At 42.4% G+C, this 72,089-nt stretch overlaps 1 long non-coding RNA gene across 4 annotated transcripts; it reads left to right on the plus strand.

Moving 5' to 3' along the window:
• Window positions 1-28,305: 28,305 nt before the first annotated feature.
• Window positions 28,306-32,080, plus strand: LOC126195342 (uncharacterized). Of its 4 annotated transcripts, none has more exons than XR_007538586.1 (5): window positions 28,306-29,084; window positions 29,997-30,113; window positions 30,286-30,411; window positions 30,626-30,748; window positions 30,845-32,080. It is a non-coding gene; the product is annotated as an uncharacterized LOC126195342 (long non-coding RNA). The 4 variants fall into 4 exon arrangements; XR_007538584.1 differs by having other exon boundaries at window positions 28,308-29,084; window positions 30,286-30,356; XR_007538585.1 differs by lacking the exons at window positions 28,306-29,084; window positions 29,997-30,113; window positions 30,286-30,411 and adding an exon at window positions 30,455-30,530.
• Window positions 32,081-72,089: the final 40,009 nt, after the last annotated feature.

The following is a 72,089-nucleotide window of genomic DNA, read 5'->3' on the forward strand; positions in this document are numbered from 1 at the left end:
GTTTTTGTTACCAAGTAACGTCTTCGTCAATTACTTTAGTTTTAAAGTAATCTACGAGTAATTGCTGGTGTTTGATATTAACATGAAAAGGATTCCGTAGACAGGGAAAGAACCTGTTCTTGGGAAACTACATCTATAGTGACCAAAAGGCATTAAATGATGTTCAAGCACTTGTATTACATCAGCGGTATGAATGAAATTATATTAATAATAACAGTAATAATCGAATTATCCGGCAACTTCACACTTCACAGTGGATTTTCTCGAACTAAGAAATTTGCTGAATTTGTGAAAAATCAAAATGGCTTCACATCCAGCCCATGATGCCTAGAAGAGTCTTTACATCCTGCTGACATGAGAATAGCATAATCTCTGCGTCAGAAGCTTGCTTCTACTTGACCATTTAATAGACTCGCATTTTTTCCACCGTGACTAATTTTGTAAGCTAAGCACATCATCCGTTACAGCACACTCTTGGGGCTGGGTAATGTGGCCACAATGGTATGGTGGAACGAGCTATCACAGGTGCAATGCGTGGGTTCAGGCATTTACTTTTAAGAGGCACAAACAGATTTATTTTACCCCTGGTAACCTCAAGAGAAAGACGTTATAATCCAGAATCCGCATTAAACATCACGTTCCTTCATTACCAACTGGGCAGAGCCGGTTTACGTTGGGAAATGACACAGCGGAAGTCATGGTAAACAGAAATACAGTCGCCAGTAAGCTTACTTACATTAGAAAATTTTATTTTATTTGATGAACCGATAGCCATTTAAAGGGACAGGGCTCTTATTTTACTTGTACTTGATTGAACTAGGGACGTTTAAAAATTTGGTGCTGGACTGTGATTCGAATTCGTATCTCCTCTTTCGAGGATCTGAATCTCTCGGAACAGTATAGTTCAGTCATTTCGTTCCTTTTCCCAAGACTGCAATCTTCTCTAGGTCTCCTCCAAAGGTAAGTATGTGGGTCTGAAACCTGATCCAGTACAAAAATATTCATAATTTCATTTCTAGCTTTATCAAGTGCACACCCACCTGCTAGTGAAAATTAACGCGCAATTTCAATGTCTGTTCATGTGTTTCCAACAATCGCAACAGGTGTCGTTATTTCTGGTCAAACACGCACACATCTTACTGTTCATGAGTAAGCAACTGATACTTAAGCTATATTCGTGGATGCACGGTAGGTGTGCAGTTCGATTGTCGCTTAGGCACAAAAGTTTGTATCCTTATTTTAGATTCAGACACCTAGCGGCTCGTAAGAAAAACCGATACGTAACATTTGATTTTTCTTAGTTAACAATCGGATTACGTGTTGGGTTCGTATCTCCGTCACAGAACTTCACATCATGCACTTCATCTTTAAATGCATGCACACTTTGTTACTTCAGAATGGAGGTATATCAGATATCTTTCGTGGTTAGATAACAGGGACGAAAGGGTCTTGATAGGAGTCACGGTTTATTACAAAAATTGTCGTCTTTTATTTTCAAGTTTAGATTTGGTTACTGGTATTGGCCAAAATTTCGGTAATTCATGACTCTTCATGGCTAATCATCAATATGATGTGATTAGATTAGATTAGATTACATTAGATTAACTCTTGTTCCATAGATCATGAATACGACATTTCGTAATGATGTGGAACGTGTCATTTTAATGAAAGATTTCTTTAAATACCATGATTCAATTTCTTTACAACAATTTTTTACACTCTCTCTCATTGCTTTTTATTTATCTCTCTCTCTCTCTCACACACAAACACACACACACACACACACACACACACACACACACACACACACACACACACATTCTTTTTCATTTTTATTTGTATGTTGTGCTCGACTATCGGCGAGGCACGAAAACGCCTGTGAATGACTTTCTTAGTTTTGAGTACACTTACAAAAGAAATATAAGAACAACAATGAGAGTTACTGATTTATGATGCTCAGTTTGCAGTCAGTTCTGAGTATTATTAGTAACTACGCTCCAGTCCCTAAACCTAGTTACAGAAAGCGAATCAGACGCATTACGTATTCCAGGCCGTAGCAGCCGCGACTTGGAGACACCAGCTATGGTCACTTCCCAGACCGCTGTAGGATCACATCGGTTCGTCTTCTTCCTGCTGGTACTGTAACTGAGATTTGGCAACAAGGCAACGTATGTTTGGCAACTCTGTGATCGACGAGTTACTTCCTGGTGTGCACGGAATTAAGCCTCAAAGTTCACTTGATTTTACCTGTCATTTCCATTGAATAATCTGAGTTATTATCGCTTGAAGGGTAACAAAAGATTGAAAATTTACGGTTTTCAGCCCAGGAAAGTCGTTGCAGGTGGAAACCGCAACTAATCTCGACCTTCAAATAGCGGTTTACGAGTTCTAGTTACTATTGCCTTCGTAATAGGAAGCTAAGTCCCATACCTCCTCGCCAGCTCTGTGGTAACGTGCTGACCTGTGAAAAAGCGTCTGTTACGGCTCGCAGTTCCAGTCTCACTGACTGTAACGTTTTTATCCCTTCTGTGAAAGAGCTACAAGCAGTCAGATCAAAAATCAATAAGGAAATCGCAAGAAAATGCTTTCAGCTCTTAGTGCAATGTTGAAAAACTTACAATGCTGCACAACAGGTAAGGCCTCTTTACGCTGCTGACAAGCGAATTTTGGGTTTCTAGGAATACGTAACTATATTTATGAAATGCCACATTTGCATACCTCTTGAGTATGACACAGCATACCAATTAAACACTGACCCAATCAAAATCTAAGTGAGTAGTATTTTACTAATTCGTGTCGATAGAGGCATGCTTGTGTACAGATACTTTCGTCGTAAGGTTATCATGGTTAGTTTTATTTCATTTCTTATAATACAGTGCACAATTTTCGTAAGGTTTCCTTTAGTGTTGTTACAACAATAGTAAACATGAGAGAGAAATTAATCATCAACGATATATGCGAATTCTCAGATGTTACCTATGACAGTCTGACAATGCACATGCAGTTTATTGATTACATGCCTGTAGAAAACTTGTTCTGAGTTAAAGCTGTCAAACAAAGTTTGAAGAAGAATAAAATATCACTACCACACGACGGCTAATGTAGAAAATACTTTTCTGACATATTATGGCACGATGCGCTCTCCCTGCACATCTTCGAGATGCATCTGCTGCTTGCTGTCTATTAAACCTGAATAGAACAAAATGTCACAGTAGTTAGCCCTTTTTCCACATGCGACTACTTTGGGTTGAGAAGTGAAGGGAATTATGTTCAAAGTTCCATTAGATTGATACCTTCAGCAGAGAGCAGAATTGCGTTTTAAAAAATGTAGCACTGAATGTATTCGAACTCGCGACATCTTATCTATGCTACAAGGCTCGGCAACTATTCCTCCAGAACGTTTGGATTCCACAGCACTGTGAGATTATGCATATGGCCAGGTCTTGACTTCTGAGAGACAAACAGTTACAGCTTTTCTTTTGGACTGAACGACGTTTTCTAGTAACAGATAGCGCAATAGAATAGCTCAAGTGGAAAGGAACACTTCCTATTTAAACTTCTGCATCCTACACTGTTGGCAGTTGTGTGTAGGTGGCAGTTACGTGATTTTATTTCTGTGATTACAAAATAGTCGAATGTATGCACTGGGTAGCCGAGGCAGCTAGTTCATGGTGATTCGGTCAACCAAGTAAATGAATTTACTGAACATGTTGCAAATTACTACAGGGAGCCTGTGTGTCAGAATTCTCATCCAGTGTGGCGCAACTGCGTTACGATAGAAAAATGACTCGCAGAGAAGAGGATTTCGTGGTCTGTTGGACGGATGGTAGGTTGTTATACGTATGGTCTGGGTTCGATTCCCACTTCCGTCAATGATTTTAGATAGGGAGAGACAGATTCCATTCTCTCCTGGTTACACCAAGTGAAGGAGATATAATGGCTGCGTGGTCTGAAAATTCACATTAAAGATGATATTCCTTCTTTACCAAGTAGACGGTAGGTTGAACCACAATAAAGTCTGGAGTGGCGACATGTAGAAACTCTATCACCAGTAACCTTTCTTATACTAGTTATTTATTTCAAGTGACGACACAAACGCTATGTATGGTCACAGGACACTTATTCCATCTTTTATTTGAGCTTCCGTATGTCGATAAAATTGGTTCTAAACTGGGAATGCAACTCAGACCGCCCTTAACGCGGAATTTGATCCCTTCGTGGCAATACAGCTCGGCTACAATTTGTTGTTTGTTCAAAACTGCAGATTCCTCAACACCTTCACATATTACGCGTGAATGGGATCGAATCCTGGCCCGGCACTAAAGATTTAATTAGGTATTATCAAGCTCTATCATGAGAACACCTATCTGCTGGTGGATAATAATTTTGATTTTTAATGTATTTTCATTCGTTGTCAACACTAACGATATCTGACGTTTTTAACTCCCAGTGAGACACAGAACTATTTGCGAGATGACTGTAAGTTCAAGATGCTATTCTGAGCAGCTGGTGGAGAAAAATTCGGTAGCTGACGTCTCTTTGTGTGTAGTCAACAACGATATGTGTGGGGCTCTATTCCCAGTGAGCGCTGAACTCTTCGTCATATTATTTCAGTTCGTCGTGTCATTTAATGTTCATACATATTCTCAACTAGCTGCTCGTGAATAATTTTAATTTTTAATGTCATTTTGTGTTAAATAGTTCAAATGGTTCAAATGGCTCTGAGCACTATGGGACTTAACTTCTAAGGTCATCAGTCCCCTAGAACTTAGAACTACTTAAACCTAACTAACCTAGGGACATCACTCACATCCATGCCCGAGGCAGGATTCGAACCTGCGACCGTAGCGGTCACGCGGTTCCGGACTGAAGCGCCTAGAACCGCACGGCCACACCGGCCGGCCCCCACCATCTGGTATCAATGCATTACCCTATCATCCATTATATATAATCATTTTCATAGTACACTTGATATTATAGATGAGTAGGACACAAGACAGGACATAGATAATGTCCGTTTGACGTCAACAGTGTGTAACATTTTACTTTTTTTGAATAGGACAATGTTCCTCTCCAATAATTTTTAGATTAGTTACAATAAGCTTACGCTGCAAGAGAATTCGCTTGTTTTTTTCAATATGTGGTCTGTTGTCGGTTTGAAGGCCTTCCATAACATCGGCAACGTAGTGCAACTCCACCGAGGGCTGTCTGGAGTAGGGTGGAGATAGCAATGTGAAAGTTCCGAGCTGTCGAAGACGTTCTTCATATTCCTAATGCGATTAGGACATCGTATACTCTTGACGACGTTTAGCACCTGTGCAGTCAGTCACCCAATTTCAGAATTCATTTTGAGTAATCCTGCTAAATTCCCAAAATATTGTCTTTTTATATTGATGAGTAATATGGATAGTCGTCACGTTCATGTGCCGTCTACAACGCAAATTTAATGTTACTATCCTAGGAACTAACCTGCAATACGTTTTGTATTTCATAATCGGAACTATCTGCATAAACCGTCATCAGAGCAATGTCAGGGAACAGAATGCAGCAGTGCCTTGCTACCTACTTGAGGACCTGCTTGAGTCGTGTTCTAAGGAAAGGGTAGTTGCTGGTTCACATTATATTACACTAGCGAGAAGTACCGACTTTTCCTTTTCTCTGCAAACATCCAGAACTAAATTCAGTAACTAAATGCTAAGAATATATTTGCATTGTGCCAACTCAAAGATCAATAGATATGGATATAGATACAGATTTTTATATTTAAAGCCATTCTCGTTCTGCGTTGGAATAAACATCATTCATTATTTGCTTGTTCTTGTTACGATTGTTATTGTCATTCTCTCACTCGCAAGAGTTTTCGCATTCCTATTTGGTATCGATGCACATGAAGAGTGGCTATGAAAGAAGGGAATACTGAATGTTACGTCATGCAGAATACACTCATTTACTTCGGCTCCTCGTGATCTACGCTACAGGAGAAGTGAGATACATAAAGTTGACAGTGTGAGGACAGACCTGGTAGCACAACTGTGCAACTACACAGTGTTACCAGATAAAATGGTGCTGCGGAATCGACAGTGTAGTACGGACTTTGCCACAGTAGCAGGCAGCTGGTAATTTAGGACCATGACCGTGGATTACACTTTGGTCAGTGCTGGTTAGAGTGCTGCAACTGTAAATGGAAGGCTTTGTTTGATAGTCTTATGCTGATGCTGTCTGAATAAATTATGCCATTGGATACAAAGCGGTTTAGTTTTGAGACCTAACCCACGAGGGGGGAAGGCACAGTGGTCTGCTTCAGGAATTCCAAGCAATAAAACACAAAAAACAACCCAGGAAGGGAGACATGCATTTGGAATCTGTTCATCGTTACGGGGTCAAACAAGAGGGTAACATTACTGAAACAATGATCGGGCTACTTAGTATATAATAGAGCATACAGATTTCAAGGAGGAAACGTATGAAGACGCAGACTTCCTCGTTATCAATATGTGCGGCATATATTTCGTGTTAACGAAAGTAAATTCCCGCTTTACCTCTTCTTACGTGTCAAATGAAATGAATGCCATGAGGAATAGAATATTTGTTGACTGCGTCTCTTCTTGCTTCCATCCTTACCAACATATTTCTTCATTCTCGTGGTAATCATGACATTCTATGTGTATGCTGCAAAAGATTGCAAGTGGACGAATTCGACATCGAGGTGCAAAGCGTTATATTCAATTCGAATGAGCTTCCGGTGTATTTTTACTTCGTTTGTATTTTTAGATGATTATGAACGTTACGGAAAATTATCTCACATGCTTTATGTTGAATGAGAAACATTGAATGATCCGTTTTGCTTTCCCTACGTTGAAATGATATAATGTCGGCGTCAACAGCCTTCTTCCACGCCGGAAGCTGAAACTTGTATCATTCTGGATTAATGATAATTGAATGTCTCATATGTATACATAGCCCACAAGGCGACGTCAGAAACCATCAGGGGAGAACGCCGCATAAAAACCAAACGTGCGCGCGCGTCTCCACTCTGAAGAACCGTATCGGAGAATCACGGCAAGCATTTCGCTGAAGAGCTGCCTCGTCAGAGAGCCTAGAAATGGCAGCGTCGTAGCAAGTATTTGTCAACACTCTGATAGTGCATTTACTTCCGGGTGTAGGTCGGCGTTACCTCGCTAAACTCACTTGACATTCGTTTTCCACATCGAAGACTCGTACGATATAATCCACTGCAAGATGACACAATTAGAAAGTATATTTAATTTCTGGACTCCAAGAACGGCGTTCTTCACATAAGTAACACCTGTTTGTGTGTGCATTCGGGAGGACGACGGTGCAATCCCGCGCCCGGCCATCCTGATTTAGGTTTTCAATGATTTCCCTAAATCGCTTCAGGCAAATGCCGGGATGGTTCCTTAGGAAGGGCACGGCCGATTTCCTTCCCCATCCTTCCCTAATCCGAGCTTGTGCTCCGTCTCTAATGACATCGTTGTCGACGGGACGTTAAAACAGTAATCTCCACCTCCTCTGTTCGTGAGTTTAAGGTTGCGTTTTGAGGCTCAGGCAACATCGCAGTGACTATATTCCGCCTCTGGCCGCCAGTGTGTCGTTAGCTCAGAGGTTCCCTAGTGCGTTGCAGTGCTTGTACTATAAGACATAGCAGTTCGAATCACGGTAGAAGCCGCTGACTACAACCTTTTATTTTCCATTTTAATTAATGGAGTTGCAAACTGCTAGTAAAAATTTCTTATGCGAAATCTGAAGAATGCCTTTAAACATCAATCTTCGTCCGATTTCGACTTAGTAAATTAAGTCAATATCATGGATATCTGCTTTGCAAATTCCAAGGTGCTTCACTGTAAAATAGACCCTGAAAAGATTCAAACCGACTGTCAACGATATAAATTTGAGCTTTGTTCGTCATATAGGTCTAACATGTCAGAAGGTTGTTTATGAAGTGCACATGTTCATTAATGTAGTTCCCTTCTTCTAAATTTTTGCAATAGCATTTAACTGTAGACGTTTTCTAACACCGGCGTTAGCAATTCCTTTCCGTTCTCTGAAACCTTCAAAACGACAAATTTTTCTGGTTTAAATCTGATGACCTTAACTATCATTTCCGATCAACAATAAATACTTCATGAACCCATACATGGAACTCCAAATGTGCAGTGTTCCTGCACTGCTACAGAGCATGCATTGCAAGGTATTCACACAGTTTATCGCATAGACTTACCATAAGGAGTGAAACAAGAACTGTAATACACTTTACACCACAGACGCTCACTCTGGCTTGACGAAAACATCCAAACATTGACCAAAAGTTGCACAAATAATTGAGTTTGAAAGGAAAAGAAACGAGGTATGAAGCATTTATAAATTCATCGAATGTAGTGAGGTGGTTTAATTTCGTCCCAGTCTATAAAATTAATTTTGGGCCATACTCAGCTCTTGCCGATTAATGTAATATAATACCCGCCTACTAATCAGGGCGTCTGTCTCCGTTGCTTTTGAGCGTGAATGGAAATTGTAGAAATTTTCTGTGGAGCAACATTTAATAATAAAGCGTTTTAAATCATCAAAAGCGATGAGCGGTAGCAGGCGCTTTCGATAAAGAACGGGGGAGTGCAGCGCCGCTGCTGTCGCCACGGCCGCTGCCAGTAGCCAGCAAATGGATCCCGGAGCTTTGCCGCATACGACGTCCAGAGGAGGACAGTCTGCAGGAAATCTGCCGCAAAATCGTTACTGGATAAAATTTTGATATCGGTGTGTCACAAAGCGAAATAGATTGAATCTGCGCTACCATTACATTCACGTCTTCAGCATTCAGACAGAAGAGGCTATAAAAATATTTTATGCCAGCTGCTCTCAATCCACTGACATTATGAACAGAAACAACGCACGCTACCGCTAGACCACAGGCGTAATCAGCCTTGAGTTTCTCTATCATGGGACATGTTTTCCTCCAGGAAGTGCCGCAGTCTACAGTGTTGCCAGATTGTGCAGATAACCGGACTTAGAGAATTAGCGAGTTGGCCAGTTTTTTTGTCCCATGTCGCGATCGGCGCGGACTTAGCCTCTGAAGCGGCCGGCCGCCGGTCAAGTTTTATGTCAAAGAGTGTACATTTCCTCGCCTTGCCGCCGCTGTCCGGTAAGGCGTCTAAGTATGACAGCTTTTTTGATTGTAGGTTGGTTGGCGATTCTCCTACCTTGCTGGTAGTGATTCCTTTCTTGTTCTGGGCGCTCTAAGCACAGTATTCTGCCGGCGGAGTGCAGACCGCCGGTTCCGGCTTTGGCGTATTTTTTTTTTTTTACATCTTTGCTTTTGGTTTATTGGACATCAGGTAGCCTCATAAAGATTATCATTAGTCACTCGTTAGACTGCCACTGGTCTGAGTTACCATCTTATGGTGTGAATGCAACTCTTGGCTGCCTTTCTCATCGCTCGCGAAAGTGTTTTTGGCCTGACCTACTCAGAGGCCGATTCCTGGAACAAAGTCTATGACTGGGCCTTGTGTTTTTTATTGTTATTATTTTATTATTGTATTACTAAGTTACGATCGTTTGTCTCACCTGTTTGGTGATCAGTTGCTTGTCCTTTTGAATTAACCTCTGTTATATTTGCTGTTTTATTTTATGTTGTTAAATTTTTTTAATAATTGCCGTTCTTGGAGTTAAATGCCTTCAGCCATGACTGAGCCTTGAAATTCTAATTGCGACAACATTGGCTTGTTTTCAAAACATTACTTGCTGTGTCTGTATTTTATGCATTTTTGTTGAATTTAATAATTGCCATTCTTGGCGTTTAACGCCTTCAGCCGTGAGCATGGTTACTTGTTTTAAAATCCTAATTTGGTAATTCTATTTTAGCAGTGATCTTTGGTGATTTGTCTTAATATTTTAATAACTGTAATTGTAAGTTACAACAAGTTTAAACAATTCTTAATTTATTCCCATTAAGGCCTTCAGCCGTGAGACAATTCTTAAATTATTTCCATTATCTAATTGGTTGTTCATTTTAAATAAATTGTGTGTGATTAAAAGAAAATCCAACAAATAGTAACTGATTACGGCCCCGTCCACAATCGTAACCGAATCCTGCCTTCCCTTGACTACCAGGTTTCAGGAACATCATTAACTACAATGTTCCAGACATCGCCAGCTGCTGCTTCTGCTGCAGGGAAAGAAAGAACGCTGGTTATTTGTAAGCAGAGTGAGTACGTATCACCTATTTGGGTCTTGCTCAATCGCATCTCTCCGATGTCGTCCAGCATCTCCTTAAGTCGACGAACATCTATCTCCATCTCCTCCAACCAGTGTCGCATTTCATCCTCGCATGAATTGGGAAAGAGCCATCTGTCCATCTCACTGATATCATCTAATACTACATACTATTTTTTTATAATAAAACATGTATGCAAGCAAAAACGACGAGAAAAACATGCTTTTTAGAATATGCACTTACAGGATACCTGCATTGGCTTCTGCTTGTGCTCCACACATAATGCTTCCTGTTCCTCTTTTTCTACCAGGAAATCGCTGAGGAATGTTTCCTGAAAGTTTGGCCGTACCTTTTTGTAACACCCTATATATATATATATATATATATATATATATATATATATATATATATATGTGTGTGTGTGTGTGTGTGTGTGTGTGTATTCTTCCTCTGTTGTATACGTAATTTCTTTCTAGAAAATTGTTGCATATTGCATATTTTCTGCTGTTGTAGATGATTTCAGGGCACCAAAATCCATAACTAACTTTTTCTTGCACTAAGAACTACGTATAGTATTGGATACATATCGTCTTATTGTTTCAGTATTTGTCTAGCGGATAATTCATGAGATGGATGCCGAGAAGCAGTAAGAGCATCGGCGACAGCGTCATTATGTAGTATATATTTTCTCCCTCTTCTTAGAATACGTAATTTCTTTCTAAAATTTCATGATGTACGTAATATGTCGCTTATTTTATGCATATTTCGAGGATCAAAATTTTTCACTAAGAATTACGTATTGAATACATATATTGTGTGTGCTGCTGTTGTTTCTCAGCATCCAGGTCGTCAATTATCCTCTGGAAAAATGCTGAAACAATAAGACAACATCTATTCAATACTAAAATATGCTTAGTGAAAAAGTTACATTTATGTGTTTCGGTTCCTCGAAATCATCTGCAACAACCTCAGACACGTTGGTCACAACACATTACATACACCACGAAGAAGAAGAAGAAAATGTATACTTACGATACAACTGCTGCTGTTGTTGCCGCAGATGCGTCTCAGCAATTTGATCCTCAGCAATTCGGTGGAAATACGCTGAAACAATAAAACGACATGTATTTAATATAGCTGCTACGAAATTCTTTGTGAATAAAACGTTGCAGATTTTGATTTGGATATTAACTTGCAAGGTAACTCCCCATCCCCCTCTGACGGTCTGTGCCACTTGCCGCCAATGGCACTGCTGCCGCTTGATGCGCTGAACGCCTCGTGTTAGATCAGGGATGAACCAAACTAACGACTGACGCACACGAGCGAAAACAAGGCAATCGTTTTCGCACAACGGCGACGTATGAAGGCTGAATGGGACTTTCAGTGGAGGGTTTATATACCTTCACTGCTTCAGCGGCAGCCGATAGGAACACTGTATACTGGAACATCTGACCCGCCATTGGCCAGTAGGAGCGCAGTATCCTGGGACACCATGGTCTGCTGGCTTGACATGCAGATGATGCAACTGTGAACAAAGAAGACCGCGGATGCAGGACCACCATAATCTGGGCATCCAGTAACACGTCATGTACACTGCTGGCCACCGTAAATGCAACACCCTGAAGGAAGCATCCGAATCAAGTGAAATTTACACCATGGGTTTGCAGCGATGAGATATGCAACTGATTAGAATTTTAGCGCAGACGCACATCACGCGCGCCTGTGGCGCCACCTCATAGCGCCATTTAAGGCTTGGCGATTTCGACGAGTGTACGTTCGGCACGTGTGTTTACCTTGTGGTTGTTTCACAAGACGATCAGTTATGCCTCGTAGACAACAGCGAACATCGTTTGATCAAGTATCCGAGTTCGACAGAGGAAGGATAGTGGCTTATCGCGATTGTGGATTATCATACAGAGAAATCGCTAGTCGTGTTGGACGAAACCAAACAACTGTAATGCGGATATGTGACCGTTGGATGCAGGAGGGTACGACGGACCGACGTGGTCGATCGCATTCACCTCGGTGCACCACTGCACGTGCTGATAGGCAAATTGTGCGCATGGCAGTGACGGATCGCTCAGTGACATCCCGAACCATAGCACAGCACATTGCGTCTGTAACGCATCATCCAGTGTCTGCGCGTACCATTCGACGCCGTTTACAGCAGAGTGGTCTGTCCGCAAGACGTCTATTGCTTCGTCTACCATTGACGCAGAACCACAGACGTCTCCGTCGCAAATGGTGTGATGACAGACGGATGTGGACGGCAGAATGGAATGACGTTGTCTTTACTGACGAGGCACGCTTCTGTCTGCAGCACCACGATGGTCGTATTCGAGTGTGGAGACACCGTGGAGAGAGGATGCTGGACAGCTGCATTATGCACCGCCACACTGGTCTTGCACCGGGTATTATGGTATGGGGCGGTATTGGATATTACTCTCGCACGCCTCTAGTACGCATTTCCGGTACTTTAAATAGCCGACGCGACATATCCGAGGTGCTGGAGCCAGTTGTCCTTCCTTACCTTCAGGGCTCGGCCACAGCCATATTTCAACAGGATAATGCGCGACCACACGTGCCACGCATTGTCCAAAGGTTCTTCGTCAATAACCAGATTGAATTGCTTCCCTGGCCGGCTCGCTCTCCAGATCTTTCGCCGATACAAAACATGTGGTCCATGGTTGCTCAACGAGTGACCCAGATTACATCCCCAGCTGCCACACCAGATGATCTTTGGCAACGTGTGGAAGCTGCTTGGGCTGCTATACCCCAGGAACACATCCAACGTCTCTTTGACTCAATGCAGAGACGTGTGGCAGCGGTGATCTCCAACAATGGCGGCTACTCTGGCTACTGATTCTGGCAGGAACCACATGTCACAGACGTCTGTAAACGTAATCATTTGATACTTGGTCAACATGTTATCTACAAAATAAATTTTGTTGTGCTACCTCTTGTCTTTCTTGGTGTTGCATTTACGGTGGCCAGCAGTGTAATTTCAGTATTGATCGAAGTCACACTATCCTCGCACATGTAAAAAGACAAATCCTTGTATTGTGCACCTGCAATGATGTGTTAGTCGGAAAATTTGTGTGCTCTAGGTGTTAGGTCTACGGTAGCTATGCGTGTATACATGTCATAGCACTCAAATACACTAATACAAACTCCAAAGTATTTCATGCATTTGGCGAAATCGAGAAAACAAAAATGAAGCAAGGGCTCATTTAGCTGCAACTACACCCTTTATTCTTCGAAAACTATATGATAACGACGAAGTTGGAGAGGGGGGAGGGTTGCTATTGGGCACTGTAAACATCCAACTGGAGCAAAGCAAATGACTGTCAGCTCGTAAGGGAGATATACACTCCTGGAAATTGAAATAAGAACACCGTGAATTCATTGTCCCAGGAAGGGGAAACTTTATTGACACATTCCTGGGGTCAGATACATCACATGATCACACTGACAGAACCACAGGCACATAGACACAGGCTACAGAGCATGCACAATGTCGGCACTAGTACAGTGTATATCCACCTTTCGCAGCAATGCAGGCTGCTATTCTCCCATGGAGACGATCGTAGAGATGCTGGATGTAGTCCTGTGGAACGGCTTGCCATGCCATTTCCACCTGGCGCCTCAGTTGGACCAGCGTTCGTGCTGGACGTGCAGACCGCGTGAGACGACGCTTCATCCAGTCCTAAACATGCTCAATGGGGGACAGATCCGGAGATCTTGCTGGCCAGGGTAGTTGACTTACACCTTCTAGAGCACGTTGGGTGGCACGGGATACATGCGGACGTGCATTGTCCTGTTGGAACAGCAAGTTCCCTTGCCGGTCTAGGAATGGTAGAACGATGGGTTCGATGACGGTTTGGATGTACCGTGCACTATTCAGTGTCCCCTCGACGATCACCAATGGTGTACGGCCAGTGTAGGAGATCGCTCCCCACACCATGATGCCGGGTGTTGGCCCTGTGTGCCTCGGTCGTATGCAGTCCTGATTGTGGCGCTCGCCTGCACGGCGCCAAACACGCATCCGACCATCATTGGCACCAAGGCAGAAACGACTCTCATCGCTGAAGAGGCGACACGTCTCCATTCGTCCCTCCATTCACGCCTGTCACGACACCACTGGAGGCGGGCTGCACGATGTTGGGGCGTGAGCGGAAGACGGCCTAACGGTGTGCGGGACCGTAGCCCAGCTTCATGGAGACGGTTGCGAATGGTCCTCGCCGATACCCCAGGAGCAACAGTGTCCCTAATTTGCTGGGAAGTGGCGGTACGGTCCCCTACGGCACTGCGTAGGATCCTACGGTCTTGGCGTGCATCCGTGTGTCGCTGCGGTCCGGTCCCAGGTCGACGGGCACGTGCACCTTCCGCCGACCACTGGCGACAACATCGATGTACTGTGGAGACCTCACGCCCCACGTGTTGAGCAATTCGGCGGTGCGTCCACCCGGCCTCCCGCATGCCCGTTATACGCCCTCGCTCAAAGTCCGTCAACTGCACATACGGTTCACGTCCACGCTGTCGCGGCATTCTACCAGTGTTAAAGACTGCGATGGAGCTCCGTATGCCACGGCAAACTGGCTGACACTGACGGCGGCGGTGCACAAATGCTGCGCAGCTAGCGCCATTCGACGGCCACCACCGCGGTTCCTGGTGTGTCCGCTGTGCCGTGCGTGTGATCATTGCTTGTACAGCCCTCTCGCAGTGTCCGGAGCAAGTATGGTGGGTCTGACACACCGGTGTCAATGTGTTCTTTTTTCCATTTCCAGGAGTGTAGGTTTGACGTGGAAAATTGTGATTTCAACGCTTCGATAGCCGAAAGGAAGATCAAAGATTTTACGCCGAAAATTATGTCCACTCGTAAGTATGATGTAGATACTCTATTAATATTTCCAGAGCCATAATCGGCAGGACTGTGGGAAAACCGGAACAGAAGAGAATCGAAGAATTTGAGATGTGGTGCTACAGACAAATGTTGAAAATTAGGTGGATTGATGAGGTAAGGAATGAGGAGGTTCTGCACAGAATCGGAGAGGAAGGGAATGTGCGGAAATCACCGACAAGGAGAAGGGACAGGATATAGGACATCTGTTAAGACGTCAGGGAACGACTTCCATGGTACTAGAGGGAGCTGTAGAGGGCAAAAACTGTAGAGGAAGAAAGGTATTGGAGTACATGCAGCAAATAATTGAGGACGTAGGTTGCAAGTGCTACTCTGAGGTGCAGATGTTGGCACAGGAAACGAATTCGTGGCGGGTCGCATCAAAACAGTTAGTAGCTGATGACTCACAAAAAAAAAAAAAAAAATAAATAAATAAATAAATAAAACGCCGGCCATTGTGGCCGAGCGGTTCTAGGCGCTTCAGTTTGGAAACGCGTGACCGCTACGGTCGCAGGGCCGAATCCTGCCTCGGGCATGGATGTGTGTGATGTCCTTAGGTTAGTTATGTTTAAGTAGTTCTAAGTTCTAGGGGACTCATAACCTCAGATGTTAAGGCCCATAGTGCTCAGAGCCATTTGAACCATTTTTTGAAATAAATAAAAACCAAAATGTCGTCGGGGGATGTCCTCTGATACTTTGCTCATTATCTACTGCCATCACGTTTGGGCTGAAATCGTAATATTTAATTGTAATTAAACTGATGAATATGTGCCTGGTTTCCTAGGACGACACTGTTTGGGATGTGGAGTGCATGGCGGAGGTACCTGGTGGGCAGAACAAACTGAGATTTTCGGCTTAACGTTCGAGCCATTACAATGCCTCACTTAGTATGTGTTGGGCTGCCTACACGATCACGTGTGTTACGACTATTCTCCAATTTTTACGTGGATAATTGACAAGATTCAGTGTCGATCACTGACAAGGGTTGGCGCTGGATGTATTGATACTGACTGAATTCCTTCCACTCCAATCATCCCCAGACGCCTTCCACGGCCAGGCAGTCCTTGTCTCTCAGGCCGGCTACTGACCTGGTGCGATCATTGTGGGTCGGCCGCTGGTGGCCGAGCGGTTCTGGCGCTACAGTCTGGAACCGCGCGACCGCTACGGTCGCAGGTTCGAATCCTGCCTCGGGCATGGATGTGTGTGTGTTGTCCTTAGGTTAGTTAGGTTTAAGTAGTTCTAAGTTCTAGGGGACTTATGACCTCAGCAGTTGAGTCCCATAGTGCTCAGAGCCATTTGAACCATTTTTTGAACGATCATTGTGGCAACATGGTGGGAACTAGTGTTGTGCGACTCTCTGGCCTGGGGTGCTGCGTATCGAAGTCAGCACATATGCATGTGGGATGCACGAGTGTTTCAGCAATCTACGACAGTCGACTCTGTCTTGCAGCGGAAAGATGACAGTGGTATCACATGGTAGACCCTTTCCTGCTCATTCATCGTCCTGGTGTAGCTGGGAGAACCAACTTAGCGATTATACAGCGCTTTAAAAAAGGCAATCGCACCATAAAATTCCCGCTTGATCAATTTATTGCTTCCGATAGTGGTACTGAGAGCACACACATCAGTCCATCCCCTCCGCAGATTGTTTAGGGACATAGCATGCAACTGAGGTGAAATGTGAAATTCTCAGCTATCCTGAAAGCAATGGGCTTCATGCGAAATGACCTAACTGTGCCATTATCTGCCAACAGGAGGCAAGGGATAAGAAATCTGGAAGGGTTTGGAAATTGGGTTGCGGGATCGAATCCTGCCAAATATACCAGTCCTAGTATCTACCAACAGGACGCAAGGGAAGACTGCGTGCACACGAAGGGTATCGATTTTGTTACCTAACTAATCAATCTGACAGAGTGAGGGAATAATTCCAAGATATCCACAGCTGGGGATTTACCTTGTACTGGCTACTTTGTTCCGGACAAAGGAGTGGTTAGTGTGCCACATGACAGATGCTACTTACTTCTTCTCGAATGTCTTTGCTCCATCCGCTACAGGTTTCCATAGCTAGGAAAGTGTGAAAACAAAAGGACGTACCGACTATCAGGACCAGGTCTGCATGAGTGGCGAGGGGGTCCAGGGGAGGAGGATTTGAAGAGAGGAGATTTGGAGGGGGGGGGGGATGAGAATCTTGGTCTGTGTGTGCTTGCATACGTTGGTTCACACAGACAGCAAGGAACCATATGAGAGAGAGGAGGCAGAGAGAGGGAGAGGAAGTGTTTCGATAGGAATTTCTCAGGTATCAAGTTTCAGAGGGATGCCGCCACCTGATACTCTGCTCAGGAATTAGGGCGCCTTCGGGTCTGCGCGCCTCTCTCCCGACATACGTGCGAGGTATTAAGTGAGATGTCTGACGGTGCAGCGGCCGACAGCATTCGCGAGGGTGAGCGAACGTGGTGTGGCATCTCGTACGCGCATAGTCCCAGCTCACACGTCTGCCCTGTGGTGAGTGCGAAGAATGGACCGAAAAACTTTTAACAGGCTAATTACATGGGTTGAGTCGTGCTGACGTGGATTTCGTGATGATATCCGATCGGAAGAAAGCAATCTATTTCATTACTTCTTTTCTACGTATTTTACAATACCTGCATCTTCCAAGATACCACAGAATGATGAGCAACAGAGATCTAACTCCTGCGAAATGAATTCTGTAAGTAAACAATATATCGTTTACTATGTAATTTAATTTCCTGTCGTGGTATTCTTCTTCTACAGCAGAGAATGAGTGCTTTTCCCGCCAGTTTCCAGATGGGGGGGGGGGGGTGGGCCTAGGGGGTATGACCCGTGGCGGGATTGGCGCCAGGGTTATCTTTGGCTTAGGCACTATCGATTCCCTCTGGCAGAAGTCTGTCTTTGGAGCCCGGGCCGGCTAAGGATATAGCGGGCAATACGGAGTGGAAGGGTGGAACAACGTTGGACACGGAACGCGGAAGGGCACGTATTAGCGAGACGTTGGAGACGCGACAGCGAGCACGGTGTTCCTGAGTACGGGCGGCAGTCGGCGCTCGATCGTACTGGGGTCAGTAACAGCGGGCCGGCGCTGTGGCTTCTTGGCAACCTCGTGAAGCTAGGCATGTGCTCGCTTTCGTGAAGGAACACGCTGTTACTGTCGGACTAAGCAACGTCTGGCGTCTTCGCCACATCGATCCAGCAGCTGGCATCAAGTTAAGTAACTCGAGTCCTACCAACGATTAGTGAAATATAATGATGATTGCTCTTGAGACAGCAAACTGTTGCAAGGACTGTGACGTGATATTTCATGCCTATTATTAAGTGTGTGCTTCGCTCCTTAATAGCATTGTTCTTACTTCAGCTGGCAAGTGTCTAGAACATCGATACGTGTGCGCAGCATTGCCGAACGATCTATATGCCGTGTCTAAAGATTGCCGTGTGGTACCTTACAGGCCCACATAAGGTGCTCCATGTGATGCTTGGGTTTGAATGAGCCAGTTCCGTTTGCATCATTCGTGTGCGTGGTTCTGCTTAAAGGAATGAAATCAGTTTTATTATTGTCAATTTTATCGAAGTATTAAGGTGAAGGAATGGTTGTTTGGCTCCCTGTTGTCGATTCTGATTTGTGTTTCAGAGATTGGAAGCAGAGGGCCACCGAAGTGCAGAGCCTCCCCTTTTAAATTACTAGCGGGCGTACGGGCGGTGGACTTCGCCTGAGCTCGCGTGTGCTGTTTGGTTCCGATTTCGGTTTTCTGAACGGGGTACAAGTACAAACGGAGTCCACATCTTAATTCGAAGACAAGTACTCAGTCGCCTCCACCGTTCGTGGCCAAGGCGCGGCGTCACTATCTCGGGCTTCAGTTATTGTACAAGCCGCAGTTTTCTAGAACTTGTGGTGTCTCTGCAAGGTTGCCCGGGTTAAATGTTTTAAATATTTGTCTTAAGAATTTTGAGGGATTTCTGGAAGAATGTGTCTTAATTGAAACCGTTTTCTAAAACTGCGGTGCAATTCAGCCTTAGTGGCGTATGTCAATTTTGATGGGGAAATAACTGGGTTATTATTGATCAAACTGTCTGTAACCTTGTAAAGTTCTTTGGTAATATCTCGCCCTGGAGGGGCGGTTTTCAATCTATGTGGAAATAATAATTGATTTCCTGGTTATTTGATGTAAAGTTTATTTTAAATGATTTACTTGGCCCGAGTGGCGTTTCAATTTTTTTTTTTTTTTAGTGTTTGCAAAGAGGTTATTTCGCTTGTGATTTCATATAACAAGCAGTTTGTAAAATTGGCCTGTGTGGCGGGTTTTTAAATGTTTTCAAAGAGATTAATTCATTTGTGGATTTATATAACAAGCAGTTTGTAAAGTTTGCCTGAATGGCGTTTCTTACAGAAATTATTATCTGATTTATGATTATAGTTCTCTTAATGATTTATCTATGATGCAAATAAATATGTTGAAATGAAATGGTCACTGTATGGGTCAAGACCTTCCACTCCCTATATATTAAAAGTTAAGGGATTTGCAGTTCAAAAAAGAATTAATGTTCTAGGGTGGGTGGTGGAGTGACATTTCGCAGGAGGAGGAGGGAGTAATTAATTGATCAATTTAATTAATTACTCAATTAATTTTAAATCAAAAGTGTACTTGTATTGGTGAGGGGGAGAAGCAAGCTTGGGTATTTCCTGGGGGGGGGGGGGCGGGGGTGGAGGGAGGCAGAGAGGAGAGGAAGGATCGGGGGTTTCTAAGGAGGACGCATTATCCCCTTGGGGTCTTGGGGTCATAAATCAACCCCCAATGGGTCATAGACCACTTAACAGAACAGTAGGTTAAAGTTGTAAATCAATCAAGTTTGCCCCTGAACGTATGCTTGACCATGATGTACGCGACCTTCAATGTGTGGTGTATGAACATAGTTCACCTACTTATGCCTTCAACGTTGATTTGACGAAATTTGATAAGAGTTTGTTGCTGGAGGCTCCTGAAAAGAATCGTGGGAGTCCATGTTTCATGACAAATTCATTTTAGTCAGGAGAGCTTTGAGATTATCTGCTTGCCTCTTCCTTTTGGCTTTAAATATTTACCTTGAACTTTCTACAGTTATTCTGGCGATGTAGATTTATTTTACAGTGGTAAGCGATGTGATCCACACAAAATGGGCAATATTTTTCCAGTCGCTTTGGCAAGAATGATGCAAGATACGTGCAGGTGTAACTTGCCCTCTGATTCGTCTGTTAGGACTGTGTACTCGAGGTTGCTGTCGTGACGTATCTCCCTCGTATCTCTCATATCTAGATTATTAATGAGGTCGCGTAGCTTACCGCTGGGGTGGCATTTCACTATAACAGCATAAAGAAGTATTAAATATGCAATGCCGTGTGCTTGATTTGTATACCAGTGAGCTGTTATTAGAAACAGGCATCGGCACTCACATTCGCCAACCAGTGGCGTGTTCTTGTGTTGCAATTACGAGGGCCGTTCAGAAAGTAACTTCCGGTTGATTTAAAAAAATACACCAAGTTAAATAAAAATATTTTAATATATACATCTTACAACTACATCTTTGCACTATTTTTCTACATAGTCTCCATAGCGATTGAGGCACTTATCGTATCTCTTCACAAGCTTTGAAATTCCTTCTGCATAAAAATCACCCGCTTGTGCCTGGAGCCAGCCTGCGACCGCATCTTTGAGCTCAGAACTTACGGTAACCCAATCTTGCTGTCACTATCTCGTACAAGAGAGTCTTAGAAATCTGTGGAAAACCAGTAGACAACTCCGACATTGAGAAACGTCGATTTTCACGAACTTTTGCATCAACTGTCTGAACGAGTTCGTCAGTCACCAATGATGGTCTACCACTCCTCTCTTCATCATGAACGTTTTCTCGTCCACTTTTAAATAAACGTACCCATTCACGGACAACTCCTTCACTCATAACTCTTGGTCCGTACATGGCACAAAGCTCACGATGAATAGCTGCTGCGGAATATCCTTTGGCTGTAAAAAACCTTATGACAGCACGCACTTCACATTTGGCGGGGTTTTCTATTGCAGCACACATTTCAAACTGCCACAAAAACTAAACTAGCGCAGGTACGACGTTCACTCGACCACGGCTTGATGCCGACTGACCTGTTGAGTGCGTGAACGCACAGATGGCGTCGCTACTCCCCCCACAACCCGCACTGTGACCAATCGGAGGTTACTTTCTGAACCGCCCTCGTACCTATCAGGGCCAAAACGTTAGCCCATTCAATTTCCCAGTTGACAAAGAGTGACTTGAGAAGTGGGAAACCTCGGTACAAAGAGAAAACTTCACCCTAACAAAACAGTCCACAGTAAGTATCAGTTAAACTTGTCCTTTAAAGCCAAAGAAGTCTATAAAATTTGGGGCCATGAAACCAGTGTGAAAATAAGTTTTGTGTAATATTGAAAAACATAAAATAAATTCGCATTAAGTCCAGTATGAGTTCGTGTTCAGAATACGAATTGTAACCACATTGCAATTTTTACAGATTTGTGAACAAAATTTTCAATCACATTGCATACAAAGAAGCCATTGTTCCACCACAGCAGAACTGAAGAATTTTAAATTCCAGGCTTGGAATGTCGTCGTCGGAAGAAACGCTAGTTTCTTAATTTCTGGGTGAACGTATGTGAACTGCTGATTTGCAAAAAAATGGTTCAAATGGCCCTGAGCACTGTGGGAGTTACATCGGAAGTCATCAGTCCCCTAGAACTTAGAACTACTTAAACGTAACTAACTTAAGGACATCACACACATCCATGCCCGAGACAGAATTCGAACTTGCGACCGTAGCGGTCGTGCGGTTCCAGACTGAAGCGCCTAGAAACGCTCGGCCACACCTGTTGATTTGCAAATGCAGTGTAAATAACGTTGCTATTAAACTATAGTAGCAGAAGAGTTTCATGCTCCTCGAGGTCTTCCAGATGCAGTTCCCACTCCAACGCCTGACTGCCCTACACGTTCGTCTGTATCACAATCTAGAAGCGAACGTCCAGGAAGTCGTAGGAAACACTTGGAGAACTCGCAGCTTGGAAGTTCTGAAACTAAAAGAATAAGTGTTGAAACTCTTTGAGTGCTATCATTAAATTCATTGTGACCTAAAAGGGATGATAAATAAATGCAAAACATACAGGCTGGCGACTTGTTCGGAATAATTAAAACCAATTCAATTTTTCCCTTGGATGAGATAGACATCCCGTACCCATAAATTTTGTTCCTGTAGTTACTGATAATGACTTGGTTGTTAGCATCAATGTTGATTGATCGTGACCGGGCCAAATATCTCACGAAATAAGCGTAAAATGAAAAAACTACAAAGAACGAAACTTGTCTAGCTTGAAGGGGGAAAGCATATGGCGCTATGGTTGGCCCGCTAGATGACGCTTCCATAGCTCAAGCGGAAAACAACTGCGTTTTTTTTTTAATAGGAACCCCCATTTTTTATTACATTTTCGTGTAGTACGTAAAGAAATGTGAATGTTTTAGTTGGACCACTTTTTTCGCTTTGTGATAGATGGCGCTGTAATAGTCACAAACATATGGCTCACAATTTTAGACGAACAGTGGGTAACAGGTAGGTTTTTTAAATTAAAATACAGAACATAGGTACGTTTGAACATTTTATTTCGGTTATTCCAATGTCATACATGTACCTTTGTGAACTTATCATTTCCGAGAACGCATGCTGTTACAACGTGATTACCTGTAAATACCACATTAATGCAATAAATGCTCAGAATGATGTCCGTCAACGGCAGTGCATTTGGCAATACGTGTTACGACATTCGTCTGAACAGGGAGTAGTTCGCCTTCCGTAATGTTCGCATATGCATTGACAATGCGCTGACGCATGTTTTCAGCCGTTGTCGGTGGATCACGATAACAAATATCCTTCAACTTTCTCCACAGAAAGGAATCCGGGGACGTCAGATCCGGTGAAAGTGCGGGCCATGGTATGGTACCTCGACGACCAATCCACCTGTCATGAAATACGCTATTCAATACCGCTTCAACCGCGCGTGAGCTATGTGCACGACATCCATCATGTTGGAAGTACATCGCCTTTCTGTCATGTAGTGAAACATCTTGCAGTACCATCGGTAGAACATTACGTAAGAAATCACCATACATTGCACCATTTAGATTGCCATCGATAAAATGGGGGACAATTATCCTTCCCCCCATAATGCCGCACCATACAAAAAACCCGCCAACGCCGCTGATGTACCACTTGTCGCAGTCATCGTGGATTTTTCGTTGCCCAATAGTGCATATTATGCCGGTTTGCGTTACCGCTGTTGGTGAATGACTCTTCGTCGCTAAATAGAACGCGTGCAAAAAATCTGTCATCGTCCCGTAATTTCTCTTGTGCACAGTGACAGAACTGTACACGACGTTCAGAGTCGTCGCCATGCAATTCCTGGTGCACAGAAATATGGCGCGGGTGCAATCGATGTTGATGCAGCATTCTCAGCACCGACGTTTTTGAGATTCGCGATTCTCGCGCAATTTGTCTGCTACTGATGTGCGGATTAGCCTCGACAGCAGCTAAAACACCTACTTGGGCAACATCATTTGTTGCAGGTCGTGGTTGACGTTCCACATGTGGCTGAACACTTTCTGTTTCCTTAAATAACGTAACTACCCGGCGAACGGTCCGGACACTTGGATGATATCGTCCAGGATACCGAGCAGCCTACATAGCACACGCCCGTGGGGCCTTTTAATCACAGTAGCCATACATCAACACGATATTTACCTTTTCCGCAATTGGTAAATGGTCCATTTTAACACGGGTAATGTATCACGAAGCAAATACCGTTCGCACTGGCGGAATGTTACGTGATACCACGTATTTACACGTTTGTGACTATTACAGCGCCATGCTTCACAAAGCGAAAAAAGTGGTCCAACTAAAACACTCACATTTCTTTACGTACTACACGAATATGTAATAAAAAATGGGGGTTCCTATTTAAAAAACGCAGTTGATATCCGTTTGACCTATGGCAGCGCCATATAGCGGGCCAACCATAGCGCCATCTGGTTTCCCCCTTCAAACTAGACGAGTTTCGTTCTTTGTAGTTTTTTCGTTTGATGCTTATTTCGTGAGATATTTGGCCCGGTCGCTATCAATGGACCACCCTGTATAAGTGAAGAGAGTCGGAACCACACATCTTCGGCTTGACTGCGAAAACGTTCCGGTTACAAAAGATGACAACTGCAGTGGATGCGTTACCCTGAAGTTTTTTGATGTCTTAGAGGATGATGACGATTTTCAGATTCTGAATGAAAACATGCCTCCTCTACTCATTGCATTAGTGTTTATGGTGCGTATAACGGTGAATACTGCAAAGTTTTGCTGATTACAAAAACTAATTTTGTTGAAAGGAACAGTTTTACTATACATGCATGTTAGCCAAGTGGTTTGTTTTGCCCCAATTGATGTCACAGGCTATGTGTAGTTTAAACTTATTTTATTAGCAATAAAATACTTGCACAAATTTAAAACTACTTCTACAATAGAGAAACATTCTTTTGTAGCAAAGCATGACAAATAACTGTTTTGTATGCCATCGGTGTGAAAACAACCGTAATGTGAGATTCACACACAAGCACAGTGTCTGATTTGTGATGTTACGGGCCGGTACATCGTACCGGTACCTCTGGGGAAGAAACAGCGTTAAAATAACTTTTTAAGACTTCTAAATTTCAGAAAAACATCCTTACGTAGGTCGCAGTACCAGTACAAATCAAGCACTGCTCAAGCATAATGCATACTATTCTGTCAACATACTAATGAACAGTTATACAAATTAAGTGAACTAAGCTTTGAAAATGAAAGTGTGACTGGCTGTCAACTATTCAGAGTGTAGCTTTGCAAGGCAAGCAAGCTGAAATAAAAAGTAACTATTCTTATTACCTCCCGTTGTCAATAACATCCTGACTTTCTTAACAACTCTTTTATGCAAAGTTCTTAATAGAAGAAGTTTTTTACCTAAAAAACACCAGGATTTCTTTCCCAGTTTGCATTTGTAGCGGACTGTGGCGTAAAATGACAGTTCCATGAAATAAACTCTTCCTGGAAATTGTTCTGTGTAATGTCGCCTACATTCGAGTTTGTTTATGAAAAACGTTTTCGCGAGTAGAACTTGAAAGGCGATGATCGACAGTCAGGCAGGTTCTGTGGAAATATATTTTTCAATTATGCCGAAAATTGTAATATGGACGCTGCAAAGTTTTTATAAGTACGAATTTCCGCCGAGAAGCAACATCAGTGTTTGCTGTATAAACAGCGCGCAGTATATACATTAGTAGATTGTTATGTTTCATTGTTATAAATAAAAACCCAAAATTTCGGTTACTGAAAAATGACAACCAGGATGACTGATACAGAAAAATAACATTTTAGCCCATCCCTAGCCAGCTCGCTGACGTGTGACTGCCGGCCGGGGTGGCCAAGCGGTTCTAGGCGCTACAGTCTGGACCCGCGCGACCGCTACGGTTGCAAGTTCGAATCCTGCCTGGGGCATGGATGTGTGTGATGTCCTTAGGTTAGTTAGGTTTCAGTAGTTCTAAGTTCTAGGGGACTGATGACCACAGAAGTTAAGTCCCATAGTGCTCAGAGCCATTTAAACCATTTATCGCGAATCTCTTGCACAACGTAAAGTCCCGAGCGACTGGAAAAAACCCAGGTGACGCCTGTATATAAGAAGGGTAGAAGGACGGATCCTCAAAATTATAGACCAATATCCTTAACATCGGTTTGTTGCAGGATTCTCGAACATATTGCTGTCCATGCATCAGCACGGCTTTAGAAAGCATCGTTCCTGCGAAACGCAACTCACCCTTTTTTCACATGATATCTTGCGAACCATGGATGAAGGATATCGGATGGATGCCATATTCCTTGACTTCTGGAAAGCGTTTGACTCGGTGCCCCACTGCAGACTCCTAACTAGGTACGAGGATATGGGATTGGTTCCCAAATATGTGAGTGGCTCGACGACTTCTTAAGTAACAGAACCCAGTACGTTGTCCTTGATGGTGAGTGTTCATCGGAGGTGAGGATATCATGTGGAGTGCCCCAGGGAAGTCTGGTAGGTCCGCTGTTGTTTTGTATCTACATAAATGATCTTTTGGATAGGATGGATAGCAATGTGCGGCTGTTTGCTGATGATGCTGTGGTGTACGGGAAAGTGTTGTTGTTGAGTGACTGTAGGAGGATACAAGATGACTTGGACAGGATTTGTGATTGGTGTAAAGAATGGCAGCTAACTATAAATATAGATAAATGTAAATTAATGCAGGTGAATAGCAAAAAGAATCCCGAAATGTCTGAATATTCCACTAGTCGTGTAGGACTTGACACAGTCACGTCGATTAAATATTTGGGCGTAACATTGCAGAGCGATATGAAGTGGGACAAGCATGTAATGGCAGTTGTGGGGAACGCGGATAGTCGTCTTCGGTTCATTGGTAGAATTTCGGGAAGATGTGGTTCATCTGTAAAGGAGACTGCTTATAAAACACTAATACGACGTATTCTTGAGTACTGCTCGAGCGTTTGGGATCCCTATCAGGTCGGATTGAGGGAGGACATAGAAGCAATTCAGAGGTGGGCTGCTAGATTTGTTACTGGTAGGTTTGATCATCACGCGAGTGTTACGGAAATGCTTCAGGAACTGGGGTGGGAGTCTCTGGAGGAAAGAAGGCGTTCTTTTCGTGAATCGCTATTGAGGAAATGTAGAGAACCAGCATTTGAGGCTGACTGCAGTACAATTTTACTGCCACCAACTTATATTTCGCGGAAAGACCACAAAGATAAGATAAGCGAGATTAGGGCTCGTATAGCGGCATATAGGCAGTCATTTTTCCCTCGTTCTGTTTGGGAGTGGAACAGGGAGAGAAGATGCTAGTTGTGGTACGAGGTACCCTCCGCCACGCACCGTATGGTAGATTGCTGAGTATGTATGTAGATGTAGATTAATGCACTTTTTGAACACACCTCGTATTTCTCGCCGTAACTGCTGAACATTAGCAGTTGCATGATCCTTCACAGTTACTTGCTGCATTATCTGCCATTGTGGCACACCGCAGTCATTTGTATCGACGACAAGAAATGTGGCACAGCGCAGTTGAGTTTGCCTCGCTGTGGTTGCCGCGCTGTCCCCCTGTCGTGTTGTGTCTGTGCGGTGGCCACACACAGTGGGACGAGTTGAGTCGTGGGACGGAAAGCGGCAGCAGGGAGCTCGTAAAGTGCAGAAAAGGCCTCTGCGCCGACTTGAGGGGCCTCTCAGCTGGCCATTGTCTGCGGCGGTCGTCCGCAAGAAGACCCGCGGGCGGCGTGGAGGCCCGGCGTCCCCGGACAACGCCGCCCCCCTTGCGTAACGCCGCCTCCGCGGCCGTAAATACGCCACGGCGGGACAGCGGGACACAGTCGGCCGTTTCTCCGAAGCCGGTCGCGCTGCGCCGCCAGTAATTGGTTCCGGGAACCGCTTTATGGCGCACTCATTAAATTTCCATGCGTTGTCGCACGCGCCGCCTCCAAGGACGGCCGGCCGCCCCACGGCGACGCACCGAGTCGCGCCGGTCGGAGGCGGGAGAGCGCCGTGCCGTCTCAGATCTGCCGCCCTGGACAGGGCGTCTGGCGGGCCCCGCTGCGGAGGACGCAGCTGACTACCGGCACTTGGCACTCGGGTAGACATCGGATCGTGAAGTCGTACGCACACGGCACTGCCGTCTCGTCCTGGAGCGCGCCGAAAGAGGTTGCCGTCACGGTTGGTGCACGCTCGGAAGCGAACTGGAACAGCAGAGCGAAGGACATGAAAAGAAAGCAGTAGGTGAGGGGGGAGGGGGGGGGAGGGGAATGAGACAGGGTTTGTAGTCACTCCCTGATAGAGGTGGCAAAAAATAACGTAACTGATAGAAATAACCGGTTACTGAGAAGTAACGGTTACTGCGATAACCGTTCCTCTGATTCTGGCAGTTATTTCAATAACTGTTTAGTGTCAACAGTGCCTCGCGCCATCTGTTGACCGAAGATCGTACTGCGCATTTGAAAGGCGTTCTATAGACCGTGGGAATAACTGTGAGACTGCGCGCCATCTGTTGATAAGAACTTTGTACTATTTCTTGGGCCTTCGTTACTTTTAGCATAAACAATTAAATAAAGTTAATGTCCGAGCCGTGGCTGATAGGAGCTGCAGTACAGGCATTAACAAGTACAGTCGATCCCTTGAGCCACCGCCTTACGTGTTAATTTAGCTTGGACGCGTAGTACAAGGAAAGTTACTAAGGAATTCGAGCGACTATGGAAATAACTGTCAGAGACCTGTATTCTCCTCTGGCAGTTATCGTTATTGGCTCGTAGTTCTAGTTCTCTGGCAGTTATCGGGCTACCATCACAGGTAACATGGAAGCTGGTAACGGAATAACTGTGTGTCTAGACGTTCCTGACTCGGTGACTCCAGTTAAAGGTCGTAGTTCCAGGTGATATTTCCAGAGAGGATAGCAACTGGAGCGAACAAATATTTTCGTACTGCTACGGAAACGACGGTGGGCCATCGGGGAGAGGGGATGGCAAATAACGGGAATCTATCGTCTCATTTCTCTGCAATTCTTGGTGTTCCGGAACATTTTTCCAGCCTTTGGTTGCGTTAGAGGGTATTGACTTTCGTTCCGCGTTCTTGTTTTTCTTTGTGTTGTTGATATTACTACCAATAGTTGCCAACATGAAGAGGTCGAGGACAAGCGAAATGTGGTCATATTTCGAAACTCTTGATCGAGAGTTTGCAAAATGTACTTTGTGCGGTAAGAAATTATCGTACAAATCGACGACGACGAATTAAAAAAAACATCTTCAGAAATCACATTTAATTGTGAATTTCTCTTCACAAAGACCTTCGGAGCTAGATTTGGGTGAGTAATGAAAAAAATATATTTATTGCAATTACTGTTATTTCAGTGCATGCATAATCATTTATTTTTTATTTTATTAATCTTTTTAAAAATAAGAGCATACTATACAGTGTGGTGCTTTGTGCATTTTTACACGCAAGTTTTCATTTGTCGTGACTACTTAAGCTGTCGATACCACCGCACCTGTTTGCCTTGACATTAAATTATGTTGCATATGGTGCCAGAATACTTAATTATTTAATTGGAAGTTATTGTTGCAGGTGTAATAACGATAGTGCTAATAAAATGCCACTGTGTGATATATGAACTGTCGTCTCGCAATTATTAGTAACTAATCGGATAGCAGATTGTATCAGTGCTCATTCCTGTGTATCATTTGTTTTTAACCCTGACGATGCCGGGAGGGGGGGGGGAATTAGATACTGTTTCATATTTTAAAATTTTGAAAAGGATAATTGTTTTTTATGGAGTCTTCAACTGAATTCCATAAATGTTTTAAATTTTGTGGTTAAACTTAACCCAAAAATTTGACACGTTAATAGTACATGTGACTTTCCACAGTGACAGTCATATTGAATATTTTGAAGTTCAGGGCCCTACTTATACATCACTATTTGTTTAAAATATATGTCAACAACAATTAAGATATTTTTTTAGGGTGGAAATACAGTACCCTCCCTTCCCCACAATACACATTATTGAAAATGTGTTGGTGTTGCTAGGATTAAAGAAGAAACTTGAAGCTATAGTCATTACTAAAACTGAGTCAATTGTCAACTCGTTTGAAGTAAATATTCAAGCTGCAAGTACCATGTAGAATACTGTACGCAAACATTGTAATATATATCACCAAAAATAATATGGCATCATTTCTATTGTGCTTATGCTGATATGAAACCTATTTTTCTGTAGGTGAAACCCTTCCTGTAGATGTGATCCTTGGCACCAGTAGTGTGGAAGAGGAGCGAGAGGCACACCAACACCAGCAGATGAGTCTCCGTTTAATACTTGGGATATTATAACAGTAAGGTAATTCTAGTTTGGGTACATTTTTGGCAGATTTGAACTCCCCCTTAAAATGGAGATATAACTGTAGGGCATAGCATATATTTGTTATGCTACATTAAAAGAGTACTAGTGGTTTTGTGTTGAAGTGTTTAATGTATATTGTCGGTCAGTAAGTCAGAGCACTTTGTTCCAGTTATAGCTCCAGAAGTCAGTCACCAGCAGCAGATGTCACACAGTTATAAAATGGGAAACTTGAAGAATAAGGTACTAGTGGTTTGGATACATGTGTGGGAAATTTCACCTTTCACTTAAAATGAAGGTACAGTTACAGTCCTTAAGAGTATACTGGCAAATGGTAACTCAAAGCTCTTTGTTTCTGGTCAGCAGCAGCAGCAGCAGTCACACAGCCATAATGCGAGAAGCTTGAAGAATAATGTGGTAGTGGTTTGGATACATATGACATATTTCACCTTCAGTTTAAAATTGAAGTTTGTTTATATTGGCAGGTGGTAACTCTGAGCTCTTTGTTCCAGTTATGGCTCCGATAGTCTTCCAGCAGCAGCAAATGTTACACAGTCCTATAGAGGCAAACTTGAAGTATAAAGTAATAGTGTTTTGCATACAATGGCAAACTTGACCTTTCGCTTAAAATGGAGGTACATTTGCACTGAGTTTAATGTTATGACATGTGAATGGATTACCAGTGATGTATATGTAAATACTGGAATTTGTAACTTAGAACTTAATTTCAGTATCGGCTTTGAAATTTGGTCACTGGATACAACTATATTATCTTTCATGTTGATAGCAGCAATCATCAGATTGCAATCCAGTTAAGTACCTGTGAGGCATGAGATGTCAAAAATACTTGTGGGTTATTGGTAGCCTGTGTCAAGGCATGTGGCACCTCAAAGTTTGTAAGTACAGTAGCATTTTGTTTTCTGCTTTACTTAAAAATTGGTAGCTGTAGCACCCATTCTGACATTCAATTATTTTGAATTTCAAGTTTCTTAGAATGATACTGACATCAGTTTGTTAACACTAATCCGTATATTATTGTTAATATATGCTGCTATTTTCCTCAGATGTTAACTGAAATTGTTTTATTGTTATGATAACAACACTTCAGCCTTTGCAAACTTGCAGTATAGGTTACCTGCTGAGAAATATTTACTGGAAGAAATGGTTTCTTGAATAGGACCGAAAGGAAAACCACTGAAAATGCCAAACGTGAATTGGTGAAACATCTTGTGCTCAATACTAAATTTCATTTGCAAAACACGGAAGTTTTCCTATCTTTGTGGTGGAACACAACAAATTCTCATAATTTTGCTAGTTTGTATTCTAGAAAGGGTGCCAGAAATGGAAGAGTATAATTTTTATTAAATCGGGCATTAAATGTAAGTAGGTTGGAGTACAGAAAGGGTGCAACTGGCCTTCCCCACTGTAGCCTGATGTGCTCCAACATGCATTTGTACTGATGTGCAGGTGGTTATAACACTAGTATCAAACTGCATGGTACCCACTTACTAATGTGACCTACCCTTGCATGATCTTCTGCAGACAGCAAGAAATGCGCTACTGCTCTTACTACCTGTCCAACAGTTGTGGAGGATTTTTTCCCCTTGGTGCTTGACATGACATGTTTTGCCCTCTGCCCTTAAAATCTCAATTCTTGTTACATTTTCTATCTCCTGATGGACCTGTATTGATTAAAAAACTAATCACTGCAGAGGTGATTGTAGAACTTTTGCTAGTGGCAGTGTGGAGGGGCTCCACTCTTTAAAAAATAAAATTACATTGTGGGACATGGAATTATTATTAGATGCTTTCATGGACATTTTGTTTACTGAAAAAGTCAGTCATTATCTGAGGTATTTAAATGTTAACTTCAAATCTAAAACTGCATCAAAAGATAAATTTCAGTAAGTCTTTAACAAGTTTCAGTATCTTGTTTCACATGCTGGACCCTCCAACTATAAAAAACAGTGTTTTGCGGAGAACAGCTATTCAGATGTTAACATCCCAGAATTTGTGTAGAAGATATCCCTTACATTGTTAGTTTCATTGTGGTCACACTCTACAGTGTAGTGTTATCAGCATACATATAGAAGTTTGAAGAACATATTAAATTAATTGCTAGACATGCCTTAAGTGAATATGTTTACTACTAATGTGAGTCAGCTAAGTAGTTGCTGCAAGTTTTTATGTTATTTCTAAAGTGTCTTTAGACAAGGATATTTCTGCTGTTTGTTTCCTGTTCTTCTGTTTCAGATAACTACTCATATATGCAGCAACTGCTGAAGCAGCCTCTGGCAGTTTATTGAAGTTCCGTGAACAAAGTGTTGTGTGGTCTGTTTGTGTAAAGTGATAAAGAAAAATGTTAAAGTGTAATCGCATATGTAATTGTGTATATATTTAATCATTATTTTTGCTAGTTGTAAGATCTATTTTCATGTAAATCAGAACATTGTATAATAGGTAACAACCAAATGAGGTAGTGTAGCTATTAACAGCACTGACCTCATATTCGGGAGGATGGGGTTCGCTCTGTCTGGCCATCCTGATTCGGGTTTTCCCGGATCGCTAAGGCAAATGCCGGGATGGTTCCTTCATCAAGGCCACGGCTGACCACCTGTCCCGCCCTTAAAGAGATCCTTTAAACATTGTGTGTATACCCATATTTTGAATTATTGATGTTTGTTGTATTATGTTGAGATATTCTTGGATGAAATAAAAAAAGTTTATACATTGTATTTGTGGTCACATGTTAAATTACTGAGAAAGTTGCAGAGTGATTATGGCACCGAATTTCCATTCAGGTGCATTGGGATCCTTCGCCTGTTTGAACATCCTGATTTACATTTTATTTGGGTTCCCTAAATTCCTTTAGGCAAATACTTTTGTTGGTTCCACTGAATAGGCCATGGCAGATTACCTGCCATGTCCAATCTGAGTTTCTGCTCAGTCTCTTGACATGTTAACTATTTATTCATTCTCTTTATAATGCTGCAATGTTTTAAGTGTTCCATATCATTGTGAAAAAGTCAGAATAAAATTGATCATTTCACATGTACATACATTTGTGTTGGTTACCATTTTTTATTTTAACTTATCTTCTTTTTGTTCCCTGTACTCTTAAGTAATTTGTTAAAAACCCATGAGGTCAAAGACGAGCACTTACTACCATTTTAGGATATATTTTATGTACAAATAAGGTAATCTCTCATGTGGCATGGTAATGTCTTTGTTGAGGTGATATTACTGTCTCATGAACATAGGTGTCTTACATAGAACATACAGAAATTAAATAGCTGTGCAGTAATCTTGTAAGAATATATTTTAATTTTGGGGCAGGATAGGAAACGCATCTCAAGTGATAAATGTATAATCTCCTACCTTCTCAAGAAATGTCAAAATTTGTGGCACTGCTGTGAGCACAAACACTTGCTGTCTCATACATAGTATGGAAAGCTATGAAGTGCAGTAGTGTGTATGCAACATGTTAATACTTTCTAGGGATTTTAAACTTACCGAAATGCCTTGAGTATTGGCGGTGATCTAAAAATGGAACATATTTGAGTGTCTTCTCCAAGTATACCCCATCACTAATGCTTGGTAGCATCATGATGAAAAAGTGCCAGTGCTGTATCAGGTCAACTTTAATACAAAGAAACTTATGTAATTTGGTGAGACTTAGCTTTGTGGCATTAGCGAGAGAAAAATGAGTTTTCTCAATTTGTACACATCCATTGCAAATATGCTTTTTTTCATTTAATTAGTTTTTGGCCATTGACTTTGAAACATTTTATACATAGTTTGGAGCATATCACTTTTATGCGGGAACAGTGTACACTTCAAACATAGGTATTGCAATTGAAGCATTTCACGGAGGTATGTTTGGCATGAATACAATATGCTTACAACAATAATCACGTCAGATACATATTTACTTACATTTGGGCCTATTAGCACTTGTGCATACTACATGAACGTTTTTGAATAAAATATGCTTTTTTGTTTTCAAAGAGCTCAAGTCAGTTCATTTTCTATTATGTTAAGCAACACTGAAAAACTCTGTTAGGTGCACTCATTGCTACGTTGAGGTTGTTATATGCAAGACTTAGCCCTTCATTTTGAGTGCTCATCTTGTCTTGTTCATGAATTAGTCTTACCTATTCAGACAGTTAACTGTCATGATATTAAACTGCAAAAAGATCAAAGCAGGCAGCTGGCATTGACAGATGAAGTGTTTCGAAAGGATTCGTGTTATTGCCTCGTGTGAGACAGAAAAAAAGCAAAACGTGGAATCCACAGGTAAAGCATTCCCCAGGAAAGGAAATTTTGTATTTCCTATAGATGAATATCTTAACAGGGACTGGTAGAGTAACTTAAGTAAAAAGTATTATTTCAGTTTTGACAGCACTTTACTGCAACAGACAAGATCAGATTTCTGAAAACTTACTGCAAATTTGTATTACCTACACAATACCATTAATTCATACTCTCACAATCTGGATATACAAAGAAGAATTGTATAAAACGAGTGAAAAGGTATTGTAATGACATCTGAGACATTAAGCCTTATGAGTTGTTAATCAATCATTCAGCACTGGAATTCTGTATACAATAATGCCAAACATGACAGATACACAACAAACTGAAGGCTTGGACATATGCATTAGTCATTCTCCCACCACAAAATCAAAACCCTCACTGTAGATTAGATTAACTTGTTTTTGTCCCAGAGACCCAAAAATGAGATGATTCTCATGGATGTGCAACATGTCAAAGTATAACATAAAGCATTTGAATATAATACTTACCACCATTATCATCTGTCACGAGATTGTCAAAATATGTGAATATATTGCAGTAAACTGGAGCTGCTAATATGTACAGTATTAATATACTGCCAGAACAAAACATAGTTATGCACTTTTAATAAATTTATCACACACAGAATACCTGATCTTGACTGTTGTGACCAAGTGCTGTCAAAACTGAAATATGCTGGTAGCAGAATTTTTACTTAAGCTGGTCTAACAGTCCCTGTTAAGATATTCATCTATAAAGTAGAAGTTGCCTATCAAAAAGTCTTTCAAACTCTCAGTAAACCGTGATTTATCTGAAACAAAGTTTTTAATGGTTGCTGGCAGTTTATTGAAAATGTGTGTTCTTGAATGTTGAACCCATTTCTGGTCCAAGGTAAGTGATTTTAGATCTTTATGTAGATAGCTGTTCTTATTCCTAGTATTGATACTATGTATTGTGCTATTGGTTGGAAATACTTGCAACAAATTTCATTAAAGAATAAATATACTATAAAGCAGTGGTTAGAATATGAAGTTCCTTGAACAGGTTTCTACATGGTGTTCTTGAATTTATACCACAAACGATTTTTATTAGGCCTACATGCTTTTACATGCTAAATACTTTTGCTCCGTTGATGAGTTACCCCAGAACATGATCCCTTATGACATAACAGAATAAAAGTATGTAAACTTTTTTACATTTGTGTCTCTTACACCTGACACCATTCTCACTGCAAATACAGATTTGTTTAGGAGCTTTAGCAATTCTGTGGTAAGCCCTCCAACTGATTTTATCATCGAGTTATAATCCCAGAAATTTAACACTGTCAATCTTTTCGATCTGCATGTCTTTATATGTTATGGGATTACAGAACCTTACGTCACAGGTCAAAGCAGACGGGTGGAATCGGACGCTTCCATTCACCCTATGTTATATACATGCTGCAGCTGGAGAAATCGAGCAGTTTTCCAACTAGCGTACTCACACTTTCAACCATATGACTATCTTGTAGAGGAGTAAACGAATCTTTCACATTACGTATATTTTTGTGTTTTATTACAAGGCAGTACACATATTCTATTAAGTAAACAACACAAGAAATTAAGCTCCGAGTTTAACCTAAAGTATTCAGTTTACATATTTCTTCAAACTTAAAAACGCACGTTGTTAACATTTTACTTAAACAGCGCTGTGGCGAAGTTCCGCGTACTTTCTGTTGCAGCTGCGAGGATAATATTTCTAATAGCGACCGATAACCTACATACATATAATCTGGAACACTAATAATCGTTCTAACATCAACTAAAATGTACCCGGAGTTAATAAGCTGAGGTTATGACACGATTCATACGACATTCCTGCTATTCCACACTACTCGCAGTTATACTGATAACTAAACTGATGGATTCCAACTATGTCGTTATTTAACTGTCGGAGTTATCGGTATTCGCTAGCGAAAAATAACTTGGCAGTTATTAATAACCGTTAACGATAACGGTTATCAAAGAATAACTGGAACTGTGATAACGGTTACTCCAGAATAACCGTTTGGCCCACCTCTACTCCCTGATGTTATCAAATCTGTACATAGAGCAAGCGGAACATGAATCCAGTAAAGGAAACTCACAAGAGTCTTTTATTTACAGTAGAGCGTCGATTATCCGAAGTAATTCGGGGACATGGGTGTTCGGAAAACTGGTTTCTTCGGATAATCGAACTGTACATGTTTATTTGCCAAAAAGAAGTACTGTGCAGTAAATTTATTCATAAAAACACGCATCTCTTTTAGTATTACAAAGTAACATACAAGGGCAACTTCACTAGGAATATACAGGGTGTTACAAAAAGGTACGGCCAAACTTTCAGGAAACATTCCTCACATACAAAGAAAGAAAATATGTTATGTGGACATGTGTCCGGAAACGCTTACTTTCCATGTTAGAGCTCATTTTATTGCTGTTGGTTGTTTTTGGGGAAGGAGACCAGACAGCGAGGTCATCGGTCTCATCGGATTAGGGAAGGACGGGGAAGGAAGTCGGCCGTGCCCTTTGAAAGGAACCATCCCGGCATTTGCCTGGAGTGATTTAGGGAAATCACGGAAAACCTAAATTAGGATGGCCGGACGCGGGATTGAACCGTCGTCCTCCCGAATGCGAGCTCATTTTATTACTTCTCTTCAAATCACATTAATCATGGAATGGAAACACACAGCAACAGAAAGTACCAGCGTGACTTCAAACATTGTTACAGGAAATGTTGAAAATGTCCTCCGTTAGCGAGAATACATGTATCCACCCTCCGTCGCATGGAATCCCTGAGGCGCTGATGCAGCCCCAGAGAATGACGTATTGTATCACAGCCGTCCACAATACGAGCACGAAGAGTCTCTACACTTGGTACCGGGGTTGCGTAGACAAGAGCTTTCAAATGCCCCCATAAATGAAAGTCAAGAGGGTTGAGGTCAGGAGAGCGTGGAGGCCATGGAATTGGTCCGCCTCTACCAATCCATCGGTCACCGAATCTGCTGTAGAGACGCGTACGAACACTTCGACTGAAATGTGCAGGAGCTCCATCGTGCATGAACCACACGTTGTGTCGTACTTGTAAAGCCACATCTTCTAGCAGCACAGGTAGAGTATCCCGTATGAAATCAAGGCGGTGAATCGAGGAAGTACAGTACATACTGACGAGCTCTAACATGGAAATTAAGCGTTTCCGGACACATGTCCACATAACATCTTTTCTTTATTTGTGTGTGAGGAATGTTTCCTGAATGTTTGGCCGTATCTTTTTGCAACACCCTGTATAATATGTGGCACAGTTTATTAAACAAAAATATATACATATTACATACGCATTTTGCATTAACAATACACAGTATACAAAATTAACGTTTAAAAAAATCCTTTATTTTGGTCTGTCTAAGCAAGCCTACACGCTTACGAGCAGCTAAGTCACGTACTTTTTTCATTACAGATATCTGAAACTGGACCTGATATAGGTTCTCCTTCCGATCTCCTTTGTGTAAACCACTTGTAAACAGCATCATTTAGATCTCTTTTAGTGGCGAGCTTCATAGTTTTACGGCTTGTTGATCCATCAAAAATGGTTCAAATGGCTCTGAGCACTATGGGACTCAACTGCTGTGGTCATAAGTCCCCTAGAACTTAGAACTACTTAAACCTAACTAACCTAAGGACAGCACACAACACCCAGCCATCACGAGGCAGAGAAAATCCCTGACCCCGCCGGGAATCGAACCCGGGAACCCGGGCGTGGGAAGCGAGAACGCTACCGCACGACCACGAGATGCGGGCGTTGATCCATCAGTAGAATCAAGCATAGCTATGAAATTTGCTATTCTCGTCTTTTGTTTCTTTATATCCGTAATTGTCGACTTCGCCACCTTGTACTCATTGGATAAAGTGGTTCCAGATTCACCTTCTTCTAACCTTTTAATAATCTCGTAATTGTCCCTCATAGAAAGTACAACACGTTTACGTTTAAACATTTTGTATCGTCAAGTTCACTTATTCACGCAGCAGCACACAAGCGGTCGTAACAGAGAACAGAAGGTGACTGTTTGCACCGTGAGAAGCTCTTCTTGGGGGCGCGCAATCCTTCAAACTACCCGGAGCGGCACGCCTCAACTCTAAGCTGGCGCAGCTGTTGCTGTGAACAGCTTGATACTGCCGCTACTTCTACTGTCAGTGCCAAGCCGACAGAAGTGTGCTGGTTGTTGAAACACAGCGACTGGCGGCTCGGCCGGTCAGCAGCGCCTTGTGAAGGCCCCATTAGAAGCGATGTTACGCCAGCGATGGCCCAGTGCGGCGACTACTGTGGGAAACTTGGTTTGGGATTGAGGGGGATGATGGACGGTAGGGTGGGAGAGTAACAGGTGCGAGCGAGTACACAGTTCCTTTAAGCGGTCGTTCGGTTCACCGACGTTCGGATAATCTACGCTCTACTGTATTTATTCATTACTCGTCAAGTTCCGTAGGACCAAACTGAGGAACGAATCTCCAAGGTCATGGAACGTGTCAGTACATGAAATTACAACATAAACGTAATAACAGATAAAAATAATTGTTCTACATCTACATCTACATACATACTCCGCAATCCACCATACGGTGCGTGGCGGATGGTACCTCGTAACACAACTAGCATCTTCTCTCCCTGTTCCACTCCCAAACAGACTGCCTATATGCCTCTGTACGAGCCCTAATCTCTCTTATCTTATCTTTGTGGCCTTTCGCGAAATATAAGTTGTCGGCAGTAAAATTGTACTGCAGTCAGCCTCAAATGCTGCTTCTCTAAATTTCCGCAGTAGCGATTCACGAAAAGAATGCCTCCTTTCCTCCGGAGACTCCCACCTGAGTTCCTGAAGCATTTCCGTAACACTCGCGTGTGTAACAAATCTAGCAGCCCGCCTCTGAATTGCTTCTATGTGCTCCCTCAATCCGAACTGATAGAGATCCCAAACGCTCAAGCGGTACTCAAGAATAGGTCGTATTAGTGTTCTACAAGCGGTCTCCTTTACAGATGAACCTTAAAAAAGTCAGTCGATAAGTTTAAGTAAACGCTATCAGCAATACAACAAAAGAATCAGCAAAATTTTTCAAGGAAGTCATCGACAGAATATAAGGAGTGACCCATGAGGAAAGTCTTCAGTTTCGATTTGAAAGCGCGTGGATTACTTCTAAGATTTTTGAATTCGAGTGGCAGCTTATTGAAAATGGATGCAGCAGTAGACTGCACTCCTTTTTGCACAAGAGTTAAGGAAGTCCAGGTTTGATTTCTGCCGATTATTAACCGAGTGAAAGTTGCTTATTCTTGGGAATAAACTAATATTGGTTACAAGATACGACAATAAGGAATATACGTATTGAGAGGCCAATGTCAAAATACCCAGACTCGTGAACAGAGGTCGACAAGAGGTTCGTGAACTAACACCACTTATTGCCCGAACCGCCCGTTTCTGAGCCAAAAATATCCTTTTAGAATGGGAAGAGGGCAACGGCCTTGCCGCAGTGGATACACCGGTTCCCGTGAGATCACCGAAGGGCTGTTGGGCGTGGCCGGCACTTGGATGGGTAACCATCCAGCCGCCATGCGCTGGGTGCCAATTGAGGAGCTACTCGACCGAATAGTAGCGGCTTCGGTTAAGAATACCGTCATAACGACCGGGAGAGCGGTGTGCTGACCCCACGCTCCTCCTATCCGCATTCTCCACCGAGAATGACACGGCGGTCGGATGGTCCTGGTAGGCCACTCGTGGCCTGAAGACGGAGTGCTTAGAATGGGAAGAGTTACCCCAAAATATGCCATAGGACAATAGCGAATGAAAATAGGCAAAATAGACTAATTTTCGTGTCGAACGATCACACACTTCTGATACCGTTCGAATAGTAAAAATGACCGTATTAAGTCTTTGAACAAGATCCTCAACGTGGGCTTTCCACGACAGCTTACTATCTATCCGAACAGCTAGAAATTTGAACTGTTCAGTTTCACCAATCACATGTCCGTTATGTGAAATTAATACGTCAAATCAAATTGACTGCCTATGGAGTATCGTTCGAGTTGTGCGATGAATTAGCGGTTTCCTGTGAGAAAGGTCACAGTACGTCGTAATATACGGAAAGTTATCCAGAAAAACAGAAGTGATTTCCGGAGTTCCCCATGCAGGTTTTACAAGCCCTCTGCTGTTCTTAATTTACAGCGCGAACACTAATAAAATCGGCAAACTGCAGGGACGGATTCCTGAAGGGGAAATGCAGAAAGAAAAGGTCCTATGAACATGTGTCTAACGTATCATTGCCACCGTAGATAGCGTTGACGAAGGACGGTTCCTCTGACCACGCGCCTTGTCCTCCTTGTGTGTTGCAGGCTGTGTGCTTGACGCAGCGAGCTGTAAGCTGCAGAATGGTCCGGTTTGCATGTCAGGGACAAGCTGAGATGGTGTTCGTGTGCGGCCAAGCAGATGGAAGCGGTGGAGAGGCAGCACGGCTATACCAAAACAAGTACTCTCACAGACACCAACCACGTCACGCATCATTTCAAGCCGTCTTTCGGCGTTTGTGTTATCACGAGTCCTTTCAGACAGATGAACGTGCAGGGAGGTGGCGGACAGTACTTACAACAGGTTTGGAGATCCCAGTTCTACGGGATATTGAGACGAACCCTAGTACAGGCTCCAGGCAAATGTTCCGTGAACATAATGTAAGCCAAAGAACGATTATCTGTAATCCGCATGACAACCGCTATCTGTTCTGGGGTGGATACGATTTATTTGTATTTTTTAAGCTTATACATTACGAATGTTTTAGAATCAGCGACTGTTAATTGAATGTAAATACATGAACCGGTTTTCGAACCTTTTCAGGTTCGTCTTCAGATGGTTTTCTGGAAGTTACATCACTATTTCTAGCATAATGCTGGTCGTCGGCTATGGATGTAAATTTTGTTTTCTGTTTTTTGTACTTACTGCGACAGCATGGGCGGTTTTTTCTGTATGTGTCCATCCGTCTAGGCGCTTCAGTCTGGAACTACGCGACCGATACGGTCGCAGGTTCGAATCCTGCCTTGGGCATGGATGTGTGTGATGGCCTTAGGTTAGTTAGGTTTAAGTAGATCTAAGTTCTAGGGGACTCATGACCCCAGATGTTAAGTCCCGTAGTGCTCAGAGCCATTTTTTTCCATCTGTCTCCTTCCATTTTGATGGCCAGTTCATGCTTTACTTCACACAATTTTACACAATCTGTAAGCATTTACACTGTGATAGCTAAACGTTGCCAGCATCTAGCATGTGCTATACAACTATTGCTTGTTACAAAGATCTTGACAAAAAATTATAACGTAGGTATACTTTGCACAGACACGTCATTTGGTTTTGCTTGCATCTATTAAAGTCGATATACGAGCAAATACTTTAATCACAGTGAAATTAACGTGAGAGGTAAAAAACAATGAATGAATTATTACAAGAACAAACTTCAAGTGATCTGATGTCTTATTTCTATTCATATATTAGCGTGTAATAAAGTCAATTTACGAGCAAGTAATTTAATCAAGACTGGCATTAACATGAATGCCCAGGACTAAACAGTACAGAGTTATAGTATTTGCAACGAGCTGCAGCTGTTTGTATGACCATGAACTTTATATTTAAATTTAAAAGGACAACAAAACTTTAACTGCACTGCTGATTTATTTCTGTTCTTACATTAACATGATCTGGAAAGTTAGGAACGATAGATTCTGTTTATTTTAGCTGAAGGTAATAAGTGAAAAAGTTTTAGTCATTGTAATGAACTAAAGCTGTTTGTATGACGATATACTTTATATTTAAAGCCAAGAACAAAAGTTCAAATGAACTGTTCATTTATTTCTGTTCTTACATTAACAAGATCTGGAATGTTAGGAACGATAGATTTTGTTTATTTTAGCTAAAGATAAAATGTAAAAAATGTTATAGTGATTGTAATGGACTAAAGCTGTTTGTTTGACGTAACACCTTATATTTAAAGCCAATGAACTGTTCATTTATTTGTGTTCTTACATTAACGTGATATGGAATATTAGTAAAGCCAGATTCTGTTTATTTCGGCTAAAGGCAATGTGTATAAAAGTTTTACTATTTGTAACGAACTGCAGCTGTTAACATTACCTAGAGCTTTAAATTTAAAACAAGAACAAAATTTCAAATGAACTGCTGATTTATTTCTGTTCATGCATTAATATGATCTGGAATACTAGCAAAGGCAGATTCTGTTTGTTTCAGTAAGAGGTAATATGTATAAAAATACTGATTTATGTCACAAGAAGAGGGCTTCACCATTTAGAAATATGCTACAAGTAGGATATTTAAATTGTGGTAGGATATTTAAATCGACAAAGGTGTAGACATGATGTAAAGAGGAGGGTATAGGGGAGACGCTGTAGGGTTGGTTCATTGGTTAGTTGTTTTGAACTACTAAGTCTTCAGAAGTTCTGATGGAAAGGTTTGTTTCTCCATTCAGTTTGGTCGTTTGAACTTTTTATTTTATTTTAAACGTCTAGTCCCATAGGACCAAACTGAGGACCAAAGCTCTATGGTCATGGAAAGTGTCAGTACATGCAATTACAAGAGAAAAGTAATAACTCAAAATTAAATGTTTATGAATCCTAAAACGTCACGCTGTAAGTTTATGTAATCGTAATCAACAATATACCACAGGAATCATCTTCGTTTTTCAAAGAACTCCTCGACAGAATAGAAGGAGTGACCTATGAGGAAACTCTTCAGTTTAGATTTGAAAGCGCGTGGATTACTGGCAAGATATTTGAATTCTTGTGGTAGCTTATTGAAAATGGATGCTGCAGTATACTGCACGCATTTATGCACAAGAGTCAAGGATGTGCGATCCAAATGCAGATTGGATTTCTGCCTAGAGCTAACTGGGTGAAAGCTGATAATTCTTGGGAATAAGGTGATACTGTTAACAAGAAACAACATTAAATAATACACATATCTTGAGAGGCCAGTGTCAGAACACCCAAACTAATGAACAGGGCTCGACAAGAGATTCGCGAACTTACGCCACTTATTGCCCGAACCCCCTGTGAATCAAAATAAACAAAATAGACTACTTTTCGTGTCGAACTATCACTTATTTACTTATTTCTGATACTGTTCTAATAGTAAACATGTCAACATTAAATCTTTGAACAAGACCCTGAATATTGGTTTCCCATGACAGTTGACTATCTATGTGAACACCTAAAAATTTTAAATGTTCAGTTGAATTAATCATACACCCATTCTCTGTAATTAAAACGTCGGGCTTTGTTGAATTGTTTGTAAGAAACAGTGAAAACTTCGCCTTACTGTGATTTGGCGTTACTTTGTTTTCTACAAGCAATGAACTTATGAAAGTGCCAACGTTTACGACAACATCCTTTACTACCAAGCTAGTGTCATCAGCCAACAGAAATATTTTAGAATCAGCTGCAATACTAAAGAGCATATTATTATTTATATTAGTAAGAAACAAGAGTAGCCCCAGCACTGATGCCTGGGGACAGGAATGCGGCTCTATATTGTGTTCCAGTACGATTTGTTGTCGTTGCACGCAGACCGCCCATTTCCGGATAGACATTCGCACGAATTTTTTTTCCTCCATTTCCAGTCAGGGATGCGTTCCTGCATTTTGACGGTTTTACTGATGTCCGCCCTGTATATTTAGGAGACAATCTGAACAGCCCTCATACATTGTTCGCAGATGCTGCTGTCATTTGCCGTCTAGTAAAGTCATAAAATAATCAAAATCAGTTGCAAAATGACTTAGACAGGATATCTGTAAGGTGCAAAAATCAGCAGTTGCCTTATAAGTAGGCTGTGTAGGTTCTTATGTTGGTAACGCCACGTAGCGCTCTGTATGAAAATCACTGACTGTGCTGTGTGAAGTCTGTGGCTGGTTTGCATTGTTGGAATTTGCTATTGTAGTGTTGGGCAGCTGGCTGTTAACAGCGCGTAGCGTTGCGCAGTTGGAGGTGAGCCGCCAGCAGTGGTGGATGTGGGGAGAGAGATGGTGGAGTTTTGAGAGTGGATGATGTGGAAGTGTGTCCATCAAAGACAGTAAATTTGTAAGACTGGATGTCATGAACTGATATATATGTATTATGACTTTTGAACACTATTAAGGTAAATACATTGTTTGTTCTCTATCAAAATCTTTCATTTGCTAACTATGCCTATCAGTAGTTAGTGCTTTCAGTAGTTAGAATCTTTTGTTTAGCTGGCAGTATTGGCGCTCGCTGTATTGCAGTAGTTCGAGTAACGAAGATTTTTGTGAGGTAAGTGATTTGTGAAAGGTATAGGTTATTGTTAGTCAGGGCCATTCTTTTGTAGGGATTTTTCAAAGTCAGATTGCGTTGCGCTAAAAATGTTGTGTGTCAGTTTAATGCTGATCAGAATAAGTAAAGAGCGAAATGTCTGAGTATGTTCAGTTCTGCTCAGCTGTTTGAAAATCAAATAACGTAATGGGTTTACCAGCACAGTAATTCATTAATTTTTCTAAGGGGACGTTACATATGTCGACCCTTAGCCGAGGATACCTCACTGGAATCTTCTGGATTTTTCTTGTAGTTTGTGTAATTAGTGTAGCTATTGTTTATTGCTAGTGCGTAATTATAGAGAGAATTTCCTTTGTAGTTGTAGTTTTTCATTGTTGTACAGTAAATCAGTTGTGGTATGCATGTAGATTTGCACCAAGTATTTCGCAGCTCCGCTTGCAATTAACTAGATATTATTTTCAGTGCTATGTTAATGTGTTTTCTTATTTTACTCTTCCAATTGTGCTTTTTCTGTGTTACCGTGTGAAACATTGTGACAATTATGGCGTGTGAAAAACGAAATACTAGGCTCCAAAGTAAAGTGAGAAATGACAGTGAAGACGATAGCAGTGTATCAGCACCACCGTGTAATGAATTAACTAATGTTCAACATAGTAATTTGGTAATTGTGCATAGGGAAATGGAGCGGGCGGCAAATAATGGTGTAGACAATGAAAGAATTAGTGAACAGGGAAGCATTATCGATCGATCGGTCGGCAACAGTTCTGCTCAGGAATCCGAAATGGCAAGACACAATCTTGCAAATACTTTAGATTCAGGTTTTGCGTCCTCACCGTTTTCTCAAATAAGTCAAGACACATTTTCTGCTCGTCAAAATGTGAATGTTGCCAGTGCAAATGCACTGCCGAAAAGCATAGAGGAACAGATTCCAGACTCTTATACATTATTATTGCAATTAATGCAACAAATGAAACAAGATCAGAGACAAATACAGCAACAGTTAGACACAATGGAACAACACCAGAGACAAACACAGCAACAGTTAGACGCAATGGAACAAAATCAAAAACAGCCACAGCAACAGCTTCAAAAGTTAGACACCACACTTGAACAAACACGTGAAGGTTTAACTGCTGAGTTACTTAAAACCGAATCGAAATGTCAAAAAGTCTGTAATGACGTAAAAACACAAATTTGTGAGCATTTCCAACCTATTTTTTTCGCGTCATGAAAATGCATTACAGAATCACGAAGCAGTCATAAAAGAACTGCAAATTATTGTTCATGAAAATCACGACACCTTTCAAGCTAAAATTGACTCAGTTGCACCTACCGATTCGGTTACGCAACTTGCAAAAACTCAGCAAAACTTAAAGGACACAGTAGATACGATTTCCACTCAAATGCATACTCTGAAACTTGGTTCAGAAAAACACACTGAGGAAATAAGTTCTCTATCGGAGAAAGTAGCCGAACTTTCGGATCAGTTCACCAACTTATCCACGAAGGTAGATTATGATATGAATGACACAAGACCCGTAGCCTCCACTGACACAGAAGAGTATGAACAAATTAGAAAATTCAAACAAAATCAAAATCAAATCAATACACAGTACAAAAGAGAAATCCGGGAAGTACAAGATCAGTTGACACAGGTGATACAAGAATTACATATTTATTTCAGACGAGACTTGCGCTCCAACACGGGAAGAGGGAATTAGAAATACGGAAAAGTCACAAAATAATAACACAGGGCATTTCGGAAACTATGAAAGAAATTGGCAAGGCGAGGCGCACTGACTCTTGAGATTGAACCGCCGAAACGAAGTAACAATGACCGATATGCGACTCGCCGACATGATGATTTTGACTATAAGTTGTTCATTACTACACTTCAATTCAAAACATTTTAGAATTCTGGCAATGACATTCATCCACAAGCATGGCTCCATCAATTCTCTCATTGTTTTCCTCCCAACTGGTCATTGGAGCACAGGCTAGAATTTATGTGTGGCTACTTAGAGAATGAACCAGCTGTAAGAAAGCGATCGGTCATTTACGACTGTCACAGTGAAGGAGAATTTTATCATTCCTTCCTCTCAGCATATTGGTCTCAAGCTACACAAGACCGAGTAAAACATAGCATCATAATGATGAAACATTTCGAACAATCGGAATTTTCTAGTCTTGTCAAATATTTCGAAGACATGTTACATAAGAATCAGTATCTTTCAAACCCATACAGCCCTTCGGAACTCATCCGCATTTGCTTAATCAAATTGCCTGAACATTTACGACATATTATTTTGGCAGGTCGTTGCAAAGACGACATTGAAGCTTTTCAGGGACTGTTACAAGAATTGGAAATTGACACTGACAATCGCGGAACGCGAAAACAGGAGCTCAACAATTACAGGTCACATCCGTCACAATTCCGCGATGAAAGAAATAATAACTGGACACAACAAGGCTATTCTTACAACGTAAATCGTGACCAAAACAGACACCACTCGTATGACAACCGTTGGCAGAGTAGTAACAATTACAGAGAAAGATCGCATTTTTGTAGTAATGAATATGACAGAGATAACCATAGAAACAGACAACATGGGAACCAAAATAATTATTGTCAAGGGAGACAGAATAACTTCAGACGCAACGGTCCACCACGCAGTTACGATTCCGGGAGAAATTCTCCACCACATGACCGACAAACAAGAGACTATGTTAACTACCGACAAAACGACAGACCTGAATTCCATCAGAACTGGCGGGATTCAAACAGAGCAGGGCACTCTCGACAAGGTGAATTTGTAGAAGATAGATCTCCTAATTCCAATAACGACGCACGCCAACAAAGAGATAGCAGACAATGACTCGCACCGCAGGCAGCCACGTGCGCCAGCTGGCTCAGAGAAAAATAACATAGACGCTAACCTTGAGAAAAATTTGAGCATTCTTTACCGATGTACCATATACCATATGATAATTCCGTTGAAGCTGGAGCTCTGCATAGTAAGAAAAGTAAAGGATTGCACCACATTTGACATGTAAAACTGTTTATTGAAAGATAATCTGCTTTCAACTTTGTCTTTGCCATAAAACTTTTCACTTCACGTTACTAGTTTGCTTTGTCAGACTTAGAAACTGTTAACATGCAACAATATTTGAAAGTTCAATATCCAGTCTAGAACCTAGGGAACATATTTAGACAGTAATTACGAATACATTGTCACAGTGAACAGACGACACAGTGTTACTATGTGTGTACATTCTTGCTTGTTATTTGCACGATTATGTAACGACCATAAGGCTTACATACTTAGAACATATACTGCTAATGAGATTTTAATGCAACTTTTTGGTTTACTTGAAAAGACGTTCTTTATTTGAAGTACTTCCTGTGAGATTAAAGATGACTTAGTATTTGGTTTATTTGACAGCTACACGATTATATCATGATGCTACTAATGTGTGACACAATTTTACATTGTTGCTTTTGTGCTGTATCTGTTTTATATCTGCACAGTTTTTCTGAACTCTTCTGGAAAGTAAAACATACTGTATTTTAGTAGTAACTTTTGTGATATAGCTACAATGAGACAGCCTTTTTCGTAGCACAAAATTATATTACAGTGTAGTACTTTCTTGATCACGGTACTGTACGTAATAAGTATGATATCTATACACATAGCATTTCACTTTTGTTTATGATGAGGTAAGTACATTGACTTCTGCAGAACTTACCTTTCGGAGGACGATAACTACGACACTTCCACATAATTATCTTACAGCAAGACGCACATTTAGCACTACAGGACACGCATTTGAATGATTAATTTTGTATTTAAAACATTTATTTTTAAAGATTTTTGAAGTACAAAGATACAAAGGTTTTCTGTGATACATTTCATTCCATTGCTGTAATCTGTAACACCTGAGGGTATAACTACTTTAATCCTCAGGGGGTACTCGCCTACTTTGTGTACCATGTGTTTGGCAAGCACTAGGAGCCCTACCCAATATGGTATTTGCTTATACAACTTTACTCATCGGTACCATATTTCATAACACATACATTACACAGCTATTTGATCATTTAACTGAGAGAGACAAACATTTTTTTACTACACCAGTGACAGATGTTTACGTAATTACACAGTTCGATAACTTTACACTTATGACATTGTATTTTGTCTGTACTTTGTGAACTCTTCATATTTTTTCGGAACCGTTGTGATACTATGAGAGCTTTGAATGATGTATTCGGTATGGGATCATGATTTTTCAAGTACGTCTGAGGTAGATGACACTATTGAAATGAGCAGAGAATTTTATTAGGTTTTGACATTATTGCAGAAATCTACGACGTTTTTGAGATTTGACTGAGGTGTTATGATATTTTTACGACGACGATGTGTATTATGGTGTTGACGTATGTTTATGATCAATAAGCTGATGCTATACCAGGAATTTGATTATGCTACATGTTTATAATGATGAAATATTGAAGAATGTCGACGAATATGTATATGTGTAATAAGGTAAGGAATAATGAGTAGTGGTTAGGGACGCTGATTTGTGAAAATGGATGTTGGAAACCAAGAATCGTACGTTAAGAGTTATGAAATGTGTGTAAATGTGTGAATGTATTACAATGCCGACGAAATATTTTTGGATACTGTTATATTTATAGGATTTTGTTTCTACACATTTGTAACGTGAATTCTCAACCTGTGAAATTTTTTTTTATATGAGACTGTCACTGCTGTCGTAAATATTTTGGTAAGAAAGTTAAGTGACCTTCACGTAATGTGTCGTCGGCGCCCAGCTGTGTCACCTGCCTGGAGAAAAAGCCATTAGGTGAATAAAAAAGAGGCCATTAACGTCGCTATTGACATTCCTTTGTAGAAAGCATCGCAAATATGACACGCTATTACTTGGAAACATACGATTATACTGTGGAGCATGTACCTTGTGCTACTTACAAAAATGCTTATGAATCGATGGGAAATATTCTTACCTCTGCACATCCGATTGTGACAAGTGTATTTCTACGAGAATTGAGAGAATTTCTACTAACTTATCAAATACCACATAACTATTGAATGATATTGTTATGCTTTACTTTACATAGTTGCTTATTTCATTTGATATCTGTTTTCCAGCTGTGTTGCAGCATTGGTTTTATAAAATAAAATTAAATGCATTTGCTAATGTGAACACTTTCTGTTAACAGATCTATTAAATAATAATTTTATGATCCACATTCTTCGAAAAAGGAGCACTTGAAAAAGAAAGAACAATAAGAAGGGACTAATAACAATAACTATATCCATAATTTTCTTTTCAAGTACTTCGTAATTTTTTTATTGAATAAGTTGTGGCGCACCACTTTAATTACATAGACATTAAGTTGTGAATAGACATCTCCCTTATCTGCATTGTTGTCTTCAGTGTATTATTTTTTCTGCTTGTGTGTTTGTCATGTTTAGATATAAGTTATTGCATTTGCTGATGCTGTCTGCCAGGCATAGTGTTACTGAATTTCACTTTGTATTACTCTGTTAAGCCAGTTTTTCCACTGATTTATTTCTCTTGTTGCTGCACATTGGCTCATATTAGTTGTAATGTTGCATTTGCTTTGATAATTTATATTTATTCCTGCTAGCTTTGCCAATTTGCATTTTTTTGTCATTGCTGTTTGTGTTAATTTGTTATGTGCTGCTGCATTGCCTCGTTCCTTAGTTTATATATCTGAGCTCAGTAGATTTAAGTTAGCTTAAGAGGGGTCGGCTATATAAGAGAACGAGTTGTGATGAATGGAAGGAAATGCATTGAGAAGCTATAAGAAAATGGTTTGGCCAAAAATGGATTTTGAAAGAGAATATGAACAAAAAAGTAGGGTTTAGGGAGAACAGGTTTAGGTAGGATTTTCTTGGAAATAAATGATGAGGTAAGATAATGGAAAATAAATAATGAGGTAAGAAATATGTGAACATATTAATACAGAAAGAATGCTTGGATAGAATTTTTTTGGTAGAAACAAATGTTGAAATAAGAGGAAATATCTATAGAATGAAGTTTTGGGTTGCACTGCAGTACCAAATGTTACACTGAAAACAAACCCTCTCCTTTCCTTCTGTCTTTTTCCGCTGTGTGTTTGAGTACCCTTGTGTATTTGTGTTTTTCCTGTGTTTAGCTGATAAGAGTTATGTTGTAGAATTTTCTAATAATATGTTATTTACTTTGTAAAGATGTTTAGATATTATTTATTCTGTTTTGTTTTAATACTCATGTGTGAAGTTGATGTTTCGAAAGTTATTCTGATCTTTTATGTATGTACTTATGTCATAATTCCTTTACCACTGATGTATATGTTATTTCGATTCTTTTGTAAAGCCCATATTACTACAAATGTAATCTGTATTGTTATGTTCTTTAATGATGTATTTTGTACCTTTGTTATTGTATTCTCATGTTATAAAATTGTAATTGACACCAGTTCATCAAATTAAGTAACTTGTAAGCATTCATTTCACTGCACACATTTTTGTTGGTCATGGTGTTTGCACAATATGTGAGAAGTTGGGACTGTTATTGTTTGCACGTGTGTTAATTATTCAGCAAGGGACTGGTTAACAGCATTGCTGGCTCTAAGGATTTTTCCAAAAACTTTGTGAGTGCACTAGTGGTGGTTTATGGACTTGCTATATTGATGGTGATTGTGCACCTGCACAGTCGCAACAGATGGCTGCTGGCCGTCTCTACAAGGACTACAGTGGGTCTGCACCTCTGGTGGCCCACCAATACCATTATCACTACAAGGACTACAGTGGGTTTTCTCTGTTGTGGCCCATTACCTGTCTGCATGTCAAGAGTCAGCACTGTCTTTCTGTTGGAAGGACAATACTACTTCTTCAAGACTGCATGGAAATCCACTACATCCGTGTGCATTTCCTTTTGCTGCTCAGACTTTGAGAAAAACACTGCAATCTTACTGTGATGAACGATCAGGACTGTGAGAAAATCTTTGCTTTTGACCAACATTGTATCAATAAGTGTGTGCATTTGATTTCTTTGTTATTGTAATCATGAAAATTTTTTTCAAATCTGTATTGGCCAGTGCCCAAAACAATTTGTAAGATTTTTTTTGTGGGTAGCATAGTGGCTATGTAAGTAGGCTGTTTAGTTTTTTATGTTGGTAACGCCACATAGTGCTCTGTATGAAAATCACTGGCTGTGCTGTGTGAAGTCTGTGGCTGGTGTGCATTGTTGGAATTAGCTATTGTAGTGTTGGGCAGTTGGCTGTTAACAGCACGTAGCGTTGCGCAGTTGGAGGTGAGCTGCCAGCAGTGGTGGATGTGGGGAGAGAGATGACGGGGTTATGAGAGTGGATGATGTGGACGTGTGTCCATCATAGACAGTAAATTTGTAGGACTGGAAGTCATGAACTGATATATATACATACATATACATACACACACACACACACACACACACACACACACACATATATACATATACATATATATATATATATATATATATATATATATATATATATATATATATATATATAATGACTTTTGAACACTATTAAGGTAAATACATTGTTTGTTCTCTATCAAAATCTTTCATTTGCTAACTATACCTATCAGTAGTTAGTGCCTTCAGTAGTTAGAATCTTTTGTTTAGCTGGCTGTATTACAGTAGTTCGAGTAACGAAGATTTTTGTGAGGTAAGTGATTAATGAAAGGTATAGGTTATTGTTAGTCAGGGCCATTCTTTTGTAGCGCAGTAATTCATTAATTTTTCTAAGGGGACGTTACAGCCTCTGACTAAGATAAAAAAAAATTGAGGTCATCCACAACAGCACTGAAAGAAATCCGTTAAATCTCGGTTGCACGATAAACCACACAAATCTGAAGATTGTAAAATCTTCTAAGCGCCGAGGAATTATAATTGCGGACAACTTCAATTCGAACAATCACATACATAATATTGTGGGAATGAAAAGCCAATAACTGAGTTTTAATGGCAGAACACTTAGACGATGCAACACTTCCACTAGAGAGACTGCCTGCACTAAGCGTTCCGTCCTCTGCTGGAGTGGGGTCTACTACTGTGTGTTATCGGGTTCTGGCCAGATGGGATTGACGGAGCACGTCGAAGATATCCAGAGAGCGGCAGCCTATTTTGTACTGTAGCGAAAGAGGGAAGATAGTGTCACGGATGTGGTAAGCGAATGAGGAAGAAATCATTAAAACAAAAAACTTCATTCTTTTGTCTTTTCCATGTTTCCTTAGTTGCTTCAAAATTCCTGGAGGTGTATTCCGTCTATGCAACTAATTGAAGGCAGTTTGTTTGTAGCCATACGCGTTTCACTTCTTTCATTTGCGAAGCATCTTCAGTGGCCTGTGATACATGTTTCTTTTTATACATATAATAAACGTATTATGTGCCAGTTACAATATGTTACATTTCGACATGTTTTTCTCTTGTTTTTCAGGTTAGCACCAATATTTCTCGCACAGATTTCGTAATGTGGCACTGTAACTGGTCTATACCTGCTCCTTGGTGGTTATCTAGTTTCTCTGTTGTTTGTAAATGTGGCTCGAGTGTGTTTCTTGTTCTGTAAGCCATGTGTAAACTCGTTTCTTTAATATATTTGCTATCTTGTGTTTTGCTTTGTGCGTGTATGTTAATGTGTACCAGTTTTTTCTCTTAGTCATGTGAAGAATGTGAATATCTGGGAATGACAGGTAGAAACTTCAAAAACAGATATAAAGAATATACAAGAAGTTGGAAATAAGCAAACAGCCATTCTACCTTCGCAGAAGACCTCATAAAACATGGACACGAACAATCCAACATGGAAAGTGACATGACAGTTGTCAGAGTGAATAATCACAACAAAATGCTATTGACACTGCAAGAATTTTCACGTACAAAGAGCCCTTGCAATGAAAAAGAAGCTACTTAATGACGAAATCCATGTAAGCAATAACTCTCTTAACTTGTTAGCCGCTAAAACGATAACAGAGATCTGAAACATAACTAGAATAAATAATTAGTGAATTATCCTGTCCTCCCCCCTTCTGTTTCTCTCTCTCTTTCTCTCTCTTTCTCTCTCTTACTCTCTCTCTCTCTCTTTTAACCATACACACACACACACACACACACAAATGCAAAACTCAAAAAAATCACACACTCACAACACATTTACACACAACAAAATAAATACGCGCATACACACAAAACAAATGAAAAATATCAAACCACATACCCAACACAAACAGAAGACGAAAGATAAACGGACAGCGGCAGTTGGCAACACTATACACCGTGAGCGCAGACATGCTGACCATAAAATGTAAAGTGCAAGTGATACATGCAAAGTCCTGAAACAGATGTTGGTGAAAGAACGTCGGGAATTGGCCAACTGGAGCGTGGAGACTAATGCAAACATCTCGAGGACCACAGACATGGGCTAACAGCGCTGAAAATCGTTATTAACACCTAACGATAATTTCACATCACAAAATTTGTGCTACAAAATTGTTTCTAACCTGAAACACAAGAGAAAAACAAGTCAAAATGTAGCATAGTAACATTTTGTAACTACCCTATAATACATTTATTATATGTATAAAATAAACATGTATTACAGCCCACTGAAGATGCTTCACAAATAAAAGAAGCAAAACGCAGTTGGCAATAACAAACTGCCTTCAGTTAGTTGCATAGACCGAAAATACCTCACGAAAAAACTTCAGTCACTAACATTCTTCTCTAAATGCGAAAATACTCTGTTTTCGCCAACCTATATAGGAAGCAATGATCATCATGATAAAATAAGATAAATCAGAAATCGTACAAGGAGGGCAAAATATTCACTTTTCCCATGGGTTTTCAGGGAGGGGAACGGAAAATAAATAGTGTGAAGGCGGTCCAACGTCTGGCTCATGACGCGTCCACTACATGGACTTCTGTCATTTTTTACTGAGACCAAAAGGGGTGCCTACTGTCATAAATTAAAGTTTTGTTACTTAGATGATTCTTTTGTGGGTTTCGTTGACTTCCTTATCGAGGTGTGGTGGTCTCAGATATTTTCGGTAGGAAGAAATCAGAACATTCCAGGGTTCTAGAAGTTCGCTGCGTCACTAACTATGAAAAAGTAAATTTTTGACACAAATAACTTTATATATGAAGACAGTAACTGTTCACGAAAGAACAGATACTGTAGATGACCGTGCAGCTTTTCCATGGAATAAATGATGACTAACTGAAACCCTCAGCTGCCGACAGGTGTTGTTGATATACCTCAATGTGGACAGCTGAAAATGTGTGCCCCGACTGGGACTCGAACCCGGGATCTCCTGCTTACATAGCAGACGCTCTATCCATCTGAGCCACCGAGGACACAGATGAATAGCGCGACTGCAGCGACTTATCCCTTGCACGCTTCCCGTGAGACTCACATTCCCAACTGTCCACAATTCTACATATCTAATGTACCTTATAGACATTTGCCCATTCACTCATTACCCGCGCACGCTTTGGCGATTCCCGTAAGAGTCTGGGCAACCTGTGCGCATTCCACAGACGAAGGTCAATGGCTTGGTAGCCTTTAACTATATATATGAAGACAGAAACTGTTCACGAAGATACTGTCATCACAAATAACTTTATTTTCTCAAATTCTTCAGTCGATTGGTTGACAAAATTGTTGTGTTGGCAGAAGAGCCAACACCGTGTTACTAGTGGGGGCCGAAATGCACGCGTTTTAGCTCACGCAGGCTGGCGTGAGGAGGGAAGGACTATACTGACGTGAGGTCTGGAACATGACAAAAAATTAGAATTCAGAAAGCGGACGTAATTAGTTTGATACCTAACTTTAATCCATTAATGATGAACGTCGCTCTTGACGGTACATGATTCACAATATTATCTGTTCAGAATAGTAACTGAATATGGCGCCTTGCTAGGTCGTAGCAAATGACGTAGCTGAAGGATACTGTCTTCTGAAACTGTCGTCTCGGCAAATGAGAGCGTATGTAGACAGTGAACCATCGCTAGCAAAGTCGGCTGTCCAACTGGGGCGAGTGCTAGGGAGTCTCTCTAGACTAGACCTGCCGTGTGGCTGCGCTCTGTCTGCAATCAATCATTGATAGTGGCGACACTCGGGTCCGACATATACTAACGGACCGCGGCCGATTTAAAGGCTACCACCTAGCAAGTGGTGACACCACATTCCTCCCCCGCAAATCGGCGGACTGTTGTGGTATAAGGCCTCCGCCCGAAGTGGGGAGGACCCCATGTTCTTCACGCATGCGACGAGGTGGGGAGCCTATCAACAGGCGAGGCTGTGCCACCCGCACCCTGCTATTCGGATGGCGGGGAGCTAGGGAACGCCTGAAAACCTACTCCAGGGTGCACGCCAAGATGCGGTCTATGCGCCCGTTGAGAGACAGGAGGGGCCGAAGGGTCGACCTCCATCGGGCCAGGGCACCCGACGGGCGAAGACGACATATGGTCCGGTGCGGGCAAGAGTTCCATATCGGAGGACAACTGGTCACGGGGAGCGATCGGCGGCGCGTGACCCAGGGTGGCGCCCTGCGGCTGCAGCGACGCGTCGACTGAGGGCGTCGCCGACGGGGGAACAGGAGGCGGCGGCGCGTCGCCACGGGGCAAAATGGAAGGCAGCGTCGGTAACACCTGGGGCTGAGGCGAGCCAGTAGATGGGTCCCCAGGGCGTTGACCGGACGGCACCGTCGCTGAAAGCAGACGGGGAGCGGCAGATTCCGTGCGACGACAGAGGCGCAGCTGATTGAGATGCCGGTGCACCTCACCAGAGGCCCCCAAAACCAGATACATAGCGCGTCCGACGCAGCGAAGAATGCGCCCTTCGAGCCAACGCCGTGAACCTCGATAGTGGCGGTAGTAGACAACGTCGCCTGGGGCAAAAGCAGGTGTCTGCCGCTGCACAGGAACCTGATGCGGCTGATGTAGCAAAGACATCAAGGTTCGATGAGGGCGACCATGGAGTAACTCAGCCGGCGGGCGACCATCTCGGGGCTGAAAGCGATACGAGGACAAAAAGAGCAATAACGCGTCCTCCCGATAATGCGTCTCTTGCAACTTCAACATCTGTGACTTGAAAGTCTTGACCAATCGTTCAGCGGCACCATTTGACTGTGGCGAAATCGGCACGGACGTCAGATGTTGAATACCATTGGCCTTGCAGAAAGACTGAAATTCTGCGTACATGAATTGTTGGCCATTGTCGGAAACAATTGTCTGTGGAAGACCTTCAATGCAAAAGATAACAGATAATGCTTGGATGGTGGCAGATTATGTCGTGGAAGACATCTGGACAATAAAAGGAAAATTACTGGATGAATCTATCACAACCAACCATCGAGCATTCCAGAATGGACCAGCAAAATCGATATGTAAGCATTGCCAAGGCAAAGTGGCTTTTGGCCATGCAAAGAATTTCCGCGGTGGTGCTGATTGGTGTTCGGCACACACCACGCAAGAAGAGCACATATTCGTAATCGCGGCATCGATTCCGAACCAAGTACAGTGCTGACGAGCAAGTTGTTTCGTTCTCACTATTCCCCCGTGTCCTTGGTGGAGAAGCTTTAAGACTGTAACGAACGTGGGACCACGACCCTGGACTGATCATTATCAGAACGAAACAGCAAAACACCACGTCGAACAAAAAGTCTCTCTTTGTGTGCAAAAAATCGGCGAACCAATGGGTCCCCCCCCCCCCGACCCCCCGATCCACTACTTTGACAAGGGCCATTGCGTAGCAACAAAACGCAGAACGGTAGCAAGGACAGGGTCGGCAGCTGTGGCTGTAGCTACACGACGAAAATAAATCAGAAACGATTCGACCACGTCATCGGTTTCTGCATCAATGAACATGCAAGCAAGTTCGGAGGAATTGAATGCCCTATCCTCAGCAACAGGCAAGCGGGACGACGCATCAGCGTTTCCGTGCTTAGCAGTGGACCGATACAAGATATCGTAGCGGTACTGCGAGAGGAAAATAGACCAGCGAATGAATTTCTGCGCTGTACATGGAGGTACAGGCTTGTTCGGATGAAAAACCGATGTCAAAGGTTTGTGGTCTGTGAGCATGGTAAAGTGACGACCATACAAGAAGTCATGAAACTTTGTAACACCAAATACGAGAGCCAATGCTTCTTTCTCGATCTGTGAATAATTTCTCTGCGCAGACGTGAGCAATTTGGACGCAAAGGCAACAGGGCGATCATGCGATCCATCTTTGTGCGGAAGCACAACACCGATCCCGAAATCCGATGCATCTAACATCAACAAAAGGGGCTTATGGGGATCGAATGGCGTAAGGCAAGTATTGGAAAGCAACGCTGATTTCAACTGGCGAAAGGCGTGTTCGCATTCCGTCGTCCAGACGAACGGAACACCTTTACGGCGCAAGCGATGAAGCAGAGCTGAAATGGAAGAGGCATGCGGCACATATCTGTGACAATAGTTGATTTTTCCCGGCACACTCTGTAGCTGCTGCAAATTCTACGGTGAAGGCAAGTCTTTTATGGCACGCAGGTGCGTGGGACTGGGATGTATGCCTTGGGCATTGAGTACATGTCCCAGGTATGGCAAGTCACGAGCAAAAAACACACATTTTACCTTCTGTAAGCGAATACCATTTTGTCGCAAGACCTGAAATAATGTTCTGAGATTGGCTAAATGCTATTCTTCCGACTTTCTGGAGGTCACAATATCGTCCAGATATTTTGCTGCAGTAGGGACCGACGCACAAACAGTTTGTAGATATTGCTGAAACAATGCACGGGCAGATGCACACCCGAACGGCAGTCGTTTGAATTGATACAAACCAAGATGCATTTAACCACCAAAACGCGCTGAGATGCTTCGTCCACTGGTATTTGCAAGTACGCATCTGCTAGGTCCAACTTCGAAAAATATTTGCCTGGGCAAGGTTTGTCAAAAAGATCCTCTGGGCAGGGTAAAGGAAAAGTTGCAGTCACTAGTTCTGGATTCACTGTTGCCTTTAAGTCCACACAAAGCCTCAATTGTCCCGAAGGTTTTGGCAAAATTACTACGGATGATGCCCAGAGAGAAGCCTGCACACGTTCAATTACACCCTGTGATTCCAAATCGTGTAATGTTTTTGCAACCTCATCACGCAATGTGTGGGGAAAATTGCGTGCTCTGAAAAATTTCGGTTGTGCGTTTACTTTCAGTTCCAAATGTGCTTTATAGTTCTTAGCGCAACCGGGTGTAGTGCAAAAATGTCTGCAAAATTCTTCACATAGACGAGAAACACTGTCTGATGGCACAGTCTGGTTCACTGATAGGCTCTCATTTGCTATAGACAAGTTAATCAACTGAAATGAATCCATACCAAACAAGTTCACTGCAGAAGAAGAACGAAGGACATAAAATGACACAAGTTTTGCATGTCCTTTGTATGTTGCAAGAAGGCTGCACTGTCCTAACACAGGGATCTCTCGACCTGAATAGCTAGTTAACATTTGCAGCATGCAACGGAGGTGTGCCCAGCAGTTTGTAAGTGTTTTGATTGATCAGTGAAACTGCAGCTCCGGTATCGAACTGGAATGGTATCACTTTGCCGTTAATGTCCAAGTGTACAAAAAGCTTATTGTCCTGCTGACGACAAGAGCGACTGTCTCGTGCAACGTGAACTGACACTGGTACAAAATCACTTGCAACTTGATGGGAGTTCCGGCGATGTCGACGCACACTATTTGTGGGAAGAACACAGTCATTGTTAGAAAGAGTAGCACTGGGCGGAGTGGAATGAATGACATGAATTTCCATGGGCGAAGTTTTGCGAGCCTGAGTATCCTTGGTTCGATTCCGATTCCGGCGCGAAGCAAAGAGCCTGGAATGGTTTTGAGTTTCCGATCTGAGCTTTTACTGGCAAACACTCTGAAAATGTCCTTTTTTATTACAGAAAAAGCAAATAGCTTGGTGTGACGGGCAATTCTCACGCGAATGTCGAGTAGCGCACCGCGGGCATGATTTTAGCACTGCATTTGCTAGCCGGCGTGGCACACGTGGCTGAGAGCCTGGCGGCAGCGGCGCGGCAGGGCGAGAGGGCTGTTTACTGCTCCGTGCAGCTCGCCCGGCGGGCCGGTTAACCTGACACACGGCTGGTGAAGTTTCAAATGATCCCTGAGCAAAGGCAAGTGTGTCCTGCCAATCCAATATGTCCATCACTTGTTGAAGGGAGGGATTAACTAGTTTCAAAATCTGTTCCCTTATACAAACATCAAAAACGTTCTGTGCAATTGCATCACGCACCATAGTATCTGAATAAGGGAGGCCACATTCACACTCAAAAGCACAATCCCTAGTAAGGCCTTGCAAGGTTGCAACCCACTCCCAATTAGTCTGACTTGCCATACGTTTTGTACGAAAGAAGGTATACCTTTTCGCAACTACGTTGACTGGTTCTTTGAAATATGCATCTAAAGCAGACAAAATTTCTTCGTAGGACAGAGTTGCTGCGACGGCGAAATAATTTGACTATCACAAGGTATGTGTTCACCCCGACTGATGATAGCAAAAAAGGCTGCCATTCGTTACCTTGAATTCTATAGGCGGCTAGATGGTATCCAAATTGGCGTGACCACTCTATCCAGCTTTCCAATGCAGCATCAAAAGGTCGAAAAGTTGGTGCAACAGCGTGTTGTGGCTGCGTTAGCAGTGGAGCAGCGGCTGCCGCATCGTTTTGCATTGCACGTTGACCCTGGATGAGTTGTCCAAGGGCATCCAGTAATGCCTGCGTCTGCTAATTCTGTAAGCGATAACATTCGGACAGTACATCTGGAGATTGTGGCGAAGCCATTACACAAGTAAATCGAGGCAGTTTAGAGAAGAACGAGGTTTTGCCTCGTCGCAAATGTTGTGGTTGGCAAGAGAGCCAACACCGTTTTACTAAAGGAGGCCGAAATGCATGCGTTTTAGCTCACACAGGCTGGCGTAAGCTCTGGAACATGACAAGGAAATTAGAATTTAGAAAAACGGATGTAGCTGGTGGAATACTTAACTTTAATCCATTAATGATGAACGTCGGTCTTGACAGTACATGATTCACAATATCAATAGTAACTGATAATGGCGCCTTGCTAGGTCGTGGCAAATGATGTAGCTGAAGGCTATGCTAAACTATCGTCTCGGGAAATGAGAACGTAAGTAGGCAGTGAACCATTGCTAGCAAAGTCGGCTGTACAACTGGGGCGAGTGCTAGGAAGTCTCTCTAGACCTGCCGTGTGGTGGCGCTCGGTCTGCGATCACTGATAGTGGCGACACGCGGGTCCGACGTATACTACCGGACTGCGGCCGATTTAAAGGCTACCACCTAGCAAGTGTGGTGTCTGGCGGTGACACTACAACTATCACACTGTAGGTTTGCACACTGATGGACGACAAAAGAAAAGGCTACCGCTTGTTACCTTGAATTATGTAGGCGGCGTGATGGAATCCAAATTGGCGTGACCACTCCGTCCAGCTTTCCAGTGCAGCATCAAAAGGTCTGAAAGTCGGTGCAACGGCATGTCGTGGCTGCGTTAGCTGTGGAGCGGCGGCTGCCGCATCGTTTTGCATTGCACGTTGACCCTGGACGATCTGTCCAAGGGCATCCAGTAATGCCTGCGTCTGCTGATTCTGTAAGCGATAAAACTTGGACAGTGCATATGGAGATTGTGGCGAAGCCATTACACAATTAAATCAGGGCAGTATAGATACAAACACCGTTTTTACACTCGTCGCCAATGTTGTGTTGGCAGAAGAGCCAACACCGTGTTGCTAGTGCGGGCTGAAATGCACGCGTTTTAGCTCACGCAGGCTGGCGTGAGGAGGGAAGGACTCTACTGACGTGAGGTCTGGAACATGACAAGAAATTAGAATTCAGAAAGCAGACGTAATTAGTTTGATACTTAACTACAATCCATTAATGATGAACGTCGCTCTTGACGGTACATGATTCACAATATTATCTGTTCAGAATAGTAACTGAATATGGTGCCTTGCTAGGTCGTAGCAAATGACGTAGCTGAAGGATGCTGTCTTCTGAAACTGTCGTCTCGGCAAATGAGAGCGTATGTAGACAGTGAACCATCGCTAGCAAAGTCGGCTGTCCAACTGGGGCGAGCGCTAGGGAGTGTCTCTAGACTAGACCTGCCGTGTGGCGGCGCTCGGTCTGCTATCACTGCTAGTGGAAACACGCGGGTCCGACGTATACTAACGGACCGCTTCCGATTTAAAAGCGGTGACACCACAAAAATTATAGTCGGTCGTCCTCCAAACTAACTCCATACAAATCATGGCGTCTCCTTACAAATAGTTCTATGGGAATCGTCTTTACAAGTACTTGACCACGACTGCCTCTTCCAATATTTGCCGCCTAGTGCGAGCAACAATAACAAAGATTACATTTGAGGCAAAGAAGTTTAAATCACTTACATCTCTGTAAAAGATATTGTTTCGATTAACTGGTGAATATTTAACAAAACTTAGAGGAAACAGATTTACGTATTTTCGTATTTAGGATTGAAAATTATACTAATTACATAAAAGATGAACACAGGTTATGAAATTTGGAATTTTGGTAAACACAGTTTCATACAAACTCTTCCATTTCCAAACGAAAATATCGATGCCCCGCGGTATCAGAGAGTTCACATTGTGTTTTATGCATGAGTACATCACAGCGTGCATTCGTCACGTGGTAATCGTTTTAATACACTATTTACTTCTGCCCTCCAGTGAGGTGATGCGGAATGTACATCATTTTGAGAGTAGGTTAGATGTTGTGTTGTGTATTTCGCGAATAATCTGACGGAAAATATGATGAGACAAGGCAAAAAAATTACAGAAAAATTCAGGAATGATATTTTTAAGTTTTAAAGCCAGCAGAAGTTGATTTATCCAGTCTGTAATCATACATCACGTCACTCAAGGCTCACTGAAGTAAATAACGCATTGAAACGATTTATACCTAATGATGGGCTCACCGTGAGTGAAATGCATCGTGTGATTCAGTAAAGTGTTAACAGATTGTCACTGAAGCCATTATTGTTCGTATTTCCTGTGTGCAAAATACAGCAGTGTCCACAACTGCAAAATATTCAAGCGTCTCTACATAATTCGCTGCATGGATGTTCAGTATTGATACCCATTTTTACACGTCTGAACAATCTCCCTTATGTGACGGTGTCCTATAAATTCAAACTGAGAGAAAATGATTGGCTGGGTGACGTAACTGGCAGCCATAGTGCTACATCAATATTAAATTACTATATCTGAATTGTACTTCATATGTAAATCATTTTCCACACTAGCTAGATGCATATTAAGAGTTTAAGCAGTCATTACACAATCGTAATCCTGTCTTCCCCTTGCTCCATATCTCTGATTGCCTACCTGGAAGGGTGTTTGTCGTCTCTGAATGTCTGGATTTAGGATAAATTTGTCTGAATGTAGGAACAGGCTAGCCAACTTTCTTGTGTAGCAAAGGGGAACTCTTCTGGGTCAGAGAGACACCGGCAACAGATGATCCGCCGCTTTTGTTAAGTTAGCAAGGGGAGAATATGCACGTTGTCCGTGCACCGTCTTCCGTTCCTCAGTAGGGACTGTGGGTGGGTAGGGAGCAGGGAATCGTGAAAATGGTAAAATCTATTTTCAGTCTTCGTAGCTGTAATTTTGTGAATGCGTAAGTTTCAGATTAACTGTTTCTCTAACTCACTTCTTAATAGGTTTCATCTATTATAGAATAATTCCGGACAGCTTGCGCAGGCAGGAATTTGGAAAAAGTCCGTGGTTTTGGGAACATTTAGCAATACTTTTTTTGTGCTCTATATCTTTGTGATTTTGGGGTATGAGGCCATGTGGATCTATGAGCGTGACTAGATTCCTGAATGAATCGTATAACTGATTGCGAACAGTGTGTGTGGTTTTAACATACGGTAGTCATATTTTTAAATAAAAATGCCACTGTGTTTTGTGCAGATTTGTATGCGTCTTTCTTTGTACGTGACTGTGTTTTAGTATTCTTTGCTACTAAATGAACCAGCTCCTTTCTTAGATAAATTCTTGTACTTTATTGTTTGATTTTGTGATCTTTGTTGTCTTGAATTTCTTTATGTTTTAACTATTTTTCTTTTTAATGTGTAGCCACGTGTTTACTAGTGATTTTCGGTGGCTCCTACCTTTTGGGAGAATTCTTCACAGGACGTACCTCCAATTCAGTGTTCTTAGTTGCAAATTTTACAACTTTTGGAATAATTTTCTGTTAAAGTATTCGACCATCGAGGCTGTGGTGGTTAATCCACCCCAATCATCCAATTGCTGTTGAGTGGGAGGGCCGGGCCACAAAAGCTATATTCACAATTAACAACAACAATTTTATTAACTTTTCTTTGGCCAAATAAAATATTGTCTTCAAAATTCAAAATCCTAACAAGCACGGGCAACAGCCCTACTCAAACAGCAACATTAATCTTTAACCAAGCATTAAGTGACTTGCAAATTAATTAAATTCCATACACAGTAAAGCTCCCAGAAGGAGACTACAATAATGAGATAAAGTTTAACCAATAATGGATATCACAATTTTTTACACAAAATAAAATACAAACAGATACGCCCCTTCGTGACATTTTCAGAACAAGTGACGTCACATAGGCGCGGGCTAATTCAAGTAGCAGAAGGGGGGGTCCACTGGACCCAGACCAGAGGCGGCTGGACCCAGAACTCACAGCAAGCGGGCGAGCTGGACAGGGTGCCGCACACAGTACACTATAACACACTGAAGAAAAGGTCTTAGAGCTCGAGCTACTACACAATTTCAGAGAAAACGGGGGAGGGAGGGGGGGGGGAGAGAAAACGGCAAACATTAATTCCTCAAACGTAAAATAACTACGATGTATAAAAAGAAATTTAAACTGCACTAGTAGGTTAACATATGCTCACTGAAACTGGAGAGCTCATTTAAATTACCCCTTAACAGGATACTGATAAACAGTGAAGTAAGGCTACCATTTCGCTGTTTACGAGTGAACAAGTAATGCAATTAGATAACACAGAACGTACAGATTCAATGTTAAGCCTGTGCTTTGAACCAACTATAACAACGTCCACACAGCTCACTGTACCAGGAAAAATATTACAGTTTCACCATACTGGCTTATGCCGTCCGTCACTCCGAACAGCAATAGTACCTTTTAATACACCTCTCTCGCTCGGAGTGTATCACATCACCAAAATCCAGATAGACCTTTAACCAAACACAATAACACGTGTTTACTTAAACAGCACTAAATAGAGGGGACCCTTTGCTTGGCAAGACAACAGTCTCCGGTCATGGTACCGATGCTTGGAAAGCAAGGATCAGTATAATATGCGCACCAAAAACATGACAAACAATTCTCACCAAATCTTTTATGAAATCCTTTAGAGATCCAAATCAGGGCCGCACGACTCGATTCGGGTAATGTGGCCGAGTCCGGTTCCCACACTACAAGCCAGGTTCGGTCTTGTAAACGAGTGAAACACACCACAACCTCTGCGTCGTGCCCCGGCCTGCTCAACCACGCTCGCCTCCGATCCTCCCGCACCGCGCGGCTTTCCGGCTGTCCCTCTCTAGGCCCCACGCCCGTCGCGGCCAAAAGCCACGTCAAACGGCCGAGCCCAAAGATCACACCACGCCGACCCGATCGATCAATCGATCCACGGCACTCCCAATTCCAAATGATTATGTTATTCGAGTATTTTTTTTCTAAATATAAATTTTTTCTTATGCTACCCTTTTTAAAATTCAATTATGAAATAAGTGTATAGTAAACGGCATTGCTTATGTTCAGTTACTCACCCACTACCCCTATGGAGGCTCTTCCAGGCTAACTTGGCTCACACGTGTTTCAATATATTTAAGAGTATTTTCGAAGATGATTCTTCTACACAATTAATCAAGAAACATCGCTCCTCCGTCGGAGGTTCGAGTCCTCCCTCGGGCATGGGTGTGTGTTTTGTCCTTAGCGTAAGTTAGTTTAAGTTTGATTAAGTAGTGCATAAGGTTAGGGACGATAACCTCAGAAGTTTGGTCCCATAAGACTTTACCACAAATTTACAAATTTTCAAGAAATATCAAATGGTTCAAATGGCTCTGAGCACTATGGGACTTACCATCTGAGGTCATCAGTCCCCTAGACTTGGAACTACTTAAACCTAACTAAACGAAGGACATCACACACATCCATGCCCGAGGCAGGATCCGAACCTGCGACCGTAGTGGTCGCGCGGCTCCAGATTGAAGTGCCTAGAACCGCTCGGCCACAGCGGAAGGAGAAGAAATATCAAGCTCTATCATCAACTGCAGCGCCTAGATCCGCACGGACTTCAAAATTTAACTGTCGAAATCAAATCTGAAGACTCTGCAGCTGTTGAAAAGCAGTTAGAACCGATAGACAGCAGATTTTATGCACTCGATAGAGAGCAGGCAAGTTTGAGTAAGGCTATTAAATTCAGAAGTGATAATTTGGAAGGGGAATTTTGCGCATTGAGGACGAAATGGGAGGCCCCTGTGGCACAAAATGGGTGCACGGAACCCATAAAGGACAATTGGAGGCAGCACACCTAGCCTTGCACGTCAAAAAAAAAATTTTTTTTTTTTCTCATCAGTCTATTGACTGGTTTGATGCGGCCCGCCACGAATTCCTTTCCTGTGCTAACCTCTTCATCTCAGAGTAGCACTTGCAACCCACGTCCTGAATTATTTGCTTGACGTATTCCAAATCTGTCTTCCTCTACGGTTTTTGCCCTCTACAGCTCCCTCTAGTACCATGGAAGTCATTCCCTCATGTCTTAGCAGATGTCCTATCATCCTGTCCCTTCTCCTTATCAGTGTTTTCCACATATTCCTTTCCTCTCCGATTCTGCGTAGAACCTCCTCATTCCTTACCTTATCAGTCCACCTAATTTTCAACATTCGTCTATAGCACCACATCTCAAATGCTTCGATTCTCTTCTGTTCCGGTTTTCCCACAGTCCATGTTTCACTACCATACAATGCTGTACTCCAGACGTACATCCTCAGAAATTTCTTCCTCAAATTAAGGCCGGCATTTGATATTAGTAGACTTGTCTTGGTCAGAAATGCCTTTTTTGCCGTAGCGAGTCTGCTTTTGATGTCCTTGCTCCGTCCGTCATTGGTTATTTTACTGCCTAGGTAGCAGAATTCCTTAACTTCATTGACTTCGTGACCATCAATCCTGATGGTAAGTTTCTCGTTGTTCTCATTTCTACTACTTCTCATTACCCTCGTCTTTCTTTCATTTACTCTCAATCCATACTCTGTGGTGATTAGGCTGTTCATTCCGTTCAACAGAACATGTAATTCTTCTTCACTGCCACTCAGGATAGGAATGCCATCAGCGAATCGTATCATTGATATCCTTTCACCTTGAACTTTAATTCCACTCCTGAAGCTTTGTTTTATTTCCATCATTGCTTCCTCGATGTACAGATTGAACAGTAGGGGCGAAAGGCTACATCCTTGTCTTACACCCTTTTTAGTACGAGCACTTCGTTCTTGGTCATTAACTCTTATTATTCCCTTTTGGCTGTTGTACATATTGTATATGACCCGTATCTCTCCATAGCGTATCCCTACTTTTTTCAGAATTGCGAATATCTTGCACCATTTTACATTGTCGATTACTTTTTTCCAAGTCGACAAATCCTATGAACGCGTCTTAATTTTTCTTTAATCTTGCTTCCATTACTAACTGAAACGTCAGAATTGTCTCTCTCGTGCCTTTATCTTTCCTAAAGCCAAATAGATCGTCATCTAGCGCATCCTATATTTTCTTTTCCACTCTTCTGTATTTTGTTCTTGTCAACAACTTGGATGCATGAGCTGTTAAGCCGATTGTGCGATAATTCTTGCACTTGTCAGCTCTTGCCGTCGTCGGAATTGTGTGGATGATGCTTTTCCGAAAGTCAGATGATATGTCGCCATACTCATATATTCTACACACCAACGTGAATAGTCGTTTTCTTGCCACTACCCCTCAATGATTTTAGTAATTCTGATGTTATATTACCTATCCCTTCTGCTTTATTTGATCTCCTCAAAAGCTCTTTTAAATTCTGATTCTAATAGTGGATCCCCTAATCCTCTAAATCCACTCCAGTTTCTTCATCGTTCACTTCAGACAAATCTTCCCCCTCATAGAGACTTTCAATGTATTCCTTCCATCTATCCGCTCTCTCCTCTGTATTTAACAGTGGAATTCCCGTAGCACTCTTAATGTTATCACCCTTGCTTTCAGTGTGACCGAAGGTTGTTTCGACTTTCCTTTATGCTGAATCTGTCCTTCCGACAATAATTTCTTTTTCAATGTCTTCACATTTTTCCTGCAGCCATTTCGTCTTAGCTTCCCTGCACTTCCTATTTATTTCATTCCTCAGCGACTTGTATTTCTGTATTCCTGATTTTCCCGGAACATGTTTGTACTTCCTCCTTTCATCAATCAACTGAAGTATTTCTTCTGTTACCCATGGTTTCTTCGCAGCTACCTTCTTTGTACCTATGTTTTCCTTCCCAACTTCTGTGATGGCCCTTTTTAGAGATGTCCATTCCTCTTCAACTGTACTGCCTACTGCGCTATTCCTTATTGCTGTATCTATAGCGTTAGAGAACTTCAAACGTATCTCGTCATTCCTTAGTACTTCCGTATCCCACTTCTTTGCGTATACCTCCTCCTCTTGTGATTCTTGAACAGGGTATTCGCTATTACTAGCTGAAACTTGTTGCAGAACTCAATTAGTCTTTCTCCTCTTTCATTCCTTGTCCCAAGCCCATATTCTCGTGTAACCTTTTCTTATACTCCTTCCCCTACAACTGCATTCCAGTCGCCCATGACTATTAGATTTTGGTCCCCCTTTACATACTGCATTACCCTTTCAATATCCTCATACACTTTCTCTGTCTGTTCATCTTCAGCTTGCGACGTCGGCATGTACACCTGAACTATCGTTGTCGGTGTTGGCCTGCTGTCGATTTTGATTAGAGCCACCCCATCACTGAACTGTTCACAGTAACACACCCTCTGCCCTACCTTCCTATTCATAACGAATCCTACACCTGTTATACCATTTTCTGCTGCTGTTGGTATTACCCGATACTCATCTGACCAGAAATCCTTGTCTTCCTTCCACTTCACTTCACTGACCCCTACTACACTCCTGGAAATTGAAATAAGAACACCGTGAATTCATTGTCCCAGGAAGGGGAAACTTTATTGACACATTCCTGGGGTCAGATACATCACATGATCACACTGACAGAACCACAGGCACATAGACACAGGCAACAGAGCATGCACAATGTCGGCACTAGTACAGTGTATATCCACCTTTCGCAGCAATGCAGGCTGCTATTCTCCCATGGAGACGATCGTAGAGATGCTGGATGTAGTCCTGTGGAACGGCTTGCCATGCCATTTCCACCTGGCGCCTCAGTTGGACCAGCGTTCGTGCTGGACGTGCAGACCGCGTGAGACGACGCTTCATCCAGTCCCAAACATGCTCAATGGGGGACAGATCCGGAGATCTTGCTGGCCAGGGTAGTTGACTTACACCTTCTAGAGCACGTTGGGTGGCACGGGATACATGCGGACGTGCATTGTCCTGTTGGAACAGCAAGTTCCCTTGCCGGTCTAGGAATGGTAGAACGATGGGTTCGATGACGGTTTGGATGTACCGTGCACTATTCAGTGTCCCCTCGACGATCACCAGTGGTGTACGGCCAGTGTAGGAGATCGCTCCCCACACCATGATGCCGGGTGTTGGCCCTGTGTGCCTCGGTCGTATGCAGTCCTGATTGTGGCGCTCACCTGCACGGCGCCAAACACGCATACGACCATCATTGGCACCAAGGCAGAAGCGACTCTCATCGCTGAAGACGACACGTCTCCATTCGTCCCTCCATTCACGCCTGTCGTGACACCACTGGAGGCGGGCTGCACGATGTTGGGGCGTGAGCGGAAGACGGCCTAACGGTGTGCTGGACCGTAGCCCAGCTTCATGGAGACGGTTGCGAATGGTCCTCGCCGATACCCCAGGAGCAACAGTGTCCCTAATTTGCTGGGAAGTGGCGGTGCGGTCCCCTACGGCACTGCGTAGGATCCTACGGTCTTGGCGTGCATCCGTGCGTCGCTGCGGTCCGGTCCCAGGTCGACGGGCACGTGCACCTTCCGCCGACCACTGGCGACAACATCGATGTACTGTGGAGACCTCACGCCCCACGTGTTGAGCAATTCGGCGGTACGTCCACCCGGCCTCCCGCATGCCCACTATACGCCCTCGCTCAAAGTCCGTCAACTGCACATACGGTTCACGTCCACGCTGTCGCGGCATGCTACCAGTGTTAAAGACTGCGATGGAGCTCCGTATGCCACGGCAAACTGGCTGACACTGACGGCGGCGGTGCACAAATGCTGCGCAGCTAGTGCCATCCGACGGCCAACACCGCGGTTCCTGGTGTGTCCGCCGTGCCGTGCGTGTGATCATTGCTTGTACAGCCCTCTCGCAGTGTCCGGAGCAAGTATGGTGGGTCTGACACACCGGTGTCAATGTGTTCTTTTTTCCATTTCCAGGAGTGTATATCTACGAGTAGATTGAGCCTTTGCATTTCCCTTTTCAGATTTTCTAGTTTCCCTACCACGTTCAAGCTTCTGACATTCCACGCCCCGAGCCGGCCGAAGTGGCCGCGCGGTTCTGGCGCTGCAGTCTGGAACCGCGAGACCGCTACGGTCGCAGGTTCGAATCCTGCCTCGGGCATGGATGTGTGTGATGTTCTTAGATTAGTTAGGTTTAAGTAGTTCTAAGTTCTAGGGGACTAATGACCTCAGCAGTTGAGCCCATAGTGCTCAGAGCCATTTGAGCCATTCCACGCCCCGACTCGTAGAACTTTATCCTTTCGTTGATTATTCAATCTTTTTCTCATGGTAACCTCCCGTTTGACAGTCCCCTCCCGGAGATCCGAATGGGGGACTATTCCGGAATCTTTTGCCAATGGAGAGATCATCATGACACTTCTTCAATTACAGGCCACATGTCCTGTGGATACACGTTGCATGTCTTTAATGCAGTGGTTTCCATTGCCTTCTGCATCCTCATATCGTTGATCATTGCTGATTCTTCCGCCTTTAGGGGCAATTTCCCACCCCTAGGGCAAGAGAGTGCCCTGAACCTCTATCCGCTCCTCCGCCCTATTTGACAAGGCCGTTGGCAGTATGAGGCTGACTTCTTATGCCGGAAGTCTTCGGCCGCCAATGCTGATTATTTATCAAAATTTAGGCAGTGGCGAGGATCGAACCCGGGACCGAAGACGTTTTGATTATGAATCAAAGACGCTACCCCTAGACCACGGGTACGTCAAAAGTAAGAAAGAAAATTTAAGATGTGTAGAAGAGAAAGCAATGCTCACAAAGCGCATGGAGGAACCAACGGTTGCAGCTAGAAGAAATACCGTGTGCACACGAAAGTGTGTACGCAGCGAAAATTATGAAAGAGATTCTAGTGTTGAGGACGAGAGCGATATTAGAGCTGTTCGAAGGAATGTCAACAGTAGATAGCACAGAAGGACGGAACCTTACTACTTTGCGTCTCGCGAAGAAGTTCGTGATTTTGACTACAAACACTTTCTCTCGATGCGGAAATTCGAGGTTTTCAGAAAAACGGTAAACGGGATGTACTCTCATGCTTGGACAGAACATTTCCAGTATTTACTTCCAGGTACTTGGCCGGACCACTACATAATCGAATTCGTATGTTGATTTCTGGAAGGAAGTTGGCATCACGAACTTGTACCACAGTGCGGCGCATATCTAAACTGAGGCAATCACAAGTCACAAGTCCTGCGCGACTTTTTTTGCATATGCTGCAAAGCAACCAGTATCTTTATGACCCTTACACCCCTGCGGAATTTATACGAACTGGCATCGCAAAGCTGTCCACGCATCTTCGTCACATCATTCTCGCTGGTCGCTCTAACGACGACATAGATTGTTCAAATATTCAAATGTGTGTGAACTCTTATTGGAATGAACTGCTAAGGTCATCAGTACCTAAGCTTACACACTGGTTAACCTAAATTATCCTAAGGCCAAACACACACACCCATGCCCGAGGGAGGACTCGAACCTCCGCCGGGACAGCCGCACAGTCCACGACTTGCAGCGCCCAGACCGCTCGGCTAATCCCGCGCGGCTCGACATAGTTTCATTTAAA

The sequence above is a fragment of the Schistocerca nitens genome, chromosome 7 (genome assembly GCF_023898315.1).
Source record: "Schistocerca nitens isolate TAMUIC-IGC-003100 chromosome 7, iqSchNite1.1, whole genome shotgun sequence".
NCBI classification, from domain to species: Eukaryota; Metazoa; Arthropoda; class Insecta; order Orthoptera; family Acrididae; genus Schistocerca; species Schistocerca nitens.